Source organism: Plectropomus leopardus, chromosome 16 (assembly GCF_008729295.1).
Source record: "Plectropomus leopardus isolate mb chromosome 16, YSFRI_Pleo_2.0, whole genome shotgun sequence".
Taxonomy (NCBI): Eukaryota; Metazoa; Chordata; class Actinopteri; order Perciformes; family Serranidae; genus Plectropomus; species Plectropomus leopardus.
Genome location: NC_056478.1, coordinates 29,815,192 through 29,887,280, shown reverse-complemented (window position 1 = coordinate 29,887,280; position 72,089 = coordinate 29,815,192). Strand labels below are relative to the sequence as shown.

Here is a 72,089-nt window from a genome sequence, read left to right as displayed (position 1 = left end):
TAGTTCTACTCTACAGACCATATTATGCAATCCGGTCTCACTCAACTTATCAAATATCAACGCTTGGTCACTGACCTTTGGCTTGAGATACTGATGCACCCTTTAGTGGCAGTGTGCACCGGGTGATGGCATTTTTTGATGCTCCGGGCAACCATCATCATATAAACTCAAGAAAGTCTGCATAGGTAAATGGGTCAAAGGAACTCTGGACTTTTACTTGGGAGACTGCAGTTTATGTCCTGTGTTGAAAAGTCAATCAAGCCATTGTAATTAAGACTTTGTGTGCTAAGATATGTAGCATACTATGCTAGGAATGTATGCCACATGATGTTTAATGTTATTACTATGTTAATAATAAACATATTGATTTTAGGCAAAACCATGACTTTTTTTGTAAACCCAACAATGAAAGTGAACCTAAAAACTATGTTTTTTACTTACATTGAAGGTTCATTTGTAAAGGACACTGTATGCATTTAACAAGCAGAAACTGTAGATTTCAAGTGAAAATGGAAGTTTATTTTGAAAAGACACACCATCCCTGAGCATCCAAAGCTGACAAAGAAGGGAATGCTAATGCTCCTCTGTGTCTGCTGGATGTGTAAATAAATAACTGTTTACAAGCAACTTTACAAAGTGATAATGTCAGTGTTGGGTTTACAGCTTACTCTGCTGCCCTCAAGTGGCCAAAAAAGTCAATGACAGCTTGAAAGTTGATCACTGCAGGCGTTCCACTGCCTGACTAGGCAACAAGTCCTCATTGGCATGGATAGTTAGGATTAGGGGAAGGAGGCACATGGTAAGCTGAAAAAACACATCATATTCATATGGGAAGCGAACATGGGACTCCTGCATGAAAGTCCGGGGTTTGTTGGAAGCATCCATTGGCCACACGCTCTTTGTATTATTGGTAGTGTTTCAACCTGATGCTGTCCGGTTGGGTATCATGCGCATGTGGCAGGTTAGGTTGTAGGTTGTATTCTTGAGTTATGCCGCCTGTTGGGGTATAAGGCTGCCATGGCAGGTGCCCTCTAGCTGTCTGGTGACTAAACACCACAAGTGGTTCCGTCCTGACGCGTTCTCAGCTGATGCCATCCAGAGGCATCTCATATGGATGCGAAAGTTCACTTTTGTCAATGCAATGGTACACCAAAAGCACTGTCAAAGCGACAGTATTTGATGACTTTGGAATTAGAACTGGCTTGACCAGCCCATTAGTCATGATATAGTCTTTTTTAGTCCAGATTTTTGAAACTTTTCAATACTTATACGCTGTGTCTCATTGAGTCTGTTCACTGAGGTGAAGCTCACAGTCAGGTAGGACATGTCTTTTGACCAGGGGTTCAACGTTTTTCCGAACACTTCCTTTGCCCTTCTTCTGAAATGCTTCCCCACAATGACAAACAGGAAGGGGTTAACAGCACTGTTGCTGTATGCCAGATAGGTAGACAGCTGTATGCCAATGTCCAGGACATGACCCCAAAGGCATCCAGGTGTGACCTGAAAGTAATCCAGAGTGTCAAGAAACCGCATCACCTGGTGTGGTGTCCAACAGAAGAGGAAGACAGCCAGCACGGCCAGGACCAAGTAGGTGGCCTTACTTTCCGTCCTCACCCTGGGAAGTCCTCCTGCTCTCCGGTCCCTCAGTACAGCTATGATGTGATAACTGCAGTAACCCACAACCAGGACAGGGATTAGGAAACCCAAGACATTACTTGTGATGTTGTGTTGGACTCTCCATGCTGGGTGCGGGTAGGCCAGAATGCAGGCATCCACACCAGGATCTTCTACATACGTCACTGTACGGAAGAACATAATGGGTAGAGTATAGAGAAAGCCAAGGCTCCAGATCCCCAGGCAGGTACGTTTAGCGCAGGCAGCTCTCCTCAGAAGACAGGTGCTCATGGGTTTCCCCAGAGCCAGATGGCGGTCCACGCTGACCAGCATGAGGAACAGAACACTGCAGATGTAGTTCATAGAGATGGCCACATTGACTAACTTACAGAGGACCTCTCCAAAGTCCCACTGGTAACCCCGGGCGATGGTGAAAGCCCAGAAGGGAAGGCACGACATCATGACCAGGTCGGCAGCTGCCAGGTTCCCCAGGTAGACATCTGCCACGGTGCAGGGCTTCCTCTGCAGGCAGAACACACAGAGAACCAGGCCGTTCCCCACCAACCCCACAACGCTGATCAATCCCAGGTAGGCCGGCTGCAGGGAGCTCAGCCACAACCAGGCTTCAGTGTAGTTACCGCAGGGGTCCAGCTCCGGGTCCGCGGTTGGGACCAACCAGTCTGATGTGTTCACAACCATTGGAAACTGTGAATGAAAGTAGTGATCAAAGCACATTTGTAGTCAGTGTCTCCTGAAGACCTGATGTTCCCCCTTTAGTGGTCAGAGGGCTAAACAAAGCGTTAAAGTAAAATAAAAAGAAATATATAAATAAGATAAAATAGATAAAATAAATCCCAGCCTTAGAGGACTGGTTTTAAAATTTTGGGGTGCTAAAAGAGCTGGAAAGAATTTAAAGCTGTAGATCTACATATATATTTGGTTGCAAGCTTTACTGCACATTTCTGATCCAATTAGAGTCGACATAGGGATGATTTTTTAAAATAAACATATTACATTCTATTCATGAATGACACCTCTCCAAATGTTAAGGGTTCTGACTTTTTGCTATGATCCTTAGTAGGAAAAAGCAGACCACATGCGCCTTGAAAAACTGTCATTGCATACATTTGTGATTCATGGCGAAAGACGCTTTCTCACCATGAAATATTGTGATGATGTGGACATGAGCAATGTTTCATCACTTATGAGAAACAGATAAAATTGTCAAGTGGCTCAGTAAGATTTTCCCTCTTTACTCATTGTAAAAACTTGTATCATAAACGGTTTGAGATTCTGCTTGTTTTTTCCACTGCTTACATTTTTAGCTTGAGACTGTTCATAGATCCAACCTTGTGAAATTTTTCAAAAATATGCTCAGTAGAAATGTCCGTTCAAGGTAAATGCAGTATTTCTAGAAGTAAGACTGGATTAAAGTTTAGCATAAATACAGCTCCAGAAATGGGCTGATGAGTTTTATACACACTCTACTGCAGTCATAAATCAATAAAATATAAACATGTTTCAATCCTGGCGCTAAAAATAAAAGGCAAGAAACTGCCAACAAATACACTTTCCTTTCTATCTGCTTTGTGCAAAGCTTCTGAGGCGATCACCTTATCTCTGTGGCCCTGCCGTTTCCATCCAGACGTGCCTCGGGTTCACTCCCAGCTGATAATCGGCATGATGATCTGGCCTCCACTGCAGCGAGCTCTGGGAGAGCGGTCACTTTTATACATGCAGGTTCTGAGATAATCACTGCGTCATCACTCACAGCTTCCATCTGTTTTCCCCTCACAGCGACTGTGCTGTATTCTGCCTCACCAAAATGGTATTCACTGTTTAGCAGCATTATTCTTTTACTATAATCCCTGACTCAGGGACCGGGAACAAATAGTCAGTTTGGGTTCAGTGACACATAAGAACATGTAAAAATACACCTTAAAAAATGATTAAATTTTACTTTCTTGTATTTGTTTCATTTTGTCATGGCCTTTATCAAACATTTCCTTTCCTGGTTTGAGTCAACACCCAAATAAAAGTGATCATGTTTTATTATATTCGCCGCAGAATGATAAAAATGAAAACCCCTTGCAGCTTTTGAATATTTTTTTTTAAACAAATTCACTGTAGAAATTCCCATTTAAGGTACAAGTTGTGTTAACCCTTTGAAAACTGAGCAAATTGGCTTGATTTCTTTCAAAAACATGAAGAAGGCAATGAGCAACTCAACAAGAAATGACAAACATTTAATTGTAAAAAGTTTAAGAAGAAATTGACCTGAAATAGCAATAAAAAGTAATTTGTTACACTGTCACACTTTAGTGTTACATTGTAACATCACCTGAAATGTATTGTGACATAATTTACAGTTAACAATATAAGTTAGTTAGTTTTTCTTTCTGTGTAATGCCAGCCTGGCCCCATATGGAATCACAAGATACCATCACAATACAAAGCATGTGTATAAAAATATAAAAGATGGATAAACTAGTTACAAAAAAATACATTACTAATATTCTTGCAAAACAAAAATCTTGTTTTTTTTTTTTTTCCCATCCATGGAAATAAATAGTCTATATGTTTCTTTTGTAAATAACCACCTTGATCTTTGTGCAACATCCATATGTACTAAATCAATACCTTTTTGTACATTACTGAACAATCATTTGCACACTTCCACATAAAAAGGGCAGCAGAAAAAAACAACTTGCTTTCTATATCAACCAAGCAACACGTGACAAATCCAAGTTTCTCCTAATTTATGTATCGCCCAGTTTCACGTGTCAGTGGTAAAATACCAGACACAGCACAGCAATAAACCTTACATATGCCCACATATCAGCTCTAAACAAGGGTGAATGGGAGAATGAAGATGGCGTGGCAGTAGACTCTAATTTCCTGTCAGTAAACCAATATGTAAAACAATTAAAGAGTTTGGCCTTCCAAATATTAATTGCCTCAAAATAATGTCTTAATATGCCTAAATAAAATAAGAGCCTTCCTAGCATCATAGATAATAAGAGATTTAAAAGGGATTTTTTTTTTCATTGGTATATGAAGTGTGTTTAACAAGCCAAACACACTTGAGTCGGTCATTCTGCAAAACCAGTACTTCAACCCATTTGATGTTTTTTTTTAATCACTAAAGCAGTGGTTATATCTCTCTAACTGGATATCAAACAATGGCCAGGCTGGCAAAGTGACTGTGTTTCTGTTGTAGACATGTTAGATGTTTTTTTTCTATCCGCTCATTACGCAGACAAAACCTGTGTAACGCATCTAACAACAACATTTGATTAGTAACTGTAATGTGATTACTGGATTTAATAATAGTAACGTGTTACTTTACTGTCTTACAAACAAACATAATGTGATTATAGTAATGAGTCCCAGTGATAACGTCACAGAGATGTGCTCACGTGGTCTTTACCTGCCTCTGGTGGAAGCTGGGAATGGTTTATTTTTGACATACTGTCATTTATGACAGTCAAAGTCAATACAGTTCAGGCAACAAACTGCCCAGAGACCTCTCCATAGGCAGGTTTCCATTAACCCTCAAATTGCACAAATTGAATTTGCAAATATAAAAAAACGCCTGATAGAAACATGTCAATTAAAAAAACAACAACAAACAAACAAATTCCGCTTGGCTTTTCTAGGTCACATGATGCTATGGCTATGTGCTGATGGTAGAAACTGGCTCACTCTGGCATGATGCAGCAGGAGCTGCAAGAGGTGTTATTGCATCACATAACTCTAAATCCACGATTCCTTTGTGAAATCATGGACTATGACTTTCAAGAAATCCCCCATACGAGGCCGCACCCACGTATAAGGGGCTTGTCTTTTCATTATTGATCGCATAGCACGCCTACATCGCCTTTGATTGGAAATAATGACGAAATAAAGAGCAATAAACCTGCTTGCGGGCTGAACATCCATCACTATGCCTCTTGGAATGTTATGGCAACAAGAGAAGTCGCATAACATCACTGGAAACACAGTCACCTCACAGTCGTATTTTATCAACATTTTGTTTGTCAAGTGTTGTGCATATGTGTCCTCTGCCTTGCTGACGTAGCTGCCTGAATGATGCCCAGCTGCAGCTGAGGAGCAACGAAAGCTGAATTATGAGAAACTCTTGTTTTCTGCTACAAACAGAGCGTGAAAGAAATCTGAAGCACTTCATTGAGCAACGCTTCCTTCATGATTTATTCATTTTAATGGGGTTGTTAAATTGTTTGGCTTTGTTTGCCCTTTTTTGGAAATATTTTTATGGTAGTTTGTTATCTGTGAATAAACATGCTCCTATCCACTCGTTCAGGGCGGAGGGCCGTGATATCCCCTGCTTGAACCCAGAACTGGCAGGCCTCTTGAGGAATCAGCTTTAGGCCAAGGCAAGGAAGTCTGGCTCTGAGGCCGACTGGCCACCCTACGGTCAATCGCTGCACTGCTTCCACTAAAACATTCAGATGTGATTATTATCCATCACAGACAACAGACAGTCTAAATGACCTGAGGAGATTCTGGCAAAACTCTCTGCCAACGCTTGCTCTTCACAGCTGCCTCCTAATGTTACTATTGACATCATCTTTGTGTCAAATAAATTTGAGATGCTAAACGGCTTCAAAAAATATTTATAGCCTCCAGCTCTTTGTGCGGCACTTTATATGCCAGCATATTACCCACCTCCTCCCCCCTGCCCATCACGCCCCCAGTAGCAACACTTTTTTTTCACCTCCTCCTCAGTTACGGAGGCTTGTAAGGCCTACAAGAATCTAGACCCCCAAAAAATCAGCAGACCCTGACCCCTCTTAAGGGGGTTGCTCCCTGACGTCCATATCAAGCACTGTAATAACAACCATGATGATAAAGATGTGAGCATCCACACAGATGAACGGTTACGCTCTTTAAACAGCAGCGCAGAGCACCCACTACGCACGCCACGAAAAATGGATGTTCATGTGCTGCTACTGCTGCACGCTGCCAGGAGGCTGAGGAGAAAAAAACAGAAGACTAGAAGGATATGGGCTCACCAAATTCTTCAAAGACAACAGGAATTGGGAAAATCAAACACTCGAGAGCTGTCGTCTTTTGAAAGCAAGTTTCATTCATACTTTGGTATGAGTCAACATCAATTTGCTGACGTGTCGATGGTAAAAGAGGACATCAGTATAGACCAAACCAACTTTAGAGACCCCATCAGTGCCAGAGAGCGTTTGGCTGCATGTCTCAGGGAAAAATGACTTTTTTGTCTCATCTGCAGCCCAATAATATGTCATATAGCTGTGACTGAGTGATTATATCATTTTAAAGGTTGTTCCTAAATCCTAAATGAAAGAGATAAGCTGCATTTAAGAGGCCAATATTGTAAGCACTCCCGAAAACTTAATTTTGTAGGGAGGATTTAAAGGGACTCGTGTATTTTAGATTTGCAATTTCAAATTGTGCAATTTGAGGGTTAATGGAAACCTGACTTGTGTGTGTAAATGGCTGATTATGACACGTTGTGTGTGAAAGCGTTTTGAGCGGTCGGAAGACTAGAAAAACGCGATACAAGTGCGGTTCATTTAGCATTTATTTATCCACTTACATATCACATAAACAGTGCCTATGCTTCCAGAGCATCATCACTCTCTCCATTCCTTCAGACTATACAGAATTTGGTAAAAAGGCCTTCTACTCTGCCCCCTCAACCTGGAGGGGTCGCAGTCGCAACCCCAAGAGAGGGCCAGGGGGGCCTGTAGTCACCCTAAAAAGTTGTCCCCTAGCTTAACATTTCTATCACTTGTCTCAAAATAGACCAGCTATATATGGTAGACTACATTGCAACCATACTTTCTCTCGTGCTTCACAACATTTATTTAACACTCGAGACAACACTTTATTCTTTCTAATTTTGGAAATGTTGACTTTTGAAATTTGAAATTGAAGTCATTCTGTTCTGTCATTTGTCTCTTTGGACACCTGAAAATAAACAGTAAGAAGTAAGTCTTTGTTTAATTCCCCACTGAACTGATGAAGCCTCCATTAGGACTTTGGACATTTGTTGTCTCTGACTCTCTTTTGACATGAAGGTTATTCTTAGTACCAAGAGAAAAGAAAAATGAACATGAAAATAAACAGGTCTGTCTGTGCATCACCAACTCAGACACGAGGAGGGAGGAGTGATAAGCATGACGACACGCCAGCAGTTAATGATCTTTATCTCCATAGTCATTTCCTGCCAGCATCAGTGTTACACAACTAGTCCCAGAGGAGTCATAAAATACACATTGCAATTCTGGACAAGTGAGGTGAATAAAGAAACCAGAGTAAAATAAACTGTTGGCTTGCACTTTCCTTTAACTGACTGTAACCTGAAGGTCAAATCGTTTGCACAAATAAAATGTTTTACACCCTGGCAATAGGCATAGAAATTCCAGCATGCACAAAAAAATGTGTAGATCATCTCAAGTTTTTAGTAAGGTTTCAAATAATATCTGTGAGCAAGCAATGCATTTTGAATTTCAGTCACAGGTGTGTGCTTTTAAAGCACCTTTTAAGGTACCTAATCCAAAAGGAGGTAACTCTAAGTGGGTTTCCATTAACCCTCAAATTGTGCAAATTAAAATTGAGAATATAAAATATGCCTAATGGAAAAAAGTCATAAAAAACAAACAACAATAACAGCAATAAACAAAACCCCTCACATTTATTGCAAAAATGTTTTTATGCTTGCATTAGGTGGCATTTCAGGCAATTTGAAAAAGGCATTTTTGTAAAACTGCAATGGAAACACTTTTTTTGGCTTTTCTAGGTCACATGATGCTATGGCTTTGTGCTTGTTGGTAGGAACTGGCTCCCTCACGATGCAGCAGATGCTACAAGAGGTGTTATTGCATCACGTAATTCTTCAAAAGTTGAGCAGAACATCCAGAAGTTTTTAATCCAATTCCTTAGTGAAATTGTGGACTATCACCTCCCAGAAATCCCTCATTGGTGGCCGCTCGCACGTTGCCTTTCCATTATCACTTGCATTGACTGGATATAATGAATTATTGAATAATTCGCAATAGAAATAGACCAAATAATGTTTTAACATCCATCACCATGCTTCTTGGAATGTTATCGCCAGAGGAGAAGTCACAGAACGTCACTCAATGGAAACGCGGTCATTTCTCAATTGTGTTTTAACAGCATTTTGAAAATATTGCTCATGAAACTGTTATTTCTCCATACTCAAAGGATGTTGATTTGGTTTTTATTTTACAGAAACTTCACTGGATAAACAAGCTATAGTGACCATCACAAGCTGGTATGACCAGCTAAACCATCAATAGTTACGTAAAAACATACTTTAAGTTGGTCAAACCAGCTGGTCAGTCAGCTTAACCATTCTATGCTGGTCAAGCTGTTTTACTTATTTATTTATTTTTAGCAGGGCAACTTTTGGCTCTGATGAGTGGTCATATATGGGGGGTGAATGCTCTGAATATTTAGTAAGTGGACCTTTGAACTTCGATTCTCATCATCAATTTATTCTAAAAGGTCGTAAATTAGCATCCATGCACCAATCGAGAATTTATACTGTATTTTACATTCATTTACTCCAACACAAATATGACATAGACAGAGGGAAGTCCCTGTTAGTCTTTCAGAGGTCTTTTCTCCTCTTACTCACTGATGACAAGAGATTTTAGAAGATAAGTAGAAGCAGACGAACAGCAACATGCATCTCTTGCTAATTGCCTCTCTGATAATCACCAGAGGAATGTCTTTCGCTACTCCCCAGACAGTGCCAGTAAATGAGTCTCATTAGACCATCTGAGCTGAGCTGGCAGGTATGATGATGCACAGCAGGGACATACTCCCTCAGCTGGGAGGAAACTTCGCACACAATGAACTAATCCATGCATAATGATTTGTTTGAGTAAATATAACTGTGTTAGGTTTTAAATCACAAAGACTTTTTTTTTGTTAATGTTATAACAACTTTTATTCATCAAAGTGCACATTACTGTAGATGTTAAGATAGATGAATAAAGAATTGCTGCTGGGATCACTCACTCTTGGACACATCTAAATTTGAGCAGTCTGATATACAACGGCAGTGAAAGTCAGTCTCACAAATGGAAACAAAACAATGATCATGGATGAATATGCAGGGTTATCAGGTCAGATGGCAGGGTTACTTGTGGGTAGATTTGGATGGTATCATTACAGTATACCAAGATTAAAAAATCCTGAAGGTATGTTTTTTCAATATTGCTGTAAATACAGGCACTCCTCTTTCAATTAGAGTCATTGTAAGTAGTGCACAGCATGCACCACAAGAGCTCAGTCTCCAGTCTCAACTGGTGGACCAGGCAGCTGAGCTGAAAGACACCATGACACCTAGTGGTGGAGGGAGAAGTTACAAGACTGTAGATAGCTGGCGGCCAAAAAAAGGAGAGCGAGTGCGAAGGGAATAATGGCATGTACTGTTGTACTGCATATGACAAGGGCTGGTGATATGCAGTCCAACATCACGACCTCGACTGTGATATTGTTTTTATACAACAGTTCAACAACAACATTTATTATGTTAACAGTTATAAGGGACAACAGATTATGTTTTGTTAGTTTATTGAATAATTTTTTGCTCTGCCGTCACAAATAGTTCCGCAACCGCTGGAAGTGACAGCTGTTGCCTAACAACACATAAACATTTTCCTGCACACTGGCTCGCCAGTCTGTGTTAGCTCGGCCTGCATGTTATGCACAGACCAGCTGCTTAGTATTATGAACATTTATCTCTGTGTTTTCACTGAAATAAGAGTCTGTTAATAGTTGCTTTGGCAGCCCGTGTGAATTTTGCTGAGTTAGTTTGATCAGATTGTGTGTCCACTCACTGCCATGATCAGACATACAGTTTGTGTGTGTCGGTGTCTCTCAGGCTGTGGTTGGTGTGAGACGAGTGTGTCCCTACCTCACTACACTGAAAGCTGGTTTATTCCCAGTGAAAGGAGGATTACCAATACCTATCTATGGCAGCTGTTTCCCTCCTGGGCTGCAGATTAAGGGCTTTTGCATGAGGCGAATTTCATTCATCTATGTTTTTGAACAATGATGCCGGTCAGACAGGATTTCTCTCTTCAAACTTTACTACAAGCTATGGTAATGTTAGATAATTAGACATACATTAATTGTTGGTAGTTAACAGTTGAGAATAGCTGCAAAGCGGTGTAATACATGTAGTGTTAAAAGTCCCAGTGATGTTTTACTCTATATCAGCACGAATGGAATTCCTCTTGACCAACCATATTGCTTGAATTTACTGTTCTATAATAAATACTACATACCCATATTTACATATGGGGTTCCACAAGGATCGGTGTTCGGCCCGACACTGTTTATACTGTGTATGAGTTATATTTGTTAAATGTCTAAATTGGTAAAATTAGTTTTGTTAGCCGATGACATTAACTCATATTATTCTGGGAAAAGTTTGGAATTGCTTTTGAATACAGTCAAAAGAGATTTTTTTTAAATGGTTTGATATTAACAAGTTATTATTGAATTAAAATAAAAGAACATTTTATTATTTGGAGACGTTGAAAGCCTACCCCTTTTTGGTCTATGTTTTTGCTCTTTGTAATAAGAGACTGATGTAACTCTTTCACAACAACTGATATCAAATATAACAAAGCAGCTTTTCTGCTTGCTCCCTGCAGCAGGAGCTGTGATCAGCTCAAAAGGAGTAACGTCTCCTTTTAGCCTCCCATTTCCCTGATTGTATTATCCTGACACTTATTATGATGAATTGTCTCATAGACAGCAGACGCAGTGTGAGGGCTTTGTCCATTCAGATTGCTGTCGGCCCATTTCTTCTCTCTATTTGGCCCAGAATCACACTGCTGCAGGCTCTGTTTACTCAGACACATTCTCCCAGACCTTAAGAGGACTTCCTGCTGTCAGCGCTGCTCAGAGGGATTGCCCCCCCCCTTTATTCCCAGCTGCGCAGAGATACAGAACAGACACATCACAGTTTGTATCATCACACATGCACTCTATTTTGAAACCGCAAATTCCTTCTGCCTACACACCTTTGACAGGAACTTCCATGACTTAATTTAATTTTTTTTTTTAAATTCAGTAATTTCCCGTAAAGCCAGCACAGAAGCAGGAAGCTTTTTTGTGTGTAACCGTGTTACCATAATGGCTTCTGTGGTGGGTGATGACCTGGCTGTCTGGAGGACGGTAACAGGGATGCTGTTCGTTGTTTTTTAATTTCTTCTCACTTTCACTAAATAAAAAAAAAGATTCATGCAGTAGTGATGGCCAAATGAAGCCTTTTTTCTTTTTATTTCTGAGCCCACTAGATTCCACTCTCTACTTAACGAAGGGTCAGAGATGAGACATCATCCTGTCAACAGAAGCAGCCACCTGGGTGGAAGCGTTCATTTCAGCCACCTGGTGGACATTGCTGTGAACTGCACATGTGTATCAACAGTAATGGCAAACACGAAGCAACTGAAATATTGGTGTCAGGTATGAGGTTGTTAACCCTTAGGTCCTGCTTAAATGTTACTCATCAAGCTAACAAAATGTGCTTTTCAAAATCAGGCTAGAAAAAATATTAATTTTTAACTGTCATCATTTCAAATCAGAAATATAAAATGTTAATTAATTTAACTTTAATTTAACCACTTAATTGCCAAATTTTTTAAATAAAATAGTAAAAATGACACATTTCAAGGCAAAAGCCCAGAATGACACCAAGAAATGATACAATGCATATTGTTATGCTTTGATGGCTGTGGGATCAAACATTACAGTTTAAATGGGTTTCAGTGGCGTGATTTTTTGTACTTTGTACTTTTTTGTACTCAGTATGAATGTAAACGTTTTGTTTCCAAAGTGTATTTTAGACTTATTGTAGGAGCTGAGCTGGAAATTCCAAGAATAAACAAAAATACACAAACTTGCCAAAATGTATGCCATATGCATGAAGGCAGCCTTTATGGCTTTATGCCTTTATGTTGCAAAATAACATGACATTTAGGTCGTATGAAACACAAGATATTACACGAGGAGAATGACCATCAAAATAAAACAGGAAACAATTTATATGCATAACAAAAATGCAAAAAAACCCAAAAACAACAAAATACAAACATGCGTCTATTTGTCAAGATGTGTAGCTACATCCGGCTAGAAAACAGCCCCAATTATCAGGAACTCATTCTCATTTTCACTCAAAACCGTCCACTTTATAGTCTCCCAACAGTCAGGAGATGTCTTAAGTAATTTCTGTTTTCCGAATATCTGGAAACAGACATCATTCAGTGCATTGTTAATGCACTGAATGAGTATCTATGGAAGAAGTCAATCCCAATCAGCAACAGCCTTACATGTGCCACTATGCAGGTTTCCATTAACCCTCAAACTGTGCGAATCGAAATGACAAATTAAAAATAGCTGAAACACATAATTTTCAAAAAACATCCCATTTATTGCAAAAAGTTTTTACACTCACATAAGGTGGTAGTTTTGAATCCACAATTTCTCTGTGGAATCGAGGACTACACCTCCCAGAAATCCCTCATATGTGGCCACTCCCCCGTATAAGGAGCTTGTCTGTCCACTTGCATAACACGCCTATGTCACATTCAACTGGAAATAATGACAGCTAGTGTGGTGGCTGCAATAGAAATAAAGCTGCTAATGTTTTGAACATCCAACGCCATGCTTCTTGCAATTTTATCGCCAGAGGAGAAGTTGCAGAACAATGGAAACGCAGTCATCCCGCAAATGTGTTTTGTCGACTTTTCCAAAATACGGCTTTAGTTTTGCACAAATCTGTAATGGAAAGCCGCCTAATTTCTGGTAAATGTAATAATAACCTACTTGCTGTTGACTTTACTTAATGTCATGCCCAGTAAATTTTTTTCAATCAAATCAAATCAAAATAGAAAATGTATATTTTCTTTTTAAAAAGTGTAAGTTCTTGCCCATTTTTAAAGTGGTTAAGAGTTTTTTTACGCTTGCTCAACACTATATTTCACAGCTAATTGGCCTTTTTCACAAGACATTTTTTCATGCGATGAAAGAAAAAGAGCAGCTTTAAACAAAAAGTTAGTGGTGGCTGAATTTCATTGAAATGCATAAGTTTCAGCATGTTGGTTCACTGTCGCACTCAGTATGTTTACATGATGTTGGAAAAAGTGGAATTATTGTGTTAGTTTGACTAAAACTGGACTTCTAAAATATGTAAATGTTAGTCTGACTGAAATCGTACTAAGTAGAATTTCCCTTAGTCGGACTAACACACTCGGAAAATGCATTAAGGGTTTGTTTTACTCTTTCATGGATATGCCTTACCCCAACCTGAACTGGCCTAGGTGTTCTGTGAATGCCCGAAAGCGCAACACATGAATTTGTAAAGGAAAGCCAATAAAAAAAAAGAAAATGGAAGAAAAAAAAACAAGACAAATCCACAAAGTTAAGTTTAGATTATGTACCGAATGTACAGCACCAAAAAGTTATCTATGTCGTTACTGTTTGGCATGCAACCCATTTGCAGCTTGCTAACTTGTTTGGTATGTGACATAATATGTCAACAGAAAAAGGTCCAAGGGGTTATATTACCGCCGAGCGTGGCAGAATTCGCTATACTTTCGTCAGTGAATGGATTCTGCCACGGTGCTTGTATACTGGGACAAGGACAGTGGTCCAATCAAATGGCCAACATAATTTTTAACATTGATAACGATGAAAAAAATATTTTCTCCCTATGAAAAGCTGTTTTTATAACGACTTCCATAAATATATTCATGTTCCACATTATATGTAGATATTGTAAGTATCTACTGTATTGTTATAACTATAGATATTAAATGTCATAAAAAACAATTTAAACTTAAAAAAATGTATATCATATAAATGTTTAGTGAAGACAAATTCTAAAAGAACAGACTTTCACAAGTCAAATTGAGCTATATTTACATCAGTGTGTCAGAAAACTTTCAGTGAAGCCCAACGGAGAGGCTTGTAGGGTTTTGACATCAGGCTTTTGTCATGTTGGTGTCAACAGGGCGACCATGAAAGGAAGGTTGGCTGGTCACGACTCAAATGTGCGTTGCTCTGCCAGGCGAGCGGTGCACCGGAGCGGTGATAGACGTGGTTTTTGCTGAATGTGTGATGTGAATTCTCTGCAGATTGTAGCTGTCTGTGTTCCAGTTGTGTCACGGCTGTTGGAGACCCTTTTCATAACTCAACTATCTTTTCGTACCTTTCGAGTCTTGTGAATGTAGTTAAATTCCTAGATTTTTTGGCAGTTGTTTTGGAAATTATTTTCTTCATGTTGTATGTCTTTAAATGCAAAGTTAGAGTAAAACATTAGTGCCAACACGGTATAATTTTCTGTTTGAGAAAGAGTGTTCACAATTAAACAAGTAACCTATAAACGAAGGAAAAGTAATGACATCAGTGGCAACATATGAATTTTGCATTAGTTCCAGACTTTGGTGCCACTTTCTGTAGAAGTTAATGGGGCAGTCATGGAAAATCACACTGTTAGCCATCACATCTTATGTTTCTCTTCTTTTTTTTAAATTGATGTCCACTTTTGATTTTCTTGTTATTGGTCTCCAAACAGAACATGGGACTCTCCATGTAGAGACTGACATTTTTTCGGGAATTCTGTGAGTCACCCACACGTTCTCATCCCAACTTGTCACATGGTACAGCTATGTCAGTGACCTTCCACGTCTACTGATGACTGTTTACACCACCCTCCACGTCCCCGCCACCCTCTGAAGTAAAATTTACATAGTGGCCAAAAGTGGAACTACAGCGTCACGTGATGCACACTGGCCCAGAAAGACTTTTCCCCGTTTGTTAACATTGGGAAAGAGACCTCCTTAAATCACTTAAATCAGATAATTTTTTTTGAGACATGTTGGCTTTTCAGAACACATTTTTTTATACCCATTATTAAAAAAATGAAGTCCTAAAAACGTAAAATGCGCTATTTTCCGAATCAAGATTTGGAATTCGGTCTTTCTCCAGACATAAAATGAACACGCATCAGACCCGCGGGACTCTACCGCGTGAACGCGCATGTAACTCTAAGAGTTTCTGACACAGCACAGGCTTCGTACCGGCTGCAGTAATGGATATCTGTAATTCATTATTTTTTAATCACAATTCATCATTTTTACCATTTTACAACACATCCATACGCTGCTGGCTGTAAAGCTTATAATATGGACGTCTTACCGTGTCTGTATCAGAGACCGTATATACGGTCTACGGTCTGTGTTCAAACTACTGGTTATCAGTGAGCAGCGCAGAGCACTAGTTACAGTTACTAAAAGGTACTGAACGTAGTATTTTTAAAAGTTGAGCTGTCTAATAAAACACGGGGTACCATTACAAGCACCACCTTTTATTACCTTTTTATGGGCACGACACGTTCCGATTCTCTTAATTTGATTTCTCCGGTCGTGATTACGATATGATTTCCTGATGAGTTGTATGTATATGTGTGTGTGTGTGTAGAGAGAGAGAGAGAGATAAATATACCATTATCTGATAATCACGTAAATATAAAAAACCAACAGCGCTGTCGTTATACCGCTGATTAGCTGCTTTTGCTAATAAGCTAAGCTACTTCGAGAGGAATACTGGTGCACCGGCGCTGTTCACTTCGAGCACTCGGGTCATCTGTGTGAGCGAGCCAGTGAGTCGGAGTCAATGCTCGGGGAGACTCGGACGCTTTCGGCTGTCGTTAATCACTTCCACGCATGCTCTATGGGCCAGTAGATCCGGGTATTTTACACTTTTCTAAACCCGGGAAAAGAGTTTTCTCTGCTTCATGCGCCACTGAGCAGCTCTCATAGGAATGAATGAGGCCCCGCCCCCACGGCTGTATCCAGACTTCCTTATAATACATCCATGGTTTACACTCCAGAATGCTGTTATGATGATGTCAACAAAAGCACATGGAGAAATGACGTCATGGTAGGATGACGCAGCCCATAACAGTGACGTCAACAACAAATGCACATGGTGAGATGAAGCAGCATGATCCTTGTGTTTACACAGCAGAGGGCTAAAACGGTTAAACAGCGGTTCCTTCAGTTTATCTAATATTTGCTGAAACCTACGTTGACCAGTTTCTGTGGGAAGTGGGTGTTGGAGCTCCCTACATACCATGGTATTTTAGTTCTTACAGAGCGACTCTAATTCTCCAGTCCTCTCATCAGCATGTCATTAGCCCCATTTCTATGAGCCATCCATCTCTTAGGTAAAAGCACATTAATCAAAGTCCCAGCTGAACCATCTGGTAACACAAAATAACAATAAGGTGCAGTCAGGACCCGCTGTGTCACGTGTTCTGCTGAAGGGACTCATCCTCATGCTGTGGTTGTGACAGGCATTAGGGATCTAGTGACATTTCATTAGCCTCTCAGCCTCTGCATTACACCTAATGGGCAAGCTGTCTGTCTTGCTGCTGCTGTTTGGGGAGCGACATTGTGTCCTGGCTGCAGGCCGGAAGTGGAGGAGGACACTGTCTGTGCCGTGTGCTGAGGATGGTCAGAATGTACAGGGAGAGTATTCATCACAATCTGTCACACTGTTCAGATGAATCATGAGGCTCCAAAATGTGATCGGCACCACAAAAGAAGGACAGCTATTTCTACAAAGTGACTGATGGAAAACAATAAGAAGTACCCTAAAGGGCAAAATGTAAATTTACATCCAGATGGTAAAAAAATGTAACCATTACATGGGTTGAAGATATGTATTTTTACAGAGGTTAGTGAAGGCCATTAAGTCCTACGTCCGTCATTAAAGAAATAGTTCAACATTTTAGAAAAAAATGTAAAACTTCAATTAATAGCCCGGGCTATTATTTGCTTAAACCATTGAACTCTATATTTGAGACAGGCATTTATATGGGACGGGTTTTTATTTCTTTTTGCACAAAACTGTTGTTCAGGAGAGATGTAAACACCATCAAATTGTTTAATAAAACCTCTTATTTCTCTCTCGTATACTCTGCTGGTATTACTTCCTCTTTGTTGTTCATGGTTTCAGTAAATTGAACTACATGACTGAATTGTAGAGAATCTCACCAAGCTAACCATGTGTGTAGTATGTCCATATTGACAAAATTTTAAACATTTATATTTATATGTGCGATCTAAGTGGCTAACTAAGCTCCAGTGGGCAGCCAACAACCTGGCTCTAAACCCGGTTCCAAAGAACAGACTGAGCCTCTAATTGAGACAAGCCTTTATTTGTCAAAATGTGTAGCCACACCTGGATAGTAAGAGGGACTGGGAGTTTAATTGAGACAGGCTTATATTTGAAGTTTTGTATTTGTTTGGAAAATGGTTGGTTATCGTTAAGGCACGTAGTCTACTTAATGTAAAGTTATGTGCTTAACATAACGCAGGTTAAGTTTCATAAACATAAATACCAGTCTCCTGGGAGAAGTCCTGCGTTTGTTTGACACATCCACTGTGCAAACTTGCCTCTTTTGTCAGACTCTTCACTTTTTATACTGTCAGTGCATTAGGCTCATGATTGGATTCTTCCAGATTATGTGGGTTATACATGAATGCTGCTGCATTACTTTTTACAAGTATACATACAAAGAGTGCATGAGGAGAGAGCCTTACTTCAATTCTGTGAGTTTCTGCTGTTATCTGTCAAAATAAAAGCAAACATGGAGCGTTTTGCTGCCTGTCTTAAGGTAGATTTCCATTAAAATATATAATATAAAATACGACTAATGAAAACACAGCAATGTAAAAAAAAAAAAAAAAAATCCCATTTATCACAAATACATTTTTACCCTAGCTTTTTCAAATGATTCAAAAAAACCATATTTTGCAAAACTGCAATGGCGACACTTTTTTTCACCTTAATAGGTCACATGGGGGACATGACATTGTAAAACAGATGGTGCAGTACGTGCAGACGGAGCAAGAGGCCAAGATCTTCTGAAGTCTTAGACAAGGCAAAGAAATTATGGCAACATTAGATTTGAAGCAGTAACAAAATGCCAGTATGTATTAAGACCTCCAAACAGACATGAGGGGCTACTAGAAACCATGGCAAATATTGCCATGATGCCAGATGATGGCTCGTGCAGTGGCTGCAATAGAAATAGACCTGCTAATGTTGTGAACATCCATCGCCATGCTTCTTGAAATGTTATTGCCAGAGGAGAAGTTGCATGACATCACTCAGTGGAAACGCAGTCATCTTGCAGTTGTGTTTTATCAACATTTTGAAAAAACTTTTGCACAACTCTGTGATGGAAATCTGCCTTTGCACTCTCCCCTGTTTCCTGTCTTACCCTGCACTTTTATCTGTCCAGTAAAAGTGAAAATTCCAAAATATATGTTTAGGATGGCACAGTGGGGTCGTGGTTAGCACTGTTACCTCACAGCAAGAGGGTCCCTGGTTTGAACGCAGGTTGGAACGGGCTTCGGTCTGTGGGCGGGGGTCCTTCTGTGCAGAGTTTGCATATTCTCATGCATGTTCTCCCCGTGTCTGCGTGGGTTCTCTCCGGGGTCTCCGGCTTCCTCCCACAGTCCAAAGACATGCAGCTCAGGTTGATTGGTGACTCTAAATTGCCCTTAGGTGTGACTGTGAGTGTGTATGGTTGTCTGTCTATGTGTGTCGGCACTGCGATAGTCTGGCGACCTGTCCAGGGTGTACCCCGCCTTCCGCCCGATGAGAGCTGGGTTTGGCTCCAGCCACCTGTGACCCTTGCGAGGACAAGCGGTTACAGAAAATGAATGAATGAATGAGTGTTTGGAATGGACGCAAACATGCAAAAAAAAAGTAATTTTTACAGGTGTTAAATGTTGAAATTATTCCGTGGTGAAAAACAACATCCTGAGAGTATCGTCATCACAGACTGCTTTCAGCTCTGTACTTCACACACAAACATTGCCTTAATATCCATCTTTTGATATCACTTACAGGAAGAAAAACATACCCATTTTCTTAAAAATGTTGAGTGATTCCTTCAATGTCTTTCTTTATATTTGTAGTAATATTCATTTTTTTGAAATGTGTGAAAATAGCTGGGTTTGTTGTTGCCTGTGAGGCAGCAGTGTGTGTGTTTTGGTGCCATTGAATGGGTGTGTGTGTGTTTTGGTGTCATTAGCTGAGTGTATGTGTGGCATGTAGCCAGGTGGGCTGGGAGATAAAGCAGGTGTGTCGCCGTGGGAGCATGGTGATGGGAACGGGGAGATGCATCGCTATGGCAACAGGCAACTTTCACCCCAAAGCTCATTACAGCTTATTCAGCTTGGAAAGCAATTTGGCTGCTGCCAGTGAGCGGAGCAAGGACAGACATTATTGAAAAGCTAGGTCGTAATGGATATGTTTATACTCAAACGCAATTCTGACTCACAACTATGCAAGTCAGGATCCACCACAGTCTAAACAAATCAACAAATACAATGTCAGCATTAGAATTTGGACATTATGTATGTCTTGGCTTTGAAATATACAAACAAATTTACAAAAACACTGTACTGACAGGACTTTACCCTGGAAAAGATACATTTGTGACTCACATGCTCATGCATGGGTCAGTATAGTGTATGATTTGAATAAATTTGAGCCTCACTTTCACACACAGTTGCAAGAAATATAGAAACAATATTGGCCCCATAATATAGCTTTTTATGCCTCCATGCCAGTGATAGTCGTTGCCAGAGTCATTTTCTGGTTGTCCATTTCCCCTTCCGTCTGTACATCCGTCCTATTCTTGTGAATATGAAACTATGAAACTCCTTGACAGAATTTCTTTAAATCTGGCACAAACAAATAATGAACTAATTAGATTTTGGTGGTCAAAGGTCAAGGTGACCTCACCTTTGTTATTCTAGTGAACGCAATATCTCAAGAACATCTGAGGGGATTTCTACAAATTTGGCAAAAATTTTAACTTTGGCTTAACCATAAACTTATATGATTTTGGTGGTCAAAGGTCAAGGTCAGTACGACCTGCCTTTATCTTAAGGACACCTTGGGGAAATTTCTTCAAATTTGACACAAACCTCCACTTGAACTAAACAATGAGCTAGTGAGATTTTGGTGCCCATAGGTCAAGGTCACTTTGACTTTGCATCTGTCTCATTCTTTGAGAATGTGTTATCTCAAGAACACTAAGGAAATTTCTTCAAATTTGGCACAAGCATCAACTTGGACTCACTGATGAACTGATTATATTTTGATAGCCAACCTGTGACCTCGTACCAATCTCATTCACAATGTTTCAAGAACGCCAGATGGAATTTCTTTAAATTTGGCACAAACGTCCACTTAGACTCAATGATGAACTGATTAGATTTTAATGTTCAAAGATCAAGGTCACTGTGACCTTGAATCCGTCTAATTCATAATGTCTCAACAATGCCTTTAGGAATTTTTTTCTTCAACTCTGGCACAGATATCCCCTTGGACTCAATGATGAACTGATTACATTTTGGTGGTTGAAGTTCAGTGTCACCATGGCCTTGCATCAGTCTCATTTTCATGGATTTGATATATCAAAAACATCTCTCGGAAACTTTGGTGCAAGTGTCCACTTGGACATGTTTGTAGATATAACTCAGGAATATACTTTGTTTACAGGAACTGAGACGTCACATTGCAACTCAAGAAATTAATGTCAAAGACTGTTTTTACTGTAAAAGCAATATAATGTCAGCATGGAGGAGATGATACAGTAATGCTGGTTCAAATTGTACTACAGGGGAACAAGGCATGACTGAGGTTGATTTATGACCACTGTTAGCACAGTCGTAAAATGTCTTTGGCCCATCATTGATCCATGTGTATTATTCAGTATGTGAAATTGTATTTGCAGACAAGATTAACAATAAAAATACTAAATAATAATGCAGTTCATAGAGGGTTGGAATGTCGGTCCTCAAATCTGTTGTCTCAGAATGAAAGTTTTCAAATGAATCAAAATAGATATATAGTCTTTAGTCAGACACTGTGCCAAAATGTTACACAGCTAGCACACACACACACACACACACACACACACACACACACACACACACACACACACACACACACATAAATACATACTACCCTGAAGTGTCATGCAGTATGGCATAATAATTTTCCAAAAGGATTAAGAGCCCTAACAGTTTGGACCCCTTTTTCTGACACACACACCCTTGTACCTGCAGAGAGCGATCTACTGTAAGCAAACATTTTTTCACAAGTATATATATGTAATTACAGGAAAAATATACACTTTGAAGCACATAAACACATTGAGGAAATAGGACGTTTTTACATTATGTCCCCTATTGCAATTTTTTTTTCTATTCTTCTGCACTGCGCCGGCAGAAGTTCATCATGAGCCCAGTGCTTTGGACTGATGACTGCTGGGTAATTTTGCTCATGTGTCCTTCAGTGACTAGCTGGAATTCCATTTGATGAGTCATCTGCTCCACAGAGAGTGCAGCCCATCGCTGTTCATAGCTAGCCATAAACTATATCCCGTGTTCATTCAAACATCCCGGCGCACAGCAGTTCCTTTCAGAATGTAAACGCGTACACGACGCCCACAACTACAATGTTCCCAATAGTGGCAGTGATTGCGATCCAGAGCCAAATGGCATCCCCGGACATGGACTGGGACTCCTCAGGCTGGCCATGTGCTGCCATAGAGGCAGCATGGACGCTAGCAGATGAGTTGAACAGAGAGTGGTCGGTGCTGTAGTCATCATTAAGAGACGAGTCCATGAAGGCGCCTGTCATCACTGGGATCTGTGGACACAGAAAACAAAAATACATGGTAGTTAAATTCCCTTAAAACATGCTGTTCAAATAGTACCAGACACGCAAATGATCAAATGTATAAAAACGCTTTTTTCATGAAAAGTGTTTAGGTGCATTTAAGGTAACTGAAAGAAATATTCCATTGCTGGAAAGACAGTCTTAGTATAAAATAGTCTACAGTACAACAACACAAATATTATAATATATAAAATAATAATTTAAAATTGTTGCCACAAGACCAGAGAAAGCAGGGAAATAGGACTGTGGCTTTTGCACAAGAGATAGAAAACCTACAACTACCAGAATGCACTGCACTGCACTGGACCAATGAATGCTCCCGCTGGTGTGTGATGTACTACAATTTGTGTGGTGTTGGCTTGTTTGTTAGTTTATACTCAAGAACTTTGAAGCTTTTATGTGTCTTAAAATCGGCGGTTGCTAACAAATGGATCAATTTGACCCCAGAATGTCATCATGCTGTACCACACTGAACATGACTTTACAACCTCGTAGCGGTGGCGACATGACTGTATTGCAGTTCAATTTAGCCTAGTAGTAGCTTTTTACTTCTGGCAACTACATTTAGGCTTCAAAAATCCTGGAAGTGAAAGTGAAAATTACCTCTCTGAACAAAACATCTAAGTATCATGAATGTTTGTGTGACACAGAACTTATTTTCTGCAATGAATCCAATGGAAAATTCCCATAGGCTTTTTGACAAGGGTACCGGGGCAACGTTAGCTTCCTGAGGCACTCCATAGAGTGGGCAGAGGAATGTGATTTTTTGACAGATTAGCTGTCTCATTGCCACTGTGTGGATATAGTGACAGTTTCAGCATTTATGAAAAGCATAAAAGTCTATGTAGCTTTAATGTTATAAACCCCCTAAAAAAACCCTATTGTTTTTGCTTTGGCTTCTTTTTTTTCAGTTTTTGCTAATTTCCATGTGATGGTTTGTTGTAGGCACATGAAATTTTCACCAGTGATTGGAAGTTATGTGCAAATACTGCTCAAGAAATACGATGCCTTTTATATCACAATCAAAATACTGGAGGAAATATGCCTGCAAAGTGGGCATGAGGCCTTTTAGGACTGTCGGTGTCCTATACTGAAACAATTTTGGGAAGATGTTGAGACAACTTTAAAATATATTTTTGATTTAAAAGCTGAAATAAATAATAAAACCGGCTTATAGACTCCTCTTAAATATATTGTGTACCCGCTTTAAAGCAAGTGACCATAACATGAAAACAGTCAAATTCACCAAATTTGAACACATGGATATCAGCAATAGAACAAATTCCAGACATGGACAAATTAACATTTACAATTAGAAACCAAATAAATAAATGGAACAAGGTGTAATGAAAAGATAGAATTTTCAAACTGATTTGTTATTTTGGCCTTGCCTAAAAATGTTAAGAAGTTAGCCTACTCTCCTTCTATCCCCAAGCCTTCCCAAAACCCAACAACCCTACCTACCCTGTCTTACTACTTTTTCCTTCCCTTTTCTTTTTTTTTTTTTTTTTTTTAATTGTTTTCTTTTGATATTTTTGTTTATTTATTTATTGGGTCATTTTGTCGCTTGAGTTGTTTTTCTTTTGTTTTATTGCTTATTTTTTTGCTAGTTGGTTTGTGCAAATTTGCTTACATTTCTTAGCTTTGTTGGTTTGTGTGAATATGTTTGTGTTTGAGGCTCTCAGTTATCTTTATTAATTTAATTGTTAAAACAAAATGCAATGGACTGAAGTGTAATGTAAACAAATTGCCTGGAAGAGACTGAAGGAACTATTGCATTTTGTTTTAACAATTAAATAAATAAAGTATATATATATATATATATATATATATAATATATATTTTACAAAAATAGAATAAATATGATGGCAATTAACTGTATAAAGGCGCTATAATTAAGGCCTAAAAAATGAAAAACAAAGTTTTCAGTGGATTATCATTAGAGCAAGTTTATCAAGGATAGTTTGTTGATATCTTGTTGCGTTGATTATATTTGATTATATTGACCAATGAACTTGACAGAAGGCATGACTCAGCACAAAAACAGACTCAACTATACAACTGTTGAGCAGGAAATGTCTAAAGAGGTACCTAATACAAATTGGACTATAAAACCTATTGTTTGTCCAATCATTCCAAAACTTGCAGGGTATGTTTAGTATTTATGCTGAGCCACATGTCTAAAATTATGTTGAAATCACTCAATAGGGGGCGCCACTACCTCCAAACAATTGTATTGGCCTTTTGCAAAGATTTGGTCATAAATTGTGGCCAAATTTATCCAAATGTTGCCAAACTCTGTGGATATTTTTAACTAAGCCACTGAAGCATGTCCCAAATATTTTTCTGCAGTTGGCCTATAGAAACTGACAGTGTTGCCAAAGAAGAGTGTGTAATGTGCAAACCCTGAACCTAAATAAATGAACATCAGTACAATCGCCAATCATCATGATTATTCTTTGTAGATGTCGTAAACCATCAGAGATATTTATCCTACACAGCTTTAAAGTTTTAAATGTCCATGATGGTTTGACTCCCGGAATCGCAGCTATATCAATTAATAGTTAATAGTGTTACATTTTAAAGTAACCGTCTTGTGTCAACTATTAAACTTAATTTTATTACTAAAAATAGCAGGTATGCTTATTTCCGAGAACTTCTGAGACAGATAAGGGAGAAAATTAACTTTGATAACAGGAGGGTTCTGCATGTATGCTCGGCACACATTCTGCATAAAAAACATCTAACTGCTACTTATATATAAATATTTTTTTAAATTTAAAACCTTAACTGCTGTTGATATTAATGTAGAGTTATCTATAAAGCAGATCTGCTTTAAAATCAAGAGTGTGGCCCTTAGAGGTGCCTGGGGCTCATCTGAATCTAATCTACTGAGAGTCACTGAAGTGGAACCAAGGAAATTAAGTAGGAATAAAAAAGAGTCAGACATGAGATGAATCTGAAAGGTGGTAGAGAGTGACTTCTTCTAAACGGGGCCAGGCAGTCTGACATGATACAGGAAGAGTTTTAGTGTATGGTCTGAAGCTTAAATTAGTTTGGATCTCTAGCATAAAAAATGGTGACGGTTTGACCTGAGAGCGGTGCTAAAGGGAAACCAATGGAGCGTCCAAAAATGGAAATGGTGTTTTTCTCCGTGGAGCAAGAATGTGTTCAGTGAAGTTTACATATCTACTCCTTACATTTTGAAATTTTTAGCATCATGGTCAAATTTTCGGCCCCATGATGGTATATGGAGAGATGGTCATGAAAACTGTTGCTTCTTTTAGTTGGACTGAGCAACCAAAACACTGGCTGACCTCAATTCTCAGGTCCCGTCACTAGTGAAGTAATAAGACTAAAGGCAATACACTCCTGCAATAAAATAATTTTACAACATTGTCACATTCTCGCCCTTGACATGCATATTGATGCAATACATTGTGTCATCATCTTTAGCAGTCATTGTAAAGTAAATATGGAAGCTGTCATGCTAACAGACAGTATTAAAATATTAAATAGAGTACTTCCCCACTTTAGTACTGCACTTGCATTGTCTATATGGAAGAAGGGGATGAAGCCACCGGGATATCACCCATGTGTTTGTACTCTCCTTTTAAAGCCTTCAGTTGTGGAGGAGTGGGCGAGGGATCTGACTAAAACCTGAATAGCGACTTATCGATCACATTATAGCCACATTCTAAAACATACCCTGATTTATTGTCTATTTTCCCGGAAATGGACGATAATTTACAAAATAAACATGCTGTATTGAAGACGACTTTTACAACCAACGAAGTCGCCCCCTGCTGCGTATTTACAGGAATACAGATTTGAGGCTCTTCTTAGTTTTAAAGGCATTATCTTAACTGAGCATGTTAGTAAAAATAGTAACATGGTAAGAGTAGCACCATAACATATTGTGTTATCAGTTGGGTGGTGTAATTGAAAGATACCTGTTGTCTCAGGTAATGGTAAGATGATAGCAGAGATACAGCATGAATACTTTAAAGAAACAATTGTTGCATGAGACTGAATTTTTACATTTTACAAAGTTATTGCCGTGACAGTCATGTTATCGTCTGTCATAACCATTGTACTCTTTTTAACAGAAATCACACTTTTTTCCTTGCATTGCTTGAAAACTCATCAAACCTTAGTGTTAGCATAGTGTTTTCTAAACATACAACCAATGTATTTTTTTCCAACAGTATTGAAAGGCATACATACATGCTGTCATCTATAGGAACGTTAGGTCAGAAAATAGTGATATGTGTCATAATAGAGGACATAAATAAACAAAGCATTCTGTAGTTTAATTTAGAGTTTAATTTGGACTTGTTGATATTTTGGTCTGGATGAAGTGGTAGGACAAATTACGCTGACATGCCTAAAACCACACTTTGTTCACACTGTCCATGAGTATATCCTTGCTTTAGTAGCTAGGAGTTAACCATTTGCTAACTTTTTGTTTTGATTTGATAACTTCATAAATAATGCATGTGAGTTATTTTTTTTTTGTAGGAATTTCAAAACATGCCCTTTTTGATTTCTTGGAATGAAATTCCTTACTTTTCTTGTGTGTTTAAGGTAAGGTCACTGAGTTTCTTGCTGATCTTATCAAGCAAAGTGCTGTGACGGAATCAGCGGTAGACAGATCACATTTCCATTTGATTGATTTTGAGCATTAACACCTGTTAATGACAGAGAAACTGAAGTAATGCTATTTGAATGACAGGAAACATACTAGAATGCCCAAAAGGACACTATCTTTGCAGAACAACCCTGAAGATAAAGTGCATATGGTATAGTTTATTTAAAAACATTTCTAATCAGCCCACAAAGTCATGATATAAAAACATGACATGTAATCAGTATTTTACACTGTTCAGTGTGTTTGCTCCATAACTGTACAGGCACTGTGGGCTGCCAGGCCAAATATATGTATTTTTTAAGCCCAACATAATGCCAAAAATTAATTCCAGCATCTCCCATTTATTCATTCTGCAGTGGTGCACTGCCGAAACCTGCGGAGGCACACAATCAAGCAATCAGCCCAGGGAAAACATTGCTCTTTGTTAAGAAAGTTCCTGATTTGCTTTAGAAAGGACCATCAGTGCTGCTGATGTCACCTTGAGAACATCGAACCACTTGCATTTTCATTCTGTCACTAATTTCCTTCATCAGCAGTGTTAAATGAGTTTCACTTTGGGCCATTAGAGTTCATGATAAACACACACATCAACGTCACACCATTAAACCATTAAGTCTACCCAAACAATTCTTCTTCTTCTCTGTCTCCAAACTAACAGAGAGGAGATACTGACTCATTTATTTTTGCATCTATTATGCAAAGCAGTTACATAAATTGCATATGCTGCATAGGCCATGTTCGTTATCAACAAATATCTGCAAAAATATTTCCTCATTCCTTTCAGTCTTTTACCACATTTATGAAAATTCATAGGCTGTATAAAGTGATGTCACCCATTGGTTTGTGGACTGTTTTTGAAGTTCCCCATTATGGCCATTGCAATTTTGGTTTTATGGAGCCAGAAGTGATCATATTTGGACAGGAGGCTGCAGCTGTGGAGGGGTTAGGAGTTGGGATGGGGATCATTCATTTTTATTGATATTGTTACCATTACAGAGACTCCTTCAGCATCCAAGTCTTTATCGATGCCACTATTGATACTTTTTTATCATTTGGTGGAAAAAACAGGCAACTTTTTAAATTTGCACTATTTTGATTTAAATATTTTCAAAAATCTTTGCATCAGTAATTTTAATAATGTATTATAAGAAAATTAGAGCTCACGATGGGATGTTAAACAGGTTGTGAACCAAAAGCCACCTTTCGTGTGGGCATGGAACGCCACCGGACAGCATCAGAGCATGGCCTGGCAGAACCAGTCACATGCACATGTGACAGGACAGCATTAGGTTGTCACACTGCTGGTATTTGGCGGACAGAAGGGGTGGTGGATGGGTCCCACAAATCCAAACTTTGATGCAGGAGTTCTGTGTTTGCGTCTTGTTTAAATGTGATGCTTTTTTTTTTTTTTTACACCTTACCATTTTCCTCCTTCCCCTAAACCTAACCACCTGTGACCACCTGTGTTGCCTAAACCAAACCATCCGTGCATAGCCCCACTATGTGACAAGGACAAGGAAGCCCACTGACAAAGCTGCAACACGAGACGACTTGGGATGAGAACATGTTGTTACAGACGCAAGACCCAGTGCAGTAAAACAAGAGCCTCCATGTCTTTAAATCGAGTATATTTGGTCTGCTTTGGGTCCTGGGTCAGGTTTTAGTGCCTCTGATGTCTTGACAGGTGTAATTAATGGCATTCACAGTGGCAGCACTTTGTTTAGGGGAACCACATGTGGAAGTCTTGGTATTGTATTTGCTGGCCGACTGGAATTACAATGGGGACACCTAAATTAAACAGAGCGCTCATTACAAAATGAAATACACTGCTATGACCTTGCCTTCCAAAGCCATTACAGATCTCTGCGACAAAAAATAATTCATATGATCATTTTCTGATCTGCCACCTTGATGATTTAAGTTTGGACAGGTTAAGGCACAGAACCTACCTTGATTGATTCTTGGGATTTTCTTTTGATGGCTAAGGCTGACACGGGTTTGGGGTTGGAAACATTTTTATCACAAGTTTTAGTGAAACTATGCATTGAGTAAAACAGAGCCACTTTTTGACCTTAAGCACCAGGACATCGTCAGTTCTGCAAACCACAAATACATTAAATTTGTACATTATTATATAACCGATATTGTGTAACTTACATCTTAAGTTTAAGATTAGGAAAAGATCATCTTCACTCGCTTTTACTGACACTATCCCTGATAGAAATGCAGCAATGTCACGGTACCTACAACATGATAAGTAGAAGGTCGCTGACAGAGCAGAACCATGTGACGAGTTGGGATGAGAACATGTTGATGACATGTAGGAAACATGCAAATCCCACAAGGGAAACATTTTCTTCTGGCCACTAAGCTGATTTTACATCCAGTGGTAATACATTGCAGCTACTCTGGTGATAGGCTGGCCATTCACTTGTGCTACAGTACAAAAGTTTTGTCCGAGCCGGCCCTGGAAGCTGCATGTTGGGTAATAGACTTGTCCGTCACAGCCACAGCAGCTTTGTGAAATGGCTTTCTGACCACAACAAATGAATCTCACGTATTGGATCCCCGATGGGCAGCCTGCAAACTTGTAACTCAGCCGATAATTAGGAGGCATCAACAGGACAGGGGAGGCTGGAGGCTCCAGACAGACCTGGACACACAACCTGGATTTACAGCCTCATCTTGTTGATTTTCTGCACTCCCCCAGTTCAGCCATTTGTCACTGCCACAGCTCCACAAGCGAACGCTGCTATAAATATTCACTCCATTCAGTTACCACGGTGTCTGTCAAATTACGATTGAGTGCATTCTCGCAAGGATGGAAAACTGAGAGCGGAGATTTAAGAAATGTCTTGTTTGCACATGCTATTTACCAAACACAGCTGAAAGTTAATCGAGGTAAAAGAAGATTAGCATTTTCACAAAGATTGACAGACTCCTAATCCCGTTTGCTATTTGATGGAATCATTCAAATTCATTCAATTAAATCTGTGAACAAAAGTGATTCCCGGCTTAATCGGTCAGTCTTACTTGGCTTCTAATCAGCTTTAGTATACAAAATAAAAGAAGCAACAGCTCCCTTCTTAAAAACAAATTGATTACTACTTTTTAATTATATTCTCTTTATTCAAGAAAGGATGGCAACAGCTTGAGATGCACTCTGAGCCAATCAGCTGTCACAAAACATCTGTTTCAATGCCAAATTCATCACCAACTGCGGATATGCCAAAACTTCAAATTAATTGTTTAATATTGCCTTCAAAATCAAACAACTAGACGGATTTCCTGGACATTATCGCTTTGCATCTTCTAAAACATCACAACTCATGTTGTCTCTAGGTAACATACCCATTTTTTGCTGTTTTACACAACACATCATGTTCCAATACAAAAACAAATCTTTAAAAAAAGAGCCAGGGTCCTAAAGAAACCAGTAGCACTGAATATATCCACAAAAATGGTCAGAAAACATCATTTTACAGTCTGGGAAAAAAATGAATCAATAATAGATTAATAAAGTTCAATTTTTAATTGTTTATTGAACTTAATTTGAAAACTTCAATAAGAAGATTGCTAAAATGCATTTTTTATCTCTGCAAAATTACCTTTACAAGGTAAATCATTTTTAATATTTTCCATGAGTATATTGTAGAATTTCATTAAGGTTTTAGCAGCTTTGGCGTGTGATGTGTGAGTTAGACCTCACACATCATATGAGGAAAAGAATGAATTAGTTGATACAGCCACACTGTGTCATTGGAGGATCAGGTATTAATGTTACTCACAGTGTTTGTATCACTGTCTGTCTCCTGGTGGTCTGATCCATATGGACTCACAGAGCACTTTACAAGGCAGCTGTCACACAGGCTGAACATCGTGGTGTTGCTACGGGCAACATATTAGCCTCCTGTTGGATGACAGTCATGGGGGGTTTAAGTGCTCTCTGTGGTTTAAATGCTCCTCTATGTGTCTCCTGCGGGGCCAACACATGAGGAAATGATGCAGTGCGTCCTACCACAGAGTCACAGCCTGCAGCAGCTGTTTGTACACTGAGAGCAGGCCGAGCGCTCACTTTCTGTTGTTCTCAAAACACAATGTACCGTGCAGTCTGTGAGGACTTGGTAAAACATTATTCTGTTGTGTTGGCTCTGTACTCCAGCACAATGGATTTATTAAAATGCATTGGGTTTTAGTCAACAACAAGGTGCATTTCTACTTGTTTTTTTCTCTTAAAATAAATTTAATAAAGTAGAAAATAAGATCTTTTAGTGCAAGCTTTTGGTGGACCTCCTTCAAGACAGAAACGAGCAGCCTGAGGTTGCTGTACTGCAGAGCTTAGAAGAACATCACTTGATCAGTGTTAATGCAGAACACTTGTATCAGTTGAACCTGTGTGGCGAAGCATCAAGGGAAATGTAGCTCTAAGTGTGGTGGACAACAAATTAAAGACACAGGTGTCATGCAAGAAACATTATAAGAATGAATTTTCTCTTATTTTTGCTTGTGTCCACAATTTGTTCTTATTTTGTTCGTACATATGATTTTGGGGATTCCCCGTTGTTTTCTTATTTTTGCTCCTCTCTTAGGGAAAAGAAAATTTTAGAAGTGGTATAAGAGAAAAACATCTCTCATGATCCACAAATTGTTGTCCGACACAAGGAAAAATAAGTTTTATTTTTGAGAAACATTTAAAAATGCATGAAAATCATTTAACCAAATTTTGATGAAGTTTTTGAGTAATTTATAATGACTGAATTATTTAATTTAAGGGCTAAAGGGATCATACTACACTTAATTTCAGTAATTTCAGTTACTCTGCGTCCCTCTGCTGATCAGAGCTGGAATGTAACTAAGTACATTCACTGAAGTACTGTACATTAGTACAAATTTGAGGTTACTTTTCCGTACTGGAGTATTTTAATCTCATGACTCTTTCTACTTGTACTCCACTACACCTTAGAGGGAAACTTACTTTTTTACTCCAGTTCTATTATTGGAAAACTACAATTGCAGCTGAGAGATTTAGTTGATTAGTTAATAAATTGCTATGATGGAGGATTAGGGCCATGTTAAAGAAAATAAAAAAGTTAGATTTCAAGAATATAGTTATAAGGTCAACAGGTTAGCTGTTAGCTGGCACAACACCGGCAACAGTGGTTGCCAAGGATACAGCCTGCACTCTTGCCTGTTTTATAGTTTGCTGGCAATATTTTTATTTCCATAGTATAATATCCCCTTTCTCATAAAATTATGACTTTGTTCTCATAAAATTGTGACTTTTTTCCCTTAAAATTGTGACGATATTCTTGTTGTATTAGGAGTTTATTCTCATAAATTCAAAACTATTTTTTTCTCATAAAACTAAAACTTGATTCTGGTAAAATTACAACCCCAACGTTTTGACTTTATTCTTGAATTCTCAAAAATACAAACAAAAAAACCCCAAAACTTTGTTTCCTGCAATGTGGCCCTAAATCTCTGTCTTAAATTGGCAACTATTTCTTTCAATGTGTAAATCATTTTTAATGCAATAAACATTTTTGCAGCTTCTCATATATACTGTATGTACGAGGACTTGCTTTGTCTTCTAATTATTTAAATACTGTTCACTTATTCAATTTATTTAAACCTTTTAGAATATAAACTTTTACTTTTAATACTTAAGTACATTTCCCTGAAATCACATGTACTTTAAGTTTATGTAACAGTGCATCAGTTTCACTACTGCGTAAGTTCTTCTCTTTTTTTAGTGTAATCTCTCCAGTCTCGTGACCACCCAAATTTGGGTGGTTAAGAATGTTTGGTGCATCTGGAGTTGACTTCTCTTGTATTTTCTCTTACCACAAGGAGAAAATATCAGAGAAATGTAGGAGAATGTTGCTGTGTGAGGCCCAGGGTTGCATACTTTTTTTTTTTTACCATCATTAGTTTGTACAGCAGCTGCCTTTGCAAAGTATGTACTGTTGCATGCAGTGTGCGGTATCTTATTGATGCATACAATGCCTTCCAAAACTAAATTCAAATAAACTGTAGAACAAACAAAACAATATTGGAACAAATGGTTCCTCCTGGACAAGCTGGAGGAAGTCGATAACAGTCCAGAAAAGACGTCAGATTTGATTTTGTTGTATTCCTGTTCAGGGGAAAAACCAAACAATTCAGTAATCTGTATGAAAGTTGTTTCATCAAACAACAGTTTGCGGCGCACTGTTTCATGTTTTGTGTTTTGTAATACCTCGAGGGACTCTGACTGATCTGCAGCACAACAGCCAGCTGCTTTTGTTTTCTCCACATTTCTTCTCTTTGAATTCCATTAGTGAAAGCTTGTAACTTTTCATTTGTGGGAACCTTAAAATCCACGCGACATTCCTGCAGAATGGTAATGCCCGCTCACATTCAGAACCTGATCTGTATTCCAGAGCTTCCTCCAAATGACAAACAAAAAAAAAAAGCTTTAATAAGTGCATTATCTCAAAACACTGCTGCCTTTCTTTCCTTAGCGATACTCAGAAACACACTGCGCCAGGCGTTTAATCATCTTCTACTTCCAAGAGCTAATTTTGAAAACAGTGGCGCAATTATTGTATTTCTACCCTGATAATCTATAGTGGATGGCCTTTTCACAAGTTCTAAAATGAGCGGCTGACACTTAAAGAGCCGAAGTCATTTGTCATATTGACGTTCTGCAGTATTCGATAATTTGGCATGTCTTATTTCCATAATGAGTTTATTATCACTGCTCTGCTAAATACAGACGTGTCATTGTGTCTTTTCTCCTCTCTGTTTCACATGTAGCAGAGCTTAACGTGAAGCTTAGCACCCCCTCATGAAGTGGTCCTCCAGATCACAAGTCGTACTTAAGTCATTTGTGAGAGCACAGACAGGAATATTAAAGAAACGGTCAGTCATTTTAGGAAGTGTCAGTGTTTGCCTACCTCATCAATGACAAAAGAGACAAAGGCTGTCTCATTCTTTACAAGTCATTCTATCAACATGATTCTAAAGATGGTCTATACTGAAATATATTTACAACTAGTTCTGACAGTTATTAGAGACATATATTCATGTTCCCCTCAGGTAGGGCTGGCTGATATGGCCTATTTACAAGACTACTAAAATATCCATCCATCCATTTTCTTCTGCTTATTCGGGGCCGGGTCACGGGGGCAGCAGCCTAAGCAGGGAAGCCCAGACTTCCCTCTCCCCGGCCACTTCGTCCAGCTCTTCCTGGAGGATCCCAGGGCTCTTCCCAGGCCAGCTGAGAGACATAGTCTCTCCAGCGTGTCCTAGGTCTTCCGCCGGGTCTCCTACCCGAGCCACCTCATCTGGCTCTTCTCAATGCAGAGGAGCAGCGGCTCTACTCCGAGCTTCTCCCAGATGACCAAGCTCCTCACCCTATCTCTAAGGGAGAGCACAGCCACCCTACACCATTTTGGCCGCTTGTACCCACAATCTTGTTCTTTTGGTCACTACCCAATGCTCGTGACCATAGGTGAGGGTAGGAACGAAGACCGACCAGTAAATCGAGAGCTTTGCCTTTAGGCTCAGCTCCCTCTTCACCGAGACAGATCAGTGCAGAGTCCGCACTACTGCAGATGCTGCACCGATCCGCCTGTTGATCTCCCGCTTCATCCTTTCCCCACTCGTGAACAAGACCCCGAGGTACTTAAACTCCTCCACTTGGGGCAGGATCTCATCCCTGATCTGGAAAGGGAGGCACTCCACCCTTTTACAGCTGAGAACCAAGACCTCGGATTTGGAGGTGCTGATTCTCATCCCTGCTGCACACTCAGCTGCGAACCGATCCAGTGAGAGCTGAAGGTCTGATGAAGCCAACAGGACCACATCATTTGCGAAAAGCAGTGACCCAATCCTGAGGTCACCAAGCCAGACCCCCTCAACACCCTGGCAGTGCCTAGAAATTCTGTCCATAAAAGTGATGAACAGAATCGGTGACAAAGGGCATTTCCCTGGCGGAGTCCAACCCTCACCGGAAACGAGTCCGACTAACTGCCGGCAATGCGGACCAAGTTCTGGCATGGGTCGTACGGGGAATGGACTGCCTATGTCAGGGAGTCCGATACACCATATTCCTGGAGTACCCCCACAGGACTCCTCGAGGGACACGGTCAAATGCCTTCTCCAAGTCCACAAAGCACATGTGGACTGGTTGGGCAAACTCCTATGCACCCTCAAGGATCCTGCCAAGGGTCCAGAGCTGGTCTACAGTTCCACGACCAGGACGAAAACCGCATTGCTCCTCCTGTATTCAAAGTTCGACTCTCTGGTGGACCCTGCTCTCCAGTACCCCTGAATAGACCTTACCAGGGAGGAGGAGTGTGAGTGTGCAATAAGTATTGCCACCTCTGGCAACTCCAGAGTGGAAGAGAGTCCAATCCCTCTCGAGAAGACTGGTTCCCGGAGCCCACGCTATGTGTGTCGAGATGAGGCCGACTATATCTAGTTGGAACTTCTCAACCTTGCGCACCAGCTCAGGCTCCTTCCCCGCCAGAGAGGTGACATTGCATGTCCCTATAGCTAGCTTCTGCAGCCGAGGATCGGACTGCGAAAGTCCCCGCCTTCAGCTGTCACCCAACTCACACAGCACCTGAACCCTTTGGCCCCTCTTATGGGTGGTGAGCCCACAGGAAGGAGTTCCCACGTCGCCTCTTCGGGCTGGGTCTGGCCGGGCCCATCAAAGGGGTCCGGTGAGCTACACTTTGTCTGGTCCCTCCCCTAGGACCTGTTTGCCATGGGTGACCCTACCAGTGGCATAAAGCCCCCGACAACTGAGCTCTTAGGATCACTGGGACACGCAAACCCCTCCACCACGATAAGGTGGTAGCTCAGGGAGGGGACTACTTAAATACTTCACTACCATGGAAATAAACTTGTTATAATTAATTTAAATAAAGTAGCTATTGTTATATTAGAAAGTTATGTAGAGTACTAATATAATCAAGTTAAATGAATTCACATGTTGTTATAAAGTTAAATAGAGAAGTGATATAATTAAGTATTGTGATATAATTAAGTACAGTTAAATAAATTAGTGATGTAATAAAGTTACAATAGGATATAATAATAATAATAATAATAATAATAATATAATAATTTAACAAAGTACTAATATAATACATTCAAAAAAGCACTGCTATAATAAAGTTAAAGTAGTTATAATAGAAATAAATAATGTACTGATATAATTAAGTTAAACAAAGTGCTGTTATAATAAAGATAAATAAAGTACCGTTATAATAATAATCGAAGTACTGTTGTAATAAAGTTGAAAAAAGAAGTAATATAATAAAGTTAAAATGATGTTAGAATAAAGATAAAGGTATTTTTATAAAGCATTAAAAAACTGTTGTTATGATAAAGTTAAAAAGTACTGTGAAAATGGAATAAACCAAAATGGATGTACGAATGTTTTTATTCTGAACCACCCATCTCGTCTCAGGCTGGAAGTGTTGATGTTTTTGGTGTAAACTTAAAGCTTCTGGTCAACAGAAGCAGGTAAGGAGTTAGATGAAAACTAAACTCTGGATTTATTCAGTGTGAGCTGGAAAAAAAAGCTTTCAGGTTCATACTTCTTACATCATTAAAAGCCGCACTGATGCCTCATGGTTACAAATGTGACTAAATGGTCACTACTGGAACTCTGCAGGTACAAAAGCACACCTCATTTGCTTATTCACTGTGAGCTTGTTAACCGTTAACCATCGACGTCCCTAATTTGTACATTATAATGTAGCAGATACATTGAAACTTTATTTTAACACTTAGTGTACTTTAACAGTTTAGACACAAAAAACACAAAGCTATGGTTAGGAAAAGAGAACGTTTTGGCTTGCAATACCCAGTTTGGAGCAGCAATGTAAAAAAAAAAAACACCTTTCATGACTTACAAACTGCAATAAATCCTTTCAAAAAACAATCAGTTTTGCTGATTGTTGGTCTGGAACAGTGGTCTGTAGATGGCAGGCATCTCGTTTTTGATAATAGTACGTAAAAGATGTATAAAAAAAGGGCAAACAAAAAACATTACATATACTTGCAACCACACTAATGAGCCTATGAAGCCTGTCTGCATGAGAATGCAGCCTCAGCACTACCACCTGTTACACACTGACTGTATGTCACAAATCAGCTGTCGAGATGAGCCTCTCCTTCAAAGCAACACTGGGGCCGATGGAGAGGTTAGCTCTTGTGGCAACGGAAATGTTGACATGATATCACTCAGACATATTTATCATCAGCTGAGCATTTTGGGGAAGCAGACAGTGACAGCGGCCGAGACACCTCATTCACCTTTCATTTGTCCTTCCATGAGCGGGGACTGATAATGGATTGAAGATGAATGAGCTCTGGCATCATGAAGCCGTGCGGCCACATATAATACATCTGGAACCGATAACATCATAAAGGAGATATCCTTCCTCCTCCCTGCTCAATGTTTTGGCTGGTGTGACACTGCAACGAGCTGATAGCACCCAGCGGGGTTATAAATCTTATGTGAATGCTTTTTGTTGGTAAATAAACAGGATTTAAACATTTTATTGGCCTTGACATCGACCTTTAGATTAACCAGAACATTTTACAACGAGACCAGTCAATTTAAAGAGTGATTCATCGTCTCAGAAGGGCCTCAGACCTGTTTGATGAAGGATGAAGGCAAAGATTACAACTTAAAACTAAAGCCGTTGCTCTCACTCCAAAGTCGTCAAATCGTGGCGCTTTCGTGACGCCAAACACCATCTTTTGTGTCCAAGCAAAACAAGGCTGGACGGCATCAGATGAGATCACGTTCAGACAGAAATGGTGACATTGTTATTGTACACTGGAGGGTGGTCAGATGGCCTAGGGCTTTTCCATATAATGATAATAATGAATAAGCTTTTAGTATAGCATTAGTATAGCAGGTATCTAAACAACTTTACAAAGTGCAAAGAATATGCAATGAAATATACAAATAGAATAAATAAAACAATGTTAGAAGCTAAGATAAAAGTGTAAAAGACATAAAAACAAAATTTCCATATTACAAATGTGCAAACCAGTCATTTAAATAAAAGCTTTCCTGTAAAAATCTGTTTTAAGCAATGATTTAAAAGCAGGCAGTGTGTTGGCATGCCTAATCTTGCTCAGGCAGGGAGTTCCAGAGGATGGGGGCCCTGATGGCAAAAGCCCAATCACCTTTAGTTACTAGTCTTGGGACGCCTAACGAGGGAAGACTAGAAGATATTAGATCCCGACCAGGAACGTATGAGGTTAAGAGTTCGAATATATATCTTGGAGCTAAACCATGTTAGGCCTTAAAAGCAATTAAAAGAATCTTAAAATCAATTCAATTAAAATTTGAGCATCAGAGTTTTGCTCAAGTTGAAGCCAGGCCAGTGATGTTTTGCATGTAAGGCATGTAAATAATGCATTGCAGTAGTCAAAATGTGAGAACACAAAAGTGTGAATAAGCCTTTCAAGGTCTGAAGAGGACACAGCTAATTTGATTTTTGCAATATTTCTGAGGTGGAAGTAGCAGCTTTGAATAACGTTATTGACATATGGTTCAAAGTTGAACTGGGAGGCAAATACGATACCAAGATTTCTCACTGTAGATTTTACATTATATGCCAGTGGACCGATAAACTGTTTTAATCTGCATGCAAGGTAATGAGGGCCAAAAATGATTACCTGTCTTGTCTGAATTGAGTTGCAGAAAATTGCAAGTCATCTTTTCCTTGATTGAAGTAAGCCATTTAATTATATATTCTAAGTATATTTGTGTGTCATCAGCATAATGATGGTAAGATATCCCCCTAAAGTGGCTGATAAGGTGTCCTAAGGGAAGCATATAAAGGAAAAAAAAATGGACCAAGTGTGAAACCCTGTGGCACCCTTGGTATTTTGATAATTAAATTGACTCTAATTCACCTTATACTCAGTTTGAAAGTCTCTCTCTGCCACAGAGATATACTCCAACTTTCCTCCTCCCATTTCAAAATAAAAGTCCTGTGCCAACGTCTCTGTTGACAGAATTTCATCAGTTGTTGCCAAAAGGCATTTTACTGTGAAATATTTGCAGAATGGTGCTGTTGACAAAGCAGGAGCTTGCACAACTTCATAAATGAGTGGAATTAGTGCTTACAAATGTGGGACGCTGCAAGTCTGTAACATGATGCGGTTCAGCGAGGTTACCGTCATGCACTGCTGATGGAGCCAGTGTGCTTACAGGGTGGGTCAGTGGGGAGTTGGTTAGGTCCCACAAACGACTTTTGTGCAGATTCCAGAGTTTGCTTCCTGTGGGGATGTGTGTGTGTGTGGCTATTTTTTTTTTTAGACCTTACCATGTGCCTCTTTTGCCGAAACCTAACCGTCTGTGACTTTGTTGCCTTTGTTCCCAACCATCATGACAGTCCACGCTGTCACATAAACATAAGGACCATGCTGCTTTCAGCATGCCGTGACATCACGGTAAGAGACTGCGTCATCCCACCATGACGTAATTGCGCTATGTGCATTTGTTGACATCACAGTTACAGCATCCTGGAGTGTAAACAGCTCACGCAGATGAATACCTAAAACGTGGATGCAGAAGATCACTGACAGAGCGGCAACATGCCACGAGTTTGGACTGAATCGTGATGGTCATTCAGCTTAGCACAGTCTGCCTAATTCCAGTTTTTAAAGTTTTTAAGAAATCACTTGCTGCAGGGAAATCATATGTTTAGTGAGACTGACCACTCTAAAAAAGTAAAACATTAGATTTTGTCGAAGAGAGAACACAGATACTGTCCTCGAGAGCATCATATATTATGAGAGTGCATCCATCCATCAGCCATGTGTCCGCTGCAGAGGGGCCTCTGGCAACGTGCCAGAGCCCTGCTGCTCACTCAGTGTAAGATGAAGGCCACTTACATGTCTGAAATGTAAGACAGGAGCAAAGACGCTTCTGTGCTCTCGTACACTTAAGTCTGACAGGAACAGTTCAAGCTCCGAGGCTCTTTGTGTTATTCGCTCACTGAATGATAAGTCAGAGGTTGGTCTATTTAGGCTCCCAGAGTTCACTGACTCAGCTGTTTGACATGTAATGTCAAGTCATATTCAACCAACCCAAGACTACAAACATGTCTAAAACAGCATATGTCATCTGCTGATTTACAGAACACTAAATATGTTTCTCTCTCCTAGACTACTGTCCTATGCCTGTTGTTATACACCTTCAATTGGCTCCCTGGTTAGTTTAACGCTGATTTCAAAAGACTTACTTTTGAGTAATAGACCAGTTCGTACAATGTTGTATGAAAATGCATGCACAACAGTTCATATGATATACGAATTAGTGCCCCACGAATGACGTTACATCCTTAATGTACAGTTACGGAGGGTAGGTGTAGGCAATTGTAGCTACTATAGTTAGGTTTAGGGAAAGAAACATGGTGATGATGTGCGTTAAAATGACTCAGAGATCACTCAAATGTTTAGTCTGGAGTTTAGACAGTGATCATCCCCCACAGCAGCATGTCTTATCTCTGCTCTGGACTGCTTTCTTGTTTGCTTCCATCAGTGCATTGGTCACATGATCGCAGTCTTTCAAAATGTATGGTATATGCACAAATTTGGATACATTTATTTTACGTACGAACTCTTTGTGAAAATTGTCTCTTCCAAAGAAAGGCCCAGACTGTGTGTTTTTTTGGGAACATAAGGCGGAGGCAAAAATTGAGATTTTCATTTTTAAGAATCAGTGTAAGTTCTGTGTTTGTTTGACCGGTCCACCACCCCAACCTGCCTCCTGTGCAGACTTCCTTGAGGAAAAAATCCTTGAAAATGATTTTGGTTTTTGAGATACCCCTCTGCCAAAGAAGAACAAAGCACAACTATTCTATATGTCTAGCTTTAAGGATGGATGGCTGTATAAAAATGTTTTCCTACAAATTTTTGTGGTTGATGTTTGGATCCTTCCAAAATTCCAAACAGTGATAAACTAAGCTTCCCCAAAAGCACATTTGTCTCATCATATGTTTCTCTGGAAATAATCAGTAGAATGTCAGAAAATTTAAGTTTACAGACAGTCATTGCATACAATAAAGTAAAGATTTCTTTAAGACCTTTGTCCATCTTTAAAATGTATATACTTACACACAAATAGATTTCTAACAGATATTGAATATAAGATCCAAATGTATGTATCTGTCATTATTAAATTAAGGTGACCAATCACCAAAAATGGGTAACTACAGCGAACACAACCAAAGCAGGAAGTGGTGGTAGCATATAGCCTAGCTTGTTAGCCTTAGCTAGTTTGATTTGCATGATTCAGCAACCTGGCATCATTCAGCCTGCCTAAAATCCATCCACGCTATGCCTGTTTTTGAATTAGCAAGGAGTTAGGCGGAGTCAGGCATTGCCAAGGTGGCGATGGCTGGGGAGCCTTCACAGAGCTTCAAATGCTCTCCTCAGAAACATATGGGTGATGTCACAGAAACTACAGCCATTATTTAGACAGTCTATGTCCATGAGGCTTCATGTTGTCTTTACTACCCTGCAGTCTACGAGGTGGATTTACCTCTCTTGGCATTTGCCAGATTGCCAGTCTGAGCCTGCTTGTTGTTGTGGTTACACAACTAGAAGTTTACTGTGTATGATCTGTCCAGAAACTTGTCTTCTGCTTAATTTGATCTTTTTACAGATGTTAGTGATAAATGGTAGAAAACACTTTATCTAATAAAAAGTGTTTCGAAAATTAACATAGAATTCAAATCACAGGGATGGAGATGAATGAGCGCGTACTCCTCTTCCTTTAACTTCAGCCTCCTGCCTTAAGATAATGAACCCCATTCATCATATTTATATTTCTCATCATTAGTGAGCACTTGAATGAGCAGTTTTTAATCTGCATATTAATAAACGTGATCCTCTTTCCATATGACACGCTGTTTTCACACATTATACACTCACATTATTGATGGCCAAATGAAGCCTCATGAACCACTGTTGTTTTCTGAGCCCGCCAGATAGTGCTCTCTGTTCAACAAAGAATTGAGAGATATATAATTGCCATTCCTTGAGACTTTTTTTAGAACCAAGAGCACCATCTAGTTGACTCAGAAAATAACAAAAAATGGTTCATGAAGTTTCATTTGGCCACCACTAGTATTTATCCCATTTCATAAAGAAATTATGCAAGCTATATACCTAAGCAGGTTTCTTTCTGAAAAGAAAGGGGAGTGTGTGATGTTCAATTAAATTCAACACCAACATTTTTTTTCCTGTAAATAAGTGTGTCCCCTTGTATCATTCTGTATCCCCTATTCAAATTTGGAAGTTTTTACAGTTTGGTGAACGCACCACAGGTGGAGCTCTTCATGAGTTCTTTTTTTTCCTCAGCAGCAGTTTGTCATTCACAGGATGAGCAACTGATCTGTCAATACGTTCAGAGCTGGTCAGATCAGATTAGTGGATGAGAGGGGAAGCTGTTTGTGTATGAATCCAAACTTTTAGAACCAGCAAAATGAATGATAAAGTTCCACTTTACATTTCACCTGATGTTCTGCTGCTCCATCTGTGCCCATGACAGTGTGTTGATGATATTCATATCATCGCACTGTCAGAGTGCAGAGTGCACTGGGGGCACAGACGAAGCAGCAGAACATCAGACACCATTTGAAGTATGTTTTCCATATATTTCAATTGTGCTCTTAATTAACGGTCCAGCTCCAAAAATAGAAAATGTAATTGTGGTGGCAGATGTTCTTATTGTGGCCACAAAAAAATGAATGTGTGGGAAAACCCTGCTCTTTAAAGACATAGTAATGGGTTGAAATACATTGATAACACCTGAAACTTCACAAACAAAACTTCTTCTTGACCCACCTGATGAAAGCACATTGCATCATTTGGAGCATTATCTCATTTCCTCACTTGACCAGCCACGTCTGGATAAAAGCCTAAAATGTCTGATGCTTTAAGGCTCCTGTACAGTGGATCCATTAAGTGGGTAGACAGGCTGCCATACCTTGTCTCTTTGAGACGCTCTCAGAGAGAGAACCCGCCGGCTCACTGGATGACTCATTCACTTTATGGCTTTTCTTCCTGCGACACACTGCCACTTTCACTGTCACTGGCTTTTTCTTTTAAAGTAGAAAAGCCTTAAGCATCTTTACTGCGTTGTCTTTTTTACAGTGGCAGAGTAAAATGTGGCTTTCAGGTTGTGCATCATCATTTTTTCTTGTGTCAGTAGGGGTCATCAGTACTTATCTGATATAACAACTGCTGTCACATTGACCTGTTTGCAAAGTGGTTCCATATATTTCCATAAATGGGACGTTCTTCCCTTGCCAGCTGCTATGTGCAGTGTTTATTAATATTATATGTTTATTTTAAAGGGACACAGCATATTAATGAACATCAGTATAAAATGCAATTGGAAATATGCTGGAGTCAGCAGGACTGCTAATTTACATCCGTAGTCCCTTAGCATTTAACAGATAATAGAAATAAGGACAGAGAAAAAACAAAACAGTCCAAAACAGCAATTTAAACAGAGGACAAAAGTGCATTGACATTAGCAATGGAAACTGTATGACATAAAATGCATGGTGCAAAGTGCTTTATCTATGTGCAGGATGCAAAAGTCTGTTTTTGATTCTGAGCAGTTGTCGATGTAAAAATGATTTATGTGCTCACAATGACACAATGTTCATATCCTGTTGTTGAGCAAGAAATGTTCACCATGCTCACTATCTTAGTTTTTGCATGCTAACATCTTCCAATTAGTACTGAACAAAAAGTTTGTCGGAGGCTGATGGGAATGACACTAGTTTTGTGGGTATTGGACCAAAAGCCAAAGTGCATATGTGCCAAATGAGTTGTGGGAATACATATATGATATTAAATTTGATAATCATTAAAAATGACTTTAACAATATTGCGACAAGTTGACATTACATAATGGCTACCTGGAGCGGCAACAGTTGGGAGTGGAATCTAACCCAAAGAAAAAGAATTAAAGTACAAAGGCAGGGTTTCCCAGACAATCATTTATACATGGCAGCCTGCCACAATTAAAACATCCGCCACCATGTTTTGATTTTATACTTTTGCAACTGGACTGTTCACTAGGAGCACTATTGGAATACAACTACTGTTAGGTTATTAATAGTACCACACTGGTGGAGCACAGAGTGCACTCTGGGCACAGCCTGAGCATCAAAATGTCAGGCGCAGTGAAAGTAATACTGGATCGTTCATTCTGATAGGTCTTTAAGTTTGCATGCACTCACAAGCAGCTGCCCCTCTCATCAATCAATCCAACTGGATCAACTGATCAATTAGCCACCATGTGACTTAAACTCCTCAAAGTACTGCTGATGAAAAAAACAGTCTGCAAAGGTTCCACCCTCTGTATTACAGTCAGAAACGGTATTAGTTAAAATATCCAAGACACAGGCTTTGCCATCTTACGATGGTGATTTCATTGAGAGCTGGTGTCTGCGCAATAGCAATCTCCTCTCTCGGGGAGTTCCCGCCAAAACACCCGTTCAACCAATCCCGAGCAGCTCCATTGAATACGAGCACGGGGATTGGCTGTCACAGCTGTCACACATGACGGAAAAGCTTATCATAAAAACAAACACTTGAACAAACATAAAGGTGATGAGAACTACCTTCAGGGACAGAGACCATCTTTGGGAAAAATGTATTTGGTGTGTACTTTGAGTTTTTAGTTCGCCTATGTCCCATTCACTAACATGGAGGGGCGGACTTTATGATCTATACTGCAGACAGACAGACACCAGGGGGCGATACAGGTTGAAAATGTATACTTTGGGGCAGCTGTCATGTTGTCCATCTTTATATACAGTCTATGATTACAGCCACAGCAGGGGTGGCGTGGATTAGTTAGATTCGTTACAACAGTGTGCACCATAAAACGGTAAAACGGTAAAAAACATTCTTACATCATTTAGCGCAAGAACTAAACAATAACAGCAATTGCCCACTTTTATTTTCTTTTGTTGGCCATATGTTGAGAAGAGGACAACCCAAAAACATAATGACTTTTGCCTTAGCTGTTGGCGGTGTGTAGGCATCAAAACAAAAATAATAAAAAAACAACAGCATTAGCTACCAGCCAAATTATTGTTTTAAACATCAGCATCGGACCCTATTTCAATTCATCCCCAACACATATTAAGTCTGAGAGAAATCCCTTTCAAATGCTTTTGGATACATTCTTATATCTACCTTAATACTCTAGATTTCTTCACATGTGAAGAATTCATTATGACCATAAATAAATAAACAGAGAATCCTTCATCCTGTCAGAAATAATCAGGGCACCCATTAATTTCAACCCACCACCTGAAAAAAAAAAAAAAAAAAAGTCACTTGGCCGAGGATTAGAGGTCTTTCTTTTTTTTCTTTTGTCTTGGCTGGAAAAGAAATGAGGATGGGGGAAAATCCTTCCACAAAAGAGCATTAAATACTCAGGCCAATATGCAGCGGTGAAGGACAGTCAAGTCTAGAACAGCTGACAGCTTATTATTATTCCAGCCTCACAACTCACCCGCTCCCTGCTAATACTCGGCTTAAGAGAGGATGGATTCTGTTACTAACATCTCTCACACACAGTTTTGCCACGTTGTTATTGGTCGGGATGTGATGGGGTCTGAGAAATTTCATCATATTTTGAGAGGAGGCTTCCAGAAAGTATTAAAATGAGCAAGTCCATGGATTGTGAGCCAAGACCAAGGGTAAATGTTCGTGGTGTAATGTAGCTTTCTGTATCCGTTTTTTAGTTACAAAATGTCTGTATTCATATTGTAGCCGTGTGATAACCTCCAGCCACGTACCACATAGCATGACTTATTACATTTCATCATATTTTTGTTTTTTAAAAAAATGCACCAGAGATTCACTGCAATGGCACAGTAACAAATTTGACAAATAATTAACCTGCTGTTGAGGTATCCTCAACTTTCTGCACAAAATAACGAGAAAAAGCACAGCATACTACGTTGCCTTTCACGTTTCCTTCGAGAGGAAGTGACATCACTGTGTGCAGGTCACATGGTTTTTATGTGAACGCTTTGGAGAGTTTATTGCAGTGAGGTAACAGAGTTGACCAAAGCATGGGGACATAAATAAAGTATATATTTTAAATACTGAAATGCATTTATAGCTGTTAATAGAGCGATAAAAAAAAAAGGAAAATTGGCGAAAATTGTGCAACAGAATTCAAGTGGAATGCATGAATCAGGTGCTGAAGACGGTCAATAATGGGTGTTGTGGAAGTTATTAAATTCATATTTTATGTTTAAATTGTGCCAAAAATGTGGATAAACCATTATTGTAATTAGTGACAGTTTAACATGAAAAAGTATTACTATTAAACTGATTCAATTGTTGTTGGGTTTTTTTTGCAAAATGCACCCCAACATATAAAATAACACAAAGATGATAATAACCAGCATAAACCATCATGTTCTGAACAGACACGTTAAAAACACTGACAAACTGACATAAAACAGCAAAATTTACTGCAAACTAAAAACTCCAACACTAGGCCTGATGGGAAATATAGGCCTAAATGATTGGGACCACAGTGAAAACGCTGTTTTTAAAAACACTAAAGGGCATCATATATATAATATAATAAAATTTCGTAAAATAACAACATGTTGTGAATTTTGGAAATTATAATACATACAGTATATCTTTGCTGTTGATTTTGACTTTTGGACTTTACCTGGTTCTTGACTTATTGAAAATAACTAAAAGCTAAAATAACTCAAAAGGTTGTACTTTTAATTAAGCAATATTGCACTCAAAGGTGTGCTATAACATCATTTTAGCACTTCAGTGATGTGGAAGTGCACAAATGGCGTTAAAGCACACCCTCTTGTGTTATATTGCTTGATTAAAAGTATTCACAGTAGTCTAACTAATGCTAGGCATGCTTTGATGCAATTTAAAGTTGTGCACGTCTCCCCATTAGATCACAATTAAATTATTTAAAGACACTTCTGTGCGTTAGCTGCCGGTGTGATTTGCTGTATTCCTCTGCAAAATCAATAAGCAGATGCTAGATATAAATATACCAAATAAAAAGTCTATGCCTTAAAAGCAGAATGAGGTAAATGTTGTCATCTCCATAGGACACTAAATGGTCGACACCATCAAGTGTACCTCTGGGCTTTTGCCTTGAAATGTGTCATTTTTACTGTTTTTCACCTGATGACATCATTTGGCATATGGAGAAAATACTTGCTATTTCATATCCCAGGCTGTGATCATCAATATAAAAACTAAATAAATAAAAAAATAAAAAACTAACTAAATAAATTTAAAAAATATATAATGATGCAGCGTCTATATATGTATATGTATATGGCATTTAAAGGGTTCAAATAAATGTGTATTTGATACTTATGATTGGGACTGATGTTGGTTAAATTGTAAGTTCAGTGAAAGTAGAAAATTATTTAATTAAATAATATTAATGTATAGTGCTTTTTAAAACTTGATTTTGAAAAGCATATGTTGTGATAGTGTGTGTGATATCTAAAGTGGCTCCTCTACAATTTTTTCTTATAGCGAGTTTGATGGAATTATGAGCTTTCTAACTTGAAATACTATTAATGAACTAATGCTACAGTATTTCTAAGGACTTTTTACCTTATAATTTTATGGATTTAATTGAAAAGAGCTTTTGTTTCCTCGTTTTGCATTTGGCTTATTATTTATTTATTTATTATTTATTAAATTTGGTGACTTTTGGTTGGATCAACAAATGAACTAATGTAAAGCATTAAAACTGGTAGCTCTGCTAAGGACAATAATTTTGTTTGTTTTGTTGTGTTTTTTGTTTTAGTTTTTTTAGTTTTACGGCATCAGTAGGTTAACTCTGAACTGAAAAAACTTTATAGTTAACCATCTGTTTCTGAGGAGGTGCTCGCTCCTGAGATTTCAGCTAGTTTGCATTTAATTCCATCAACCCCTTGCTAAAGCCTCAATAAATCAAAACATCTGTCAAAATATGCCAATTGGTCAATACGGTAACTGTTGTCAACACTGCCTGGAGGATTAGGTTGCAGAAGGTGCCCCCCCCCCCCCCCCTCTTTGTGAAATCGGTCTTTACGGCCCTGGTTGAGCATATAAATCTCAAATTACAAAGTGACTGTTAGCTATAGTTATTGTATCACAAACGATTTTTCAGCATGTTAATGACTTGGAAAAGATGGACTAAAAGTTTTGCTCACAGAATAATTGTTTCCTGATGCAGCATGTTTATAGAAAACCAAGTCAAAAATGTCGTGTAATTCGGCTCAGTATTAAGATGAAATGCAAACTTGCCTGACATAGATGCTGTAGTTGAACTGGTTCAAATCTCAGTGGAATAGAAAAATATTGGCTACTGTTTTTTAATCGCAACTCAGGCAGAAATAAAGTTCCAATAATGTCACTGTCTGATTTTTAGCAACGGAAATTTTAATTCACGTTAATGAGGACGATGAAAAGCAGGAATTAAGTGCGGGGGCTTTACCTGCGCTGCCATGAAGGAGAGATCCATGGTGGCGGGGGTGTTGAGGATAGTTATCCGGCGTCTGGTCCTCCTGAAACGGCGTCGAGAGTCGTCCTATTCCCGCTGAAAAGGACTGGATCCCCCGCTGGAGGTGACCCAGAGCATTTTCCTCTACATGCGAAGCAACATGAGGGCTTCTCCAGGAGCAGTGTGTGCACAGCAAGGAGAGAGTCCAGGAGTGGGAGGCGAGGGGGAGGCAGCGAGACGGAGAGAGAGAGATAAAGAGAGAAAGAGGGAGTAAGAGAGAGAGAGAGCGAGAGATCAAATTTATATCAAAAGGAAAGTGTATTTAACCCTTAGGGCGCGCGTTAATATTACGCACACTGGTATCGCTCTGTGCACAGAATGTGCTTTTCAAGCTTTAAAAAATATTAGTACAATTTTCTGCTTTCAATGATTTTTTTTTTTGGACCAACATCAAATATTCATATATATTAATTTCATATATATTCATCAATATTCACAGAAAATTATTTTCAATAAACTACATGCAAAGTTCTGCAGACATAATGCAATTTTCAAATTCAGGCTATAAAAAATAAAATATGATTTTCTACTTTCATTGAGCTTCTTTTTTTTTTTTGACCACCATCAATCCTAATCATGAATATTAAATATTTATTAATTTTCAGAATTTTAACCTCTTAAATACCAAGTAATAGGTACATGATAACATATACACGACAGTATGAACAGTGTGAAATAAATGAACAATATGAACAGCAGTTACCAAAATCTGAAGTGCAAGTATTAGTATAGTCAGTGTAGTATAAATATAGTATGTACTATTAGTGAGATATGTGCAGTAAGGACAGTTTAATAAGTAAGCGTGGGATATATTCTCAATATCAATGCATTTTCTAACTCAAAGGGCAATAATAGACTAATGATATTGGTAAATGTCAACAAATGTCTGCTATTAGCCACAGTTCATTCTTCTTTTGTCACCCATGGGCTTATACAGTGTACTGTAACTAACAAATGATGCTGGAGGAAACTGATGACATGCAGCAACACACAAGAACTCAAAGGAACTTTACTATTACACAAAATAATTTGATATTTAGTGTTTATTATTTCAGTTTTATGTGATTTTATGGGTGATGCATGAACAAATATATTCATTTTGTTCACAAAAATAGTAATTCACAGAACTTAAAATGTACAGGATGTTATTTTATAGTGGCAGTACTTATATTTAGGGTCTGCTAGATGACAGAAATCTAACTCTCATGAGCAAGCTGTCATAAAAAAGCCGTTTGCTGCATGTCAACCTCTCTCTCTCCCCCTTTCACACTTGTGCTGTCCTGTCAATCAACAACAACAACAACAACAACAACAACACATTTGGTGAATATTTAACATTATTCAGTAACAATTTTAGCTTCTGGTGCTGAACAGGAATTGGCATTTTGTAGTGGTAACAGTAACTAATGGCGCGCTGACCTTCTTTCTTAGAGAGACTGGGAAACAAGACATTTGGAAAACACCATCTTCACCTTTGTTCTTTGGCTTTTTTTTTTAAATATGTGAAGAAGGCAATGAGTAACTTAAGGAGTGGCCCCCACGACCAGTAAATTAGAAAAAATAAATAAATAAAAGCAAGGAAAAACAAACAAGAAAATGTCCTGAATACAGTGCTAAAATTATGTTACATTAAATAACCTTTTTTTTTCTTTAACAGAATTTGATATAAAAAAAATATAAATATAGTTTTCTCTCTATATTGCATTGTTTTGTTTTTTGTTTTTCCAAAGAAAATTTTTGGGTATTTTTTTTGTTCTCACCTTTTACTTTTTCTTGTCATTTGTGGGACATTTCTGGCCAAGTTCCTCAGTTCCTGTTTTTGAAAGACCGACTTTTTTTGGGTTGAAAGGTTTTAAATGTATGTGAAAAGCGTGTGAATGCAGCACGAGAAAAGTGATGTCGACCCAGGTTTCAAAGGGATAATAAAGACAGACATTACAGGCGGCAACATATCGGTCACAGGAGCACGTGTTTCTTTTTTTTTGTTCTAGATGCATGTTCAACACTGTTAGTAGAGTAAAAAAAGTTTTCCGAGTGTTGGTCGTGAGTACTTTACATTAAATCTTTCTTATTGATAAGTGGAACATTGTGTTCCTATTGTACTTTGGGAGTACTTAAGTGTGATAAAATTGGTGTGCATGAAAGTTAACAAGCAAACTGTTAGACGTAGTTTCAGGTACTTTGCTGTGATTGTCTAAAATTTCAGGCACTCAGTTATTCACCGTCAGTATGTGAGAAGCACGGCCCAGTCCAAAGAAACATTTGTGCACAGTGTTGTGTCTCCATCAGCAGACACCGCACTGCAGATTCATTTACAGAAGCCCATCATCTCTCAGGATGAAGCTAGCTTCATCTAAATACCCCCTGTCCCCTAAGAGGCTTGCCTCTGATAGTATCCATTATCTCCTATTGTTTCCGATTCGAACATCCTGTCGAGATAAGCGGCCTAATTGTAACATTTGCATAAAGCAGAATAAATGGAGGACAGGAGCTGGAAACCTCGGCGCATTTGCATCCAAATTAGATCAGGCCCATGCAGACTAAAACTATTGTTTGTCCCCATTTTTCTCTCCTCCTCCTTGTTGTCATCAAAGTCCCTCAGCTGTTTATTGTTGTGTAAAAGTTAGCCATTAAAAGTATTGTGTGACAGCGCATCGGGGAGTGCAATAAATCATATGCAGATTATTAAGACGCTCCCGGCAAAAAACAAGGAGAGAGGCACACAGAGGCATTTCCCATTATGTGTACTCCAGCTGTAGATTATGATGTCATGTTGGCACCTCTCCTTCTTAGGCATCACTGCTAAATAGTAATTTATTTCAGTGGACTGTCGTGGTTTGTCTATTGGGGCTGGTCTTCCAAAAGCTGCAATCATCATCACCATTGTCAACTAATGTGCATTTTCTACATTTCCCAAATGTGGACCCATATGTGAATACAAGCACTGAAATGATAGGACTTCTGGAGTGTGATCACTGGATGCAACATATCTTCATTAAATGCTTCAAGCTACAAGTTACAAGGTAGATTCATTAATCCTAAATACTTCTAGGTTTTTAGTTTCTTGGATTTTAAAGTTATATTTACTAAGTTTATATGATGTCCTACAAATGAATGCCACCCACATTAAGTTATGTACTTTACATGAAGTTACATACTTAATATATAAGTAACAGAGTTTAGGTTTAATTCAGGGATACTCAACTTGTTTTGCTTTCGGGGCCACTTTAGCAAATTGAGAGGAGGATAGGGGCCAGTCGCAGCAGCCCCATATTTGTTTCTAGGATTTTAGGATGTTTCTGGGATTTAAGGCATTTCTAGTATTTTAGTACATTAGAGGACCTAAGGACTTAAGGAAGCTTCTTGGATTTTAGAACATTCCTCAGATTTTAGACCATTTCTAGGATTTTAGGATGTTTAAGATTTTCGGACACTTCTTGGATTTTAGGATTTTAAGATGTATCCAGAGTTTTAAGGACGTTTGGTCTGATCCCTAATCATTTTGTTTAAGTTGGGTGTGCACAGTACTGTCAGTCTTTATATGCCTTGATTAAATGTCACTACTTGTCTGTATTTATTGTTATTGTACAGCGGAGGTACCGTATGGGCAGCAACATGCCTTTTTCCTTTAGATTAACTAATTATCAAATCAATGAGCTTCATGCACGCTTTGGTCATCCCATAGAAATGAGTCTAATGAAGCAGTGAGGATGAATGCTACCTCCGTAAGCTCTTATTGCACTGCGAGGTATTGATAATTTATAGGAGAAGGTCATTGATCTTCTGGTGGTGTTACTCTTATGTATAGTGGATGTAAATGAAGAGGCTTGTTTGAGCCAAAGTACAAACTTGTAGAGTGAAAAATAACACAGTGATTTTTACAGGTACGATTTCCTCCATGACATAAGATGAAACTGGACACTTACAATGATATCAAATGAAGAGTTATGAGCGCAGACACTAGAAAAACCCTAATCAGATAATAACACAGCAAAACCTCTGCATTCTCTTCTCTGGAAGAGAAATTAGAAAAGATGTTTGGCAAGTCCCGGATAAGCGGAAGAAAATGGATGGATATTTTTACTTTGTGAGATCTTTGTTCATGGTCCTACAATTCATAAATTCTCTTTGAAGCCCTTCTCCCACCACATAAAAACATGCTATCATCCACTAACATCATTTGTTTTTTAAAAAAATGTAATGAGAATTCACACCCAGGTAAAATGACTCACAGGTATGTATCGGCTCTGGTCTGATCAGCATTGATGGAAAACACCCAGGTGCTAATTTTAACCTTTTTACTGGAGAGATGCAATGACCTGCCATCACAAAATACCGTCTGTCTCCACCCAAGTGGCGCTCAAATATCAATCCACGTTAGTCTGTAAGTTTGAAAGAGAGACTGAATAAGTAGAAGGTTTATTAAAAAAGATATAACCAACGTAACATTTTCACTGGCCTTACAACTACTTATGAACTTGTTTTCCGGCCTGATCGTGACTTCATACATGACGCACCACAAAAAAACTTACGCACACAAAGTAAGTTCTTCTGCTCAACCTGTACTCTTTACAAAATCCTAAAATACTGCCACTTTGACGGTGCTTTTGGCGAAAGATATGAAGTCAAAAGCCACCTTTGGCATTCACATGCAACACCTCTGGACAGGGCGAGATGAGAACGTCGTTGGACAGAACCGTTCGCGATGATATGCCGGTGGACAGCACCTGCCAGGTACACATGAAATGCGTCAGGATGAGGTCAGGTTTAAACGCTGCAGGTAAAAAAACATAATTTAAGGAACATGAGGGCACCTGTAGGGCCATTGGTAGGGGAGGTGGATGGGTCAAACAAATCTGGACTTAAATGCTGGAGTCCGGTGTTCTCTTCTCGTTGTAATGTGATGTTTTCATGTGCCTCGTTTGCCTAAACCTTACCATCAGTGCGAGCATGTGCATTTTAAACATCCTGACGTAGATTGCCATATTCTTATGTTGTAAAAACATAACCTCACGCAGCGCGCTCCCAACATGTGCTTGTATTGTCATCACGGCAGTGACATTCCAGAACTGCGACAGCAGATGCAGAAGAACACCTAGAGCGTGATATGAAGACGTTAAAGTCTAAGGCAAGGTGGCAATATGTGACGACCTGGCACGACAACATGTTGCTGTGGCCGGGTCAAGCTGCTTTGTGATCATATTAAAACAAATGCCAGTAGCTTAAAAGAGAGTTTACCTAATTCCAATTGCAGTTTATGATGTTACAACAATAATCCTACCTACTGCAACAATTCCAAAAATGTAGGTGATCAGAGTGATATCCCTTAATGAAAAGTATTACCGGCAAAACGGTATATATTTTTGTGTGTCATCGGTTTTTGCCTGTGATCAGACAGGCGGTTTCATTTTAGCACTGAAAAATCCTGACAGTGCTTTCACTGTGGCAGTACTACATTCATTATAGGCTGGTCTTTGCTGCCCTCTGCTGCACCACACTGAAACATTACTGTGTTGTGATTTTATTTTAATGTGGCACAAATATCCATGTCATGATAATATTTTGTTACTTTAAAAAGGAGGGATGACAGAGTGAGACACAGCCCATCACATTTCAATTTAGCATCTTTTCTCTCTCTGCCTTTTCCCTCTGTGTCTTTGTGTGTCCTTAATTACAGGAGAGAAGTGTCATGTCAAGGAAGTTGTGTTGATTTGTCTTTTGTCTTGTGTCTATGTTGTCTTGTGATTTCCTGTCTTATTTTGAAATCCTAACTCTCCTCTCGTTTCAGGTCACCTACTTCCTCCCTTTGTGTGTTTTCCCGCCAGTGTGATTGTCGGCCCCGCCCTGATTGTCTCCACCTGTTTCCCCTTACCTTGTGTCTATATAGTCAGCGTCTCCCTTTGTCCTGTGTGGGTTCCTCTTGTCATGTCAGTCAGAGAAAGCTGTGCCATTTCCATGCTCAAGTCACGTTTTGTTTGTTGCTCGCTCCTTCGCGTTTATCAGGTCAAGCACCTCGTTTTGTTTGATACTTTGTTGGACTCTTGTTTTCTTTATTCCTCGTCAGAGTGATTTTTTTGTTGTTACTTTGCCTCCTCTTCGGAGTGATTTTGATTTTGCTTTTGCTTTCTTGTGAAAGAGTATTTTCTTTTGCCTTTAATCAAATGTATATTTTTATACTTTGATCTCGTGTGTCGTGCATTTGGGTTCAGCTCCTAGTTCAGTCTTGTCAAGAAGTCAGGTGCGAGGCAGCCAGATCACCAGCTGCCAGTCACCATGTGCTCTGTTTCAGTACAACAAATAGTCCTTTTTGCTCAGGGAGATTCCTAACTGATTAAAATGACCTGGAAGTATCTGAGCGGCTGCCATAATAGCTGTTGGAATTCTCCGAATATTAACCCTTTTGAAACCTAAGCAAACTGGCTTGATGTCATTCAAAAGAATGGGTAAGGGTGATGAGCAACTTCAGTAATGGCCCAAAAAATAGCGTGATATTTGTAAAAAAAAACCAAAAAAAACAAAACCAACCAAAAACAAGAAGTAACTATTGTTACTATAAAATTACCTGAAAATAAGCAGAAGAAAAAATAAAAATAAAAAACAAACGATAAGAAAATACCTGAAAATGAGCACAAAAAAAAGGAGAGAAAATTACCTGGAAAGAAAGTTGCAGAAATTAAATTGGAAAAATAAATGTATTCATTTTCCAAGGCATTATTTTAAATAAATAATCAGAACATGACATTTCCCTAATTTTTTTTTGTTTTGCAGGGCATTTCTTGCCAAATCCCATTGTTTTTTGTCCCTTTTTTTATTTAGAAACCAATTTTGTTTGGTTTCAAGGGTTTAAATACTTGTGAAAGGCATCTAAACGCAGCGCAGCAAAACTTACGTTGATACAGGTTTTTAGAGGGTTAAGGGAAGGTGCTTCAGTGCTTTCTTTACAATCTCCTTTAGCAAAGGATAAACTGGAGCGTCCTTTTCCAGAGGAGGGGCGAGAACTGTCTCACAATTCCATGCCATAGCAACATTTAAGGCGATAAACCATATTATCCATTCTTTGGGGAATCACTTATGTTCATACATTACTTCCACAGCCTGTATGAGAACTTTCAAACTTTCAAGTCAACATGAAGGTGTTAAATGAGTTGTGTCTGGTACTTAGCTATTATCTGCACAGGCCTATGATCATCTTTGCTAGATTTTATATATTTTTGACAAGCATTATTGCTTCCTGCATGCTTATTTTGTTATTACATTTTTATTTTGTTTTACATGTATTTTTATATTTACTGTTGAGTTTTGTTAATGTATAATTGGACCTGCACTTGTAAAGCGCTTTTATAGTCATTTTTGACCACTTTTTGCGCCCTCACACTACGAGCCACATTCACCCATTCACACACACACATTCACACACTGGTGTCCGAAGCTACCATACAGGGTGCCACCTGCCACCATTGGAACCGGGGATCAAACCGCCAACCGCTCTACCTCTGAGCCCCAGAGGCTGCTCTCTTCCTCTCAGAATGAAATATGTTTTCCAAAACCTATTCTCATGAGCTTCACAAGAAAAATTCGGTTAACTGTGGAAGAGTTCGGGCATCCTCTAGCTGTGGTAGCCGCCCCATTCTGAAACCTGATAATCAAAGCAGAATCTTTATTTTGCTCGCACTCTCTGTTTGTCTCGGCACCCTGCATTCATTACAAGATGGCAGCGCCTGTCTGTGATGTTTAGTTAGAGTTATTTGATATGCCGAAACCCGTTAAGCTGTTGATTTTAAAGAAAGGCTGAAAGCCAGACTTGGCTAAAGAAAGGGGACTTTCCAGCCAATGTTTATATTGTTAACCACAGAAGACAGTCTGAGAGCCAGCCAATAAGACAGCTTCCGAAAAATAAAGTAAAAGCAAAAATGTATTTACTCATGTACTTGAGCTTCACAAAAGGAAAAAATAAGTATTAATTTTATCCACATTTGTGCAGGAGACAGACGAAATGGAGCCACTATAAATACTTAACGGAGATGAGATGAGACGCAATGAGCTGCTTCTATAAATGATCGGCATAATATCAATTACAAATGATCAGACATAGAGTCTGACAATTCTATCCATATGTTTTAATCCTTTTGACATTTTTTAAATGAAGCCTCACATTTTAGTAGTTGGTTCAGTTGTTTTTAAATGTAAGTCATATTTAAGCGAACTGCATATGATGTTAAACATAAAGAGTCAACTGAAGTCAGGAATACAGTTCGATTTAATTGTAAGTGACATCTGACATCATGACTTTCTGAGGTCAACATTGCTAATTTCCACCGAGGCCGACAAAAGCCACAACTTAAAGTTTCAATCTGTTTACATACTGAGACACAATTTCTCCAGCCAGATGTGTGATAGATTAATCGTGGTGGAGTGAAAAGTATAATATTTCCCCCTGAAGTCGAAAGTGTCATGACATTAAGGGTGCTTTCACACCTATGTAGTATGGTCCGGCTTTCTGACTTTTCAGTTTGATCTGAACCAAAGTGACAGGTGTGAAAAGCCCCCTGGACCATGGCTCGGACCAAACAACCGAACCTTGGTCCAACCAAAAGAGGTGGTCTCGGTCTAGATCAAACTGAACCACAGTTTGGTTCGTGTCCAGTTTGAAAGCATTATTTTGAAAGGTTCGGACCTTCGCACCAATGACAGGAAATTATGTCAGGCTAACCGGAAAAAGGAAAACCGATGTTACCCAAACAAAATGACCCGCAAGAGCACATGGGGAAAAGAGGAAGCCTAATTCCACCTATTCCTCGTACTTAGAATTTGTTTTACCATACTGCAGAGGTAGCCTACTTTTTTTGAGCAGTTAGAAATAGCCCTTAGACATAGGCCCATTTCACACAGCAGTGCGTGACGGCAGCCTCGTCGAGCTGCAGCGTGTTTTATCGTGTTCACACATCCAGCGTTGTTGTAACATTGCTGTTGCGTTGCTGTCTGCTGCTATGAGTGCTGTATTTCCACATTTATTAGCTCGACTTCACTCATTATGAAGTCGTGCATCTCCTGCATTGCCAACAACATGGTCGTGTAAATGTTTCAAAATAAAATGCCTTGTGCCAGCAACTGATGGGATTCTGTCCACAGAGACATTGTCAGAAGGCTTTTATTTTGAAAGGGAAGTGGGGAAGTTGGAGTAAAACAGACGTCTTTGTATTTCCTCAGAGAGACTTTTAAACTGCAATGGTGGTGGTCTAGAGTCAATATAATCATCAACACACAATTTTCACTGTCTATTCCTGCTGACAAACGTGCGGTATGGGTAAAAAAAATCGGCGAGCCACTGTTTCTGTGGATGTGCCGCAGCTGAGGCGCTTCTGACCAGCGCTGCTCAGGCGAGCAGTGTGGATGCTAACTTGATTACAAGGGCTTCGAAATAAAAAACAACACTTTACAAATGTAAGGTATCGAGACTCGCAACACAAGCAGTTCATGACGATATGATTTAGGTTGGTCATGTAAAGTCCATTAAGTGCATTCGTGTAATTTGGTGAAAGCACCCTTTCACACCCTTAAACACTCAGGTTCAATTCCAACCCCGGCCCTCTGCTACATGCCATCCTCTTTCTCTCCCCCTACGGCCTCGTGCCTGCAACCGACCAATTCACAGCCGTGATGAAATACAGTGCAACATCACTCCCTCTTGTGTGATATTGCTTAAGAAGAAATTGAGACACAAAGCCCATATGTTTGATTTGGAGAGAGTTGGAGTTGTGAAGAGTGGAAATGTTAAACGCAACTATGACACAAAGCACAGACATTTCAAACAGCAATATCCTCAGAATACAGGGGTGAGTTCAACAAAACTTATAGTTAAAGTATTCCTATGAATCAACAAGCATGTCAACATTCCTCAGAACAATTACTGAATATATATATATATATATATATATCTGTTTTGGATAAATAAAAATGTGAAAAATAATTGCTTAAAAATATAGAAAAACGTGTATACTGTACATGCAAGATACAAGATATAAAATGTAACAGCCTAAGATAATGCTGTAAAAACATGCAAATATATATATATATATATATATATATCTATATATATATATATATATATGTTTTGGATAAATAAAAATGTGAAAAATAATTGCTTAAAAATATAGAAAAACGTGTATACTGTACATGCAAGATACAAGATATAAAATGTAACAGCCTAAGATAATGCTGTAAAAACATGCATAATATATATATATATATATATATATATATATATATATATATAAATAAAATAGTTGGCTGCATTGTCAACTGTCTGCATATTATGCTGCTGCCTGGCAGTCCGCTGGTGTATAACGACAAATGGTTCTGTGCGGCTGCGCTCTCAGCCGACACTCTCCAGTAGTGTTGCATGTGCATGTATTTGAGTTCCACAGGCAGCTGTAAAAAACATGAGTCGAAAAAAAAAAGCTCCCTCCTCAAATGTGTTGTTCTTTGGAAGAACCCCCTCCTCTCAGCCAGGACTGATGATGTGTCTGAGGGTCGAGTTAGTATCCAACATCGCTGAGAGCCAGTGTGCATCCACAGTTCACACAGGGAAAACAGCTCAGCAGGGGATATTCCGCCATTTCATCAGCAGGTGGCAATGCATACACACTGTTTAATTCATCCACTGAAGACTGGTCTTCACTGCCTGAAAATGTAAAACAGTTTTTTCACATGTTAAGCACCTCTATATCTGTTGTTAGATTCCAAATCCTGTCTTCAAACACTATTATATTATAGTGTCTCATTAAAATTGTAGATAATTGTAAATAATAAACCATTACATAGACGTTATCATTGCAATATCTTCCTTTTTTTCCCCCCGTTACAGGGGTTCTTTTTCGGGACTTTTTCCTCGGGGTCTAAGATCAGAGGGATGTCGTACATTGTAAAGCCCTCCTGAGGCAAACCATGTTTTGTGATAATGGACTTTTTAGATAAAATTGACTTGACTTGACTTGACTTTTGAAAGTTAACAAATGACAGCATTCCCCAACCGTCAAAAATGACCAAAATGTGGAGGCACTGTTGTTTTGTGGCAATATTTCATCCTTTCAATGCTGCCACACACCAAAGATGGATGTCATGGAGCAGAGTAATGATGGTATTTGGAGTAACTGTTTCAAATGAGTCCTGTAAGTTTAGGAATTACAAACACCATCCAACACCATTTAAAATAATAACCACATAATACAAGTTTCGGGGACATTTTGGAAAATATGCCAAGAATTAGATGAAACGATTTATATCAGCCGGTTCTCATTACAATTGCGATGCCAAAAGCCCAGTTTGCGCATGCACATGAAGGCCACTGGATGGCATCAGGTGAGAAAGTAGCCAGACAAAACCAGTCACGTTGTTATTATACCTCATCGGATGACTTGATAGCACCTGCCGCGTCCGCATGAAATGCAGCAATACGGCGTCTAGTTGAAATGATGCCAGTGATGACGTACTGTAATGAACATGAGGTTTGGTGGGAGGGGCGGTTAATGGGTCCAACAAACCCGGACTTTGATGCAGGAGTCCAGTGTTCACTTCCCATCTGAATGTGATGGTTTCTTCTACACCTTATTATGTTTGTCCTTCCCCTTATCCTAACCATATGTGCCAGCATATGCATTTGTTAATAAAGCGGCAGCTATCGCCACATGCATCTGTAGTCTAAACATAACCATGTGCAGCATCATCCCACCAGGTGCATTTGTTGACATCATGGTAGTGCCATCCTGCAATGTAAAGCAGAAGCAAGATACCTAATTAAGCAATATTACACGAGAGGGAATGATGTTGTGCTCGTATATTATCACGGCTGTGATTCGGTTGTAGGGATGAGGCCGCACTCCCGTACCAGGCAGCGTGTGTTGACCTTTGTGTCGGTGTCTCTCAGGCTGTGGAAAGTGTCGGACGAGTGTGTCCCTGTCTCACTGCACATCCTTGTAACATCCATAACAGCTGGTTTACTCCCTGTGAACAGCGGTTTTACGAAAACCCGTCCGTCACAGGCTTCCTCATAACTTTTAGTAACTTCAATGCATGTAGTCAGCTCAAGACACTTCAAAATTCCCGTCCTTTCTTGCCCCCACTCCTCTCTCTCCTCTCTTCTTCTCTTCTCTCTTAACCTGACCAACTGACAGCTACGCAAACTGCGCCAACTAGCGGCGTGAACTTATGCTTGTACCATACTATAAAACGTGTCTTACTTTTCAAACAGATCCCACTTTCACTCTTACACTAATTAATAGATTTAGAACAGCTGTGAAGCGGAGTGATACATGCAGATTTAAAAGTTAGCAGTCCCAGTGATGTTGTACTCCTATATCAGCACTCATAGAATGCCTCTCGACCAATCTGATTGCTTGGTTGGATCTAACTGTTGTATAAGTTGTAATATATAGACGTGGAAGTCCACTGCAAAATGGCAAAATGTTACAACTTAGCACTAACTAACTTCTTGTTCATGAAACAAGAAGCAAACAAGAAACAACTGAATACACTACAAAGACAAGATATTTAATGTTCAAACTGATAAACTTTATTGTTTTTTGCAAATATTTACTCATTTTAAATTTGATGCCCGCAACACGTTCCAAAGAAGGTGGGCAGGGGAAAGTTGAGGAATGGTCAAAAAACACCTGTTTTTTACATTCCACATGTAAACAGGTTAATTGGAAACAGGTGAGTGTCATGATTGGGTATAAAAAGAGCATCCCTGAAAGGCTCAGTCGTTCCTAAGCAAGGATGGAGCAAGGTTCACCAATTTGTGAACAACTGTGTGAGCAAATAGCCCAACAGTATAAGAACAATGTTTCTCAACGTACAATCGCAAGGAATTTAGGGATTTCATCGTCTACAGTCCATAATATCATCAAAAGACTCAGAGAATCTGCAGAAATCTCTACACATAAGCAACAAGACCGAAACCAACACTGAATGCCCGTGACCTTCAATCCCTCAGGCAGCATTGCATTAAAAACTGACATCATTCTGTAAAGGATATTACCACGTGGGTTCAGGAAAACTTGGAAAACCATTGTCAGTTAACACAGTTTGTCAAACATCTACAAGAGCAAGTTAAAAAACTCTACCATGCAAAGCAAAAGCCTTATATCAACAACATCCAGAAATGCTGCCAGTTTCTCTGGCCCGAGCTCATCTGAGATGGACTGACACAAATGGAAAAGTGTGCTGTGGTCTGATGAGTCAACATTTCAAATTGTCTTTAGAAATCACAGATGTCCTGTCCTCCGGGCCAAAGAGGAAAAGGACCATCCAGACTGTTATCAGCGCAAAGTTCAAAGCCAGCATCTGTGATGGTATGGGGGTGTGTTAGTGCCCATGGCATGGGTAACTTGCACATCTGTGAAGGCACCATTAATGCTGAAAGGTACATACAGGTTTTGGAGCAACATATGCTGCCATCCAAGCAATGTCTTTTTCAGGGACGTCCCTGCTTATTTCAGCAAGACAATGCCAAGTCACATTCTGCACGTGTTACAATCAGCGTGGCTTCGTAGTAAAAGAGTGTGGGTACTAGACTGGCCTGCCTGCAGTCCAGACCTGTCTCCCATTGAAAATGTGTGGCGCATTATGAAGCACAAAATACGACAACAGAGACCCCGGACTGTTGAGCAACTGAAGTCGTACATCAAGCAAGAATGGGAAGAATTCCACCTACAAAGCTTCAACAATTAGTGTCCTCAGTTCCCAAACGCTTATTGAGTGTTGTTTAAAAGGAAAGGTGATGTAACACAGTGGTAAACATGCCCAAGCTTTTTGGAATGTGTTGCATCAAATTCAAAATGAGTGAATATTTGCAAAAAAACAAAAAAGTTAATCAGTTTGAACATTAAATATCCTGTCTTTGTAGTGTATTCAATTGAATATAGGTTGAAAAGGATTTACAAATCATTGTATTCTGTTTTTATTTACGTTTTACACAACGTCCCGACTTCATTGGAACTGGGGTTTGTACATATTAAGAAATTTTTTAATGATTTGGGTTCCTAAAGGCTTTAAAAAACATATGAGCTGCATTGGCAGATCTTGTAGTGTGTGGTATCTTGTAAAGTCATGTAGGTTGGGTGTGCTGTAGTTGAATGCATGAACATAATAAAAATTAACAAGACTAGTCTTTTCAAATCAGTGTGTGCTTCAGAATCAGAGCAGACAGACATACACTGCAGCTATTCATCTCAGAGCTGTTATTCTGTCTTTTCTCCTATTATCTGCTGCTCCGCCAGCCTCTTGCTTATCTCTGTCTGCCATCTCCTCAGCTCGGCCACGCACAAGCTGCTCTCCACAGCCCCTCGTGCTCCGAAAGCCCCCCAGCTGCTGTGATACAGGAAGCTGTGCATCAAGCAATTCTGAAATGGCGTGGCCTGGAGATAGATGGTGTTTTCTGCTAAGAGGCAGTCTGGCTCTCCCGCTGACTCCCCCCCCTCTCTGTGCAAGCGTGGGGCGTTGGGAACTGTAACAGTGTGCCGATGAGCCACAGCGACCACACAGCAGGCAGTGAAGCATGATGCAGCTCTAGTCTGACACACAGCAGATGTATCCTCTGTGGGAACAACATTCACATTCAATCTCAGGCTAGAGGCCAGTCGTGTTTGGGTCTGAGAGCCATCATCTCACAATCTCTGCTCTTGTCAACATTACATCCAACTCACTACATGCAAATTTGGTGTGATGTATATCCAGTAAATGAAATCAACCAGTTTACTTCCTGTCCACTCTACAGTAATGTTACCTTTGCCTGCCACTGCAATGTTAATTATGTTTTGCTTACTACATATTGTAAATAGTACCTGTTTAACCTGAATATAGGACGACCCTGATTATGACTCAATTTTTGGAAAAAGATTTTTAAAAAAGTAAATAAAAGTCTTATATTAGGGTCAATACGATGTTAACTGTGCGGGTTACTAGCTAGATACTAAAATGAAGAAAAGCACATTAATTTAATGAGCGGGGTCAGCTCTTCGGAAACTTTTGCGAGACTTTGTGGCCGAATGCAGATATATAACACAGTAACTTAACTGCGGTTGCTAAAACTTAGAAAGATTCATGTAGTTCAACTTGTCATTTTTAAGTTGGAACAACTTAACAAAATCGAGTAAATGTAACTAATTTTTAAGTAAACTTAACAATGAGATATCAAGTAAAGATGAATTACGATTAATTGTTGTATTACATTACATATCAACTAAAAAATGAAAGCAAATGAAGCCTCATTTTCTTTAATATTTGAGCCAACTCAATGACGTTATTGATTTAAAGGAAAAGGCTCAAGGAATGGTATCTCGTGCTATCTAGTGGGCTCAGAAAAGAAAAATGGTTCATGAGGCTTCATTTGGCCGTCACTATTGTCGATGTCCCAGTGTTTGTTGCCATCTGCACTTGCTGCCTAAACATAAACATGTGCAGCATAGTGCCAACATGTACTTGTGTTGACATCACAGTTGCGACATCCTGGAACATTAATAGCAGACACAGGAGGTTTTCTAGGGCGTATTCAGTAGACACGGAAGTCCACTGCAAAGCTGCAACATGTGATGACTTAGAGATGAGAACATGTTGGAGAAATACCCCTTGGGAGAACCCTTTAGAGAAATGAAATGTTTTTTGTTTTACCTCTTGTTTGATCCAATCTTTTAGTTGTGTCTAACCAAGTCATGCCAAAGTAGAAGTCTCATTTTTAAATTGCGAGTTGAGTTGCTGCAGAAAGACAGTAAACAGACCGGAAACATAGGGGTTTATGAACATTACTCATTGGCACAACATTTAGTAAAAGATACAAACCCTGCATTTACTGCAAATCAAAAAAGACCAGAGGTAAAACTGTAAACATGGACTTAAAGTCCATCTACAAAGTGAAGCTTTAGCAGCCATATGGAGAGGCTTTTTAGTGTTGCTTTGCCAGCAAGAGAGTCCACATGGACAGAAAGCTTTCTGTGTGGGCTCGCAGTCGACTGACCATACGGTGGTGCAGCACTTTTCTAAAAGATTTTGTCAGTCATCTTTTGTATTTTCTTTCTGTGAGAATGATGGTTCTGACTGATAATTGTTAAGTGACTGTTGGTGGTATAAAGTTGAGTGTTTCCATCTTCGAGAGCCAATAAAGAGTGGAGGAAAGGTTCATCTTTGTACTCATCATGCACACAGAGAAGATACTCTGAAAGCAATTAGCAAAGTAAATTTCTTTAGTAAGACATTTCAAGAGGCATCCAACATGGCTCATTCAATTATTATTATGCGACGCTGCCCACATCCTTGGCTTCCTGCTTCCCTAGTAAAAGTGTTCCCTAGTAAAAACCAAGTTTTTTAAAAGTAGTCCTGGTATTCAGCTTCGGCCTCATCGTCAATGTTATCAGAAGCAAATTCGTGGAATTCAGCCTCCAACTCAGACAGAGGCAGTGACAGCCTCTCCGTGTGTTTAAGGACACCTGCCAAGGTTAAAAATGAGAGATGTTTTTGACGCACACCTGTGTACCCTCACCTGAACTTCATTCAGTGTCTCTTAGCCTGGAAGGCTGTGGGATCTGCATGTGAAGTCTATTAATTGCAATATAACTCTGAAAAGACAGACAGTCTTCGTGTATTCATGTTTTATATTGTGCTTTGTATTGTGTTCAGCACTTTGTATTATACACTGATTTTTTTTTCTTGCACTCAGTAGGCTAATGCAAAACAAAATGGGATATAACAACAATGAAAAATGGAAATAGAAAATGTAGCTTTCATTTAATGGATATTTAAGACCTATGTTGGTCTTAAATATCCATTAATGTTGGACCATGAGTGTTGGTAATGACATTATATGAGGAGCATTCAGGTAGGTGGGTGGGAGGGGCAATGGACAGGTCCAACAAACCCCGGACTTTAATGCGGAAGCCCAGCGTATGCTTTCCCATCTGAATGTAATGGGGTTTTTGTCAAAACCTTCCCATGTGCCTCCTTCCTCTAATCCAGAGATATTAAGCTCAAGGCCCATGGGCCAAATCCGTCCGCAGTGTAATTATATTTGGCCTGCAAGATAAAATCAAATGTCTATTAGAGCTGGCCCGCCGGTATATAGCGCATACACGGTAATTGTACAAATCCCAGAATGCACTGTAAGTGCATTGGCGTGTCAATCAAGACCTGCAAGTGTCCCCTCCTCCTCTGTTGACATTCATTAGCAACCTCATGCTCACCTCACCTCGGGCAAATTTAAGCTATCTCTCCCAAAAAAAAAGGCCAAACGAAAGCTGGACTTTGAAAACAAGAGCTTCTAGACAGGTGGGAGGCAGAGTATCTGTTCACGGATATAAAGGACAGACCTGGTTAGATTTTCATTGAAGAAAATTATATTATATTATATATATATATATATATATATAGATTTCTATATATATATATATATATATATATTTTTTTTTTTTTTTTTTGGTTGTTCTGTTGTTGGCCAGTGAAAAAAGGTTTCCATTGAAAATGAACTTGAAAGGCTACAGATAGAGAGAGGGGCATACACTTTTTTAAATTCTATTTATTTAAATAAAAATAAGAAACAAACGCCACTGATGTTTCTTTTATTTGTAATTTGATTTCTCATGTGTATATAATATTAATAAGCTTTGCTTGTTCCAGATTCAATGTTAAAGCAACACATAAGTTTGTTTTCATATGAAAAAGTTTATCATTATATATCTGGAGAGAAGGGAAAACATCCTCAATTGCAGTCAATTTTTCAATAAATATCGAGTCTGGCCCGCAACTTTGTCCCAATTTTTAATTTTGGCCCACTGTATATTTGAGTTTGACACCCCTGCCCTAATCCTAACCATCTGTGCCAGCATTTGTGTTTGGTGACGTCCAGGCATTGGTTGCCATGTGCTTTTGTTGCCTGAGTACAATCACATGCAGCGTTACCCAACCTTGTGCTTGTGTTGACATCACAGTAGCAACATCCTTGAACCTAAGCAGCAGATGCAGAGGGAAACCTGAGTGGCCATAGTGGGGCATCTGTGTTCAAAATGACATGCTTGTTTTTATGGTCCAATAGTTATACTTGCACATTGTGGAAACACTGGGAAGTTATTTAAAAGAAAAATAACGACCATGTCTTGAACGCTTGTAAAAACTGGCGCATCCAGCTACAGCTCTTCATGCCTTTGACTACCATGAAGCATTGGCATTACAACAAAGCCGTGTCCATGAGGCGACAGACAGCTTTCTCTCTGAAGCCCTTCTGCTCAATGAGGCTGTTTTCCATTTCTTTTTCCATTCCTTAGAAGAATTGGGTTGATAAGTGGACTGTCAAAAAAAACCTCTTAAGACTGTCAAGGTGGGGACATCACACACACATTTTATCTGTCCTCTTTCCTCTTGCAGAGGTTTATCCATCTCCAACAAGAACGCAGGAGGTTTTTTTTTTGTGAACACACGTCTCACAGTTGTTTTTTCTTGAAACTGAACATATCTTATTCAGAGATATTCAAATATTCCTGACATCCTCTGCTAAGTGAGTAAGAGAGTGGATGTCCAGCCACTTTACATTCCAAATTTAACAAATTGCACCATTTGGACAGTGCTTTTGATGTAAGATCCTGATGCCAAAAGCCACTTTTTGCATCTGCATGATATGCGGTATTTATGCTTCGGGTTCCCAAATGATGTGCAGTGCTGCCGCTGTCATCGGAAACAGATGTCACTTTATTTGATGCTTCAGAGGAGACGACATCCCATGTCTCTTAAAACATATTTCCTCGATTCCTCTTTCCTCTTATGTTTCTTGTGCCTCTCTATTCATACTCGGTGGGATGGACTAAGATGCAAAGAAAAGACGCAAGAGAGGGAATCGTGGATGCACTTTAAAGAACTTGGGATGCAGCTCCAGTTGCAATTTATACACTTTCTACACATTCTGCTGGTTATTCAGAAAAATACCTGTTACTGACAGGCTGTCAATCTGAACTCATTCTTATTCTAACTGGAGGAGAAGAGGAGCTGATTCATATTAATTCTAAGTGCTGCTCCCCAAACTAGCAGGCAAGCTTATAACAGCTTATAACAGGTTCACTGACCTCCAGGTGATGTCATAGCTGCAACAACAGTCATTCCTGCTGTTGATTCCTATCACTTAAATTGATCATTTGGATTTTTTGATGTTGGGTTGTTTGGGGTCCGTGTTTTAGAAAATGGCGCTCAGCACGCCTCCAGTTTGGAGTAGCAAACAAGTGGACTGCCACAGAAGCTCAGCAATGTAAAAGAAAAAAAAGTTTTGTTAATGCTAGATTTTTCACAGCTTTACCTTGCCGTCAGACATCACTTCGATCCAACTGAGAACTAAAACCGCTATATCCATCCACGCTTCCCTCAAAGGCAGACTACATTGACAAAAACTATAATTTTACCTTGCAGAACACAGAAGTTGCTGGTCTACAGCTGCCTCAATTGGTTAGTTTGTGTGTGAATTTGGTGAATGTGAACTAACCCTTGAAACACCAAAATCACACAAGAACACAAACACCACACATTTCAACATAGGCGGGTTTCCATTAACCCCTCAGACTGCGCAAATTTCAATTTGCGCAGTCTGATGGTTAATGAATATAAAATACACCTAATGGAAATGTCAATTTTGCAAAGAAAAAACAAAAACACAAAAACGCTTATATGAGGTGGTGTTTTTAGTGAAAGCACCTTTACACTACAGAGTCACATTCACTCATTCCCAAACTGGTGGCCAAGGCTACTATCCAAGGTGCCTCCTGCTACTCAGTTTAGACATTCATTAACACCCAGATATCAGCCATCGGGAGCAATTTGAGATTCAGTATTTTGCTCAAGGACAGTGTGAAATGCAGACTGGAGGAGCTGTGAAATGAACCGTCAATCTTCCAATTAGTGGATGTCATACTCTCCTGATACACAGCTGCCACTGTCCCGGGCCCTCCCCTAAAACCCCCTCCTTTCCAGGCCAAAACAGTGACACAAAGTTGAAACTGAAAACCATAGTCAGTGACGAAAACTATCAGTGTAGGAATAAAAACTGGTACTGAAGAAACAGTGAAAGGTTTAATGAATCTGATTGTCATTTAAAAAACACATAAGAATGCAAAAAAAATATAAAAGTAAAATCATTTTTTATGCCTTTTGCTTTTCAGAGGAACCTTTAAAAAAAAACTGCCTATACAACTTTTTATAATACAAGTCTTTCAATGCCAATGTTTCATTTTTCAGTGAAGGTCTTCAGTTCAATGTCAAGTTTTATTCGCAATGCCAAAGTTTACGTCACTGTTCTAGCTCCATGGTATTCTGAGCAATGAAGTAAAAAGGCCCTGTGTAAATGCAGCTTTGATATGAAAAAAATGTGGTTGGGCAGTCTTTGCCAGGGGGGCTTGGAAGTAAATATTGGCTCGTACTGAGCTAAGCCTCATATACACTTTGCGATTTTGGGCTGTCCCAGATGAAAGATGACCAACATGAAAGAAATATGGTTATATTTTTGGTCATGGCTCTAAAACGGTGGTCCTACCTCACATAGTGAGAGGTTCAAGGATTGCTGTTGTCGCAGTCTTGCAATCAAAGACAACCTGAAATAAAATTCTGGCAGTGTCAGAAATTTAGGGTGACCATCTCACTGTGTGACTGCTGTTATGACCTACGTCTACTAACCACCAATCGAAATGCAGCATCAAATGACACACTGATTAGCACAGCACTGCTAAATGCTAGTGGATGCTTATACTTACTTTGAACTCAAAATTCGCATGCCAAGATGACCTCTTTTCCCAAGCCACAACTGCATCAACATTCTCCTCCTCTCCCTCTTCCTCACACACTTGTTCATAAATGCCACTACAGCGAGGCCTCAGTTCACATTTGTTTACATTTTGGTCTTACCACTACAGGCAAAGATGAATGACCAGCACGTTCTCATCCCAACTCGTCCTTAAGTAACCTTCTGCGTCAGCTGTTTACGCTCCAGGATGCCGTTACCATGATGTCAACAAATGTACATGGTGGGATGACGCAGCACGTCAGTATGTTTACACAACATGAGCAAATGGCAATCAATGCAGACCATCACAATTATTAGCATGAGGCAAGTTACAGATGGTTAGGCAAAACAGGCACATGGTAAGGTGTAGAAAATAAAGCTTACATCTAAACTCTGGACTCCTGCATGACATTCTGCTGTTTGTGGGACCCAATTGTCAACCCTCCCTCCAACCAGCCATATAAGCGCACTCGGTCTCCCAATATTACGTTGTCGCCTTCACCGTTATTATTTGTCCTTCTGTGTTGCATACACACCTGCAACCCGTCTGGCCGCATTCTCAAATGACGTCACCCATGCGCGTATCATGTGGACGCACCTGACATCCGCCGGCTAATAATAATGAGTTCATCAAGTTTTTCTGGCTGCATTCTTATCTGACGCTGTCCAACTGCGTTCCAAGTGGACATGGAAGGTGGCTTTTGGCGTCACACGCGCACATGGAAAGCACCAACAGAATGGACAGATTCAGTGTTTGGAATAAGAATGGGCTGGGATGACTCTTGGTTGTTGCGTACTGACGTCGATCGACATCAGTTGTAGTCTGCGTTGTCTTCGTACAGTCTGCATACATCAAACTTGATGATGTTCCCAAGTTTATTCGATCCATGTTGCACAGTGTAGCTTCACTAAACTTATGCTTGATAAAACAGCACAGTCTGTAGGAGGCTTTCGTTTTTAGGAAATGACTGAGGTCATGGAAAATTGCATTGTACATAAAGAAATGTATGATTTGTTTATTATCGTGGTTTGGTATTTTGAGAGGTGCAAGAGTTCTTCACGCTTGGCACAACTCATGTATGGAGGCTCTGGTTGACTCGTGGTTAAGATAAGTCTGAATCAAGGGTAACACAACACAGGTCAGGGTGTTTGCCTCACCACTGAACGTGTCTTTGTGGTTTTTGATTTGCCATGGAACTGTGGGGGTTATGGGTGCAATTGAGCAGATGAAAAACACACACCTTTTCTCCTGAGTCCTAGAGCCCAGTCCTCTTTTTTGTCTATTCTCTTTGATGTTATGATGTAGCGAATTGTTTTACATTTTGAATTTTATCCTGGAACACGTTTGGTTTGCTTTGTAGAAAGAAATCATTGAAGTATGATAGTAGCAGTGTGCTACAAATAGGAGTTTCTCATGTGTCCCTGTCCTGCTGGCATCTCAGAAGTCATTAATCCAGGTTTAATTGTTGCTCATACCCTCTGCTGCCCAGTGCAAAATGTCATGTTGCCAGCTGAGTGACACATGAGATATTGAGTGGGCCTGTCCTCTTGTTTTCAGGCAAACAGAGACAGAGTGACAATGATATGTGCTCCACAGCTGCAGTTAGTCTGCAGTCACCACAGCTTGTGGCGATGTTCTGGGACATGGCAGATGTGACCGCATCTGCACTCATCTGGAGCCCCTGGGTATCATTAGCGCCACGGCCAGGCTGACAGCCCCCAGTATCATTTCCCTTCATATTAGATATCTGACAAATGTCAGATACAAAAACACAGGGATGTTTTTGTTTCTTATTCAGAATATATCCCAAAGGGATTTTGGATGCCAGCTACCTTGCCTCCTTTATTGAACGTCTCGTCTCAGAAAATCAGCTTCTTTGGGGATTTGTAGCAATATTCAACACAACATGTTGATGACAAATATGCTTTAATGTGTTGCATGTTTGCAGATCAAAAAACATATTCAAGGTTCAGTGTGTAGGAGTTAGGAGGATTGGCAGAAATGGAATATAATAAGTGCGTTTTCATTAGTGTATAATCACCTGAAAATAAGAATTGGATTTTGTAACTTTAGAAAGAGACATTTTTTACCAACATAGGAAGTAGGTCCCGTCCACAGAGACATGTTGCACTGCCATGTTTGGCCACAGTAGTCACCAGCCCCTCTGCAACGAGCAGCAGCCTGAAAAAGTTATTTTATCACATGTGAAAATACTTTATTTACTGTCTTTGTTAGCTTTAATCACACAGTCCGTTTGTTTTGGAGTGGAATAGACCTCTGTGGGTAGTTGGGCTCCCGGTAAAAATGATTAACACTGAAGGAATTCTAACCAGGAGAAGTTTCAGCTCGATGCACTCTGCATCTTACACAGTGAAACTACTTTATTCACTGTTTATGCTGTCTTTAATCACCACATCTGTTTGTTTTGGAGTGGAAGAGACTTCTGTGGATAGCTGGGCTCCTGGTTAAAACAATAAACACTGAAGAATTTCTAACCAGGAGAAGTTTCAATTTGGTGCAATTTTTGACATATAATTAAAGTAACAGAAATGGAGGCTTTCGGTGAACAGAAAGCTGGAAATTAATGCAT

The 72,089-nt window shown here is 39.3% G+C and overlaps 2 protein-coding genes across 2 annotated transcripts; both read right to left on the bottom strand.

Annotated features, from left to right (window-relative positions):
- Window positions 1-600: 600 nt before the first annotated feature.
- si:dkey-63b1.1 (B2 bradykinin receptor) lies at window positions 601-3,270 on the bottom strand. Its single transcript, XM_042504054.1, has 2 exons — window positions 3,228-3,270; window positions 601-2,319 (listed from the first exon to the last, which is right to left on the bottom strand). The coding sequence occupies exon 2, from the start codon at window positions 2,311-2,313 to the stop codon at window positions 1,219-1,221; it is 1,095 nt and encodes a 364-aa protein (XP_042359988.1). The 5' UTR covers window positions 2,314-2,319; window positions 3,228-3,270; the 3' UTR covers window positions 601-1,218.
- Window positions 3,271-22,173: 18,903 nt separating this feature from the next.
- LOC121955143 (uncharacterized protein C14orf132-like) lies at window positions 22,174-48,827 on the bottom strand. The gene is made up of 2 exons (XM_042502965.1): window positions 48,636-48,827; window positions 22,174-22,404 (listed from the first exon to the last, which is right to left on the bottom strand). The coding sequence occupies exons 1-2, from the start codon at window positions 48,660-48,662 to the stop codon at window positions 22,174-22,176; spliced, it is 258 nt and encodes an 85-aa protein (XP_042358899.1). The 5' UTR covers window positions 48,663-48,827.
- Between the last annotated feature and the right edge of the window lie 23,262 nt (window positions 48,828-72,089).

Coding starts and splice junctions, on each gene's coding strand:
- si:dkey-63b1.1 (XM_042504054.1), bottom strand. CDS start 2,313: ATGGTTGTGAACACATCAGACTGGTTGGTCCCAACCGCGGACCCGGAG.
- LOC121955143 (XM_042502965.1), bottom strand. CDS start 48,662: ATGGATCTCTCCTTCATGGCAGCGCAG. Junction 22,405..48,635: donor TCTCCTTCATGGCAGCGCAG/GTAAAGCCCCCG, acceptor CTGTGTCCACAG/ATCCCAGTGATGACAGGCGC.